Consider the following 72089-nt stretch of genomic DNA (forward strand, 5'->3'; position numbering starts at 1 on the left):
CGGTTACTACAGAACTTGCGCCAGGAGGCTCGGCCGCAGGCTATTCGAGATTACTACGCCACGCGTGGTATTAAGAAGCAGAAGAAGGATTGCCGCGGAAAGTTTCTGAAGAAGGAGCAATACATGAAGGTAATTACCTATTCTTAAGTCCTTCTACGTAGTTTTCTTGATTTCATTCATAGGTGTAGCGCTGAAAATTCTTTCTAATAACTTACAGGTGCCCCCGAGATGGTGTGCGGATAAGATGGATTGTTGGGAGGCGTTGGTTGATGAGTGGTGCACACGCAGCTGGCGAGCCGTCCACGAGAATGCGAAGGATCGGCGTAGCCAAATGGTTGGTGTGCCACACCATCAAGACAGCGCCAACTTACTTCAGTTCGGACGAAACTGGGTATGTGATTTGCTTCATGATTCATGCAATTTATTCTTGATGCTAATATTTTGTTCCTCTCTTTTAGGCGCATCACAATAAGACGGAGATGCCACACTTGTACGACCTTTATGGCATGGCCCATACTGCGTCGTACAAGAAGGCGAAGGCATTCTCTGAGTCTGACCTGGATGATCCCAATAACTTCACCAACATATCATCCCACCAGAAGCTCGTGGCATACAGGGACGCGGGGAAGGCTACGAAAGGGGATGACTTTAACCCTAGCCAGGAACCTTTGGATCCAGAGCTGGTGATGATATCTGGTGGCGGGAGGCCCCATGGCTCGATAGCCATTGGAGATGGGATAATACGTTGTCCACTCACTCTCCCAGAGATCAAGGCGCGCCAGTCGAGCAGCTATCCTCAGATAATGCGTCGTCCACGGCCAGTCGATCTTGCCACCGAGGTTAGTTGTACGGACTAAGAACACTTTCATCCATTTCATTATGTGTGTCACCATAGATCATTAATGTGGTAACGAGGAATGGTGTTTCAGGCTGCTCTTCAAAAGAGAGATTGGCAAACCAGGCTACTCTTGAGAAAGAGAGATTGGCAAGCCAGACTGCTCTTGAGGCTGCTCTTGAGAAAGAGAGATTGGCAAGTCAGGCTGCTCTTGATGAGAGGGACCAGACCACGGCACGATTGATTGAGGAGGAGAGGTCCCGGAATGAGGCGGGTCAACGGGTCCTGTACGAGCTTTTTGTGGTAAGTTTTTTTCACATTAGCCGAATCATGTGTGTAGTGTCTCTTTCATTACTAACTAATACGACCCACTCTTCAGGGTCTGTGCGAGAAGAGCGGTCAAGTCCCTCCGCCGATGCCCGTCTTCTCTTCGATTGCCACAGTGAGTTTCATTATAAACTAGTATTAATATTGAGTGTCATCATGCTAACTGAGACATTGCAAAATATCTATTCTGCAGAATAACTCCCGAGCGGCATCGCACGACACTTCTTCACGTGTCTCTCCTCCTTGATGACCACTACGGTAAGTTTCTCTTCTCCTCTTTCATATTCTCCTTGCCTTAATTTCCCCAACAATGACATAGTTAGCCCATTTAGCTCCAAAAAGACATAATTAGCCCATTTAGCTCCAAAATGCCATAGTAAGCTCAAAATGGCATAAGAACCTTGGTTAACTCATTAATATTATATACTTAGCTTGTTTTCCTCTAAAATGAGATAATTAGCCCATTTAGCTCCAAAAAGACATAGTTAGCTAATCTAGCTCCAAGAAGAGGAGAAGAGGAGAAGAAATAGGAAAAATGAAAAGAAAGAAGAAGAAGAAGAAGAAGAAGAAGAGAAGGAGGAGGAGGAGAAGGAGGAGAAGGCCAAGGACCTTCTAGTCCTTCTCCTCCTCCTCCTTCTCCTCCTTCTTCTTTATTTCTTCTTCTTCTCCTCCTCCTCTTTCTTCTCCTATTTCATATTCTCCTTGCCTTAATTTCCCCAACAATGACATAATTAGCCCATTTAGCTCCAAAATGCCATAATAACCTCAAAATGGCATAAGAACCTTGGTTAGCACATTAATATTATATACTTAGCTTGTTTTCCTGTAAATTGGGATAATTAGCCCATTTAGCTCCAAAAAGACATAATTCGGTAATTTAGCTCCAACAAGAGGAGAAGATGAGAAGAAATAGGAAAAATGAAAAGAAAGAAGAAGAAGAAGAAGAAGAAGAAGAAGAGAAGAAGGAGAAGGAGGAGGAGGAGGAGGAGGAGAAGGCCAAGGACCGTCTAGTCCTTCTCCTCCTCCTCCTTCTCCTCCTTCTTCTTGATTTCTTCTTCTTCTCCTCCTCATCCTCTTTCTTCTCCTCTTTCATATTATCCTTGCTTCAATTTCCCCAACAATGACATAATTAGCCCATTTAGCTCCAAAATGCCATAATAAGCTCAAAATGGCATAAGAACCTTGGTTAGCTCATAAATATTATATACTTAGCTTGTTTTCCTCTAACATGGTATAATTAGCCCATTTAGCTCCAAAAAGACATAATTAGGTAATTTAGCTCCAACAAGAGGAGAAGAGGAGAAGAAATAGGAAAAATGAAAAGAAAGAAGAAGAAGAATAAGAAGAGAAGAAGGAGAAGGAGGAGGAGGAGGAGAAGGAGAAGGCCAAGGACCTTCAAGTCCTTCTCCTCCTCCTTCTCCTCCTTATCCTCCTTCTTGATTTCTTCTTCTTCTCCTCCTCCTCCTCTTTCTTCTACTCTTTCATATTATCCTTGCTTTAATTTCCCCAACAATGACATAATTAGCCCATTTAGCTCCAAAATGCCATAATAACCTCAAAATGGCATAAGAACCTTGGTTAGCTCATGAATATTATATACTTAGCTTGTTTTCCTCTAAAATGGGATAATTAGCCCATTTAGCTCCAAAAAGACAAAATTAGGTAATTTAGCTCCAACAAGAGGAGAAGAGGAGAAGAAATAGGAAAAATGAAAAGAAAGAAGAAGAAGAAGAAGAAGAAGAAGAAGAAGAGAAGAAGGAGAAGGAGGAGGAGGAGGAGAAGGCCAAGGACCTTCTAGTCCTTCTCCTCCTCCTCCTTCTCCTCCTTCTCCTCATTCTTCTTGATTTATTATTCTTCTCCTCCTCGTCCTCTTTCTTCTCCTCTTTCATATTATCCTTGCTTTAATTTCCCCAACAATGACATAATTAGCCCATTTAGCTCCAAAATGCCATAATAAGCTCAAAATGGCATAAGAACCTTGGTTAGCTCATGAATATTATATTCTTAGCTTGTTTTCCTCTAAAATGGTATAATTAGACCGTATAGCTCCAAAAAGACATAATTAGGTAATTTGGCTCCAACAAGAGGAGAAGAGGATAAGAAATAGGAAAAATGAAAAGAAAGAAGAAGAAGAAGAAGAAGAAGAAGAAGAAGAAGAAGAATAGAAGAAGGAGAAGGAGGAGGAGGAGGAGAAGGCCAAGGCCTTCTAGTCCTTCTCCTCCTCCTCCTTATTGATTTATTCTTATTCTCCTCCTCCTCCTCTTTCTTCTCCTCTTTCATATTATCCTTGCTTTAATTTCCCCAACAATGACATAATTAACCCATTCACCTCCAAAATGTCATAATAAGCTCAAAATGGCATAAGAATCTTGGTTAGCTCATGAATATTATATTCTTAGCTTGTTTTACTCTAAAATGGTATAATTAGCCCATGTAGCTCAAAAAAGACATAATTAGGTAATTTAGCTCCAACAAGAGGAGAAGAGGAGAAGAAATAGGAAAAATGAAAAGAAAGAAGAAGAAGAAGAAGAAGAAGAGAAGAAGGAGGAGGAGGAGGAGGAGGAGGAGGAGAAGGCCAAGGACCTTCTAGTCCTTCTCCTCATCCTCCTCCTCCTTCTCCTCCTTCTTGTTGATTTCTTCTTATTATCCTCCTCCTCCTCTTTCTTCTCCTCTTTCATATTATCCTTGCTTTTATTTCCCCAACAATGACATAATTAACCCATTTAGCTCCAAAATGCCATAATAAGCTAAAATGGCATAAGAACCTTGGTCAGCTCATGAATATTATATTCTTAGCTTGTTTTCCGTTAAAATAGTATAATTAGCCCATATAGCTCCAAAAAGACATAATTAGGTAATTTAGCTCCAACAGGAGGAGAGGAGGAGAATAAATAGGAAAAATGAAAAGAAAGAAGAAGAAGAAGAAGAAGAAGAGAAGAAGGAGAAGGAGGAGGACAAGGCCAAGGACTTTCTAGTCCTTCTCCTCCTCCTCCTTCTCCTCCTTCTCGTCCTTCTTCTTGATTTCTTCTTCTTCTCCTCCTCCTCCTCTTTATTCTCCTATTTCATATTATCCTTGATTTAATTTCCCCAACAATGACATAATTAACCCATTTAGTTCCAAAATGCCATAATAAGCTCAAAATGGCATAAGAACCTTGGTTAGCTCATGAATATTGTATTCTTAGCTTGTTTTCCTCTAAAATGGTATAATTAGCCCATATAGCTCCAAAAAGACATAATTAGGTAATTTAGCTCCAACAAGAGGAGAAGACGAGAAGAAATAGGAAAAATGAAAAGAAAGATGATGATGAAGAAGAAGAAGAAGAGGAGAAGGAGGAGGAGGAGGAGGAGAAGGCCAAGGACCTTCTAGTCCTTCTTCTCCTTCTTCTTGATTTCTTCTTCTTCTCCTCCTCCTCCTCTTTCTTCTCCTGTTTCATATTATCCTTGCTTTAATTTCCCCAACAATGACATAATTAACCCATTTAGCTCCAAAATGCCATAATAAGCTAGAAATGGCATAAGAACCTTGGTTAGCTCATGAATATTATATTCTTAGCTTGTTTTCTGCTAAAATACTATAATTAGCCCATATAGCTCCAAAAGGACATAATTAGGTAATTTAGCTCCAACAAGAGGAGAGGAGGACAAGAAATAGGAAAAATGAAAAGAAAGAAGAAGGAGAAGAAGAAGAAGAGAAGAAGGAGAAGGAGGAGGAGGAGGAGGAGAAGGAGAAGGCCAAGGACCTTCTAGTCCTTCTCCTCCTCCTCCTTCTCGTGCTTCTCGTCCTTCTTCTTAATTTCTTCTTCTCCTCCTCCTCCTCTTTCTTATCCTCTTTCATATTATCCTTGCTTTAATTTCCCCAACAATGACATGATTAACCCATTTAGTTCCAAAATGCCATAATAAGCTCAAAATGGCATAAGAACCTTGGTTAGCTCATGAATATTGTATTCTTAGCTTGTTTTCCTCTAAAATGGTATAATTAGCCCATATAGCTCCAAAAATAAATAATTAGGTAATTTAGCTCCAACAAGAGGAGAAGAGGAGAAGAAATAGGAAAATTAAAATAAAGAAGAAGAAGAAGAAGAAGAAGAAGAGAAGAAGGAGAACGAGGAGGAGGAGGAGGAGAAGGCCAAGGACCTTCTAGTCCTTCTCCTCCTTCTCCTCCTCCTCCTCTTTCTTCTTGATTTATTCTTATTCTCCTCCTCCTCCTATTTCTTCTCCTCATTCATATTATCCTTGCTTTAATTTCCCCAACAATGACATAATTAGCCCATTTAGCTCCAAAATGACATAATAAGCTCAAAATGGCATAAGAACCTTGGTTAGCTCATGAATATTATATTCTTAGCTTGTTTTCCTCTAAAATGGTATCATTAGCCCATATAGCTCCAAAAAGACATAATTAGGTAATTTAGCTCCAACAAGAGGAGAAGAGGAGAATAAATAGGAAAAATGGAAAGAAAGAAAAAGAAGAAGAAGAACAAGAGAAGAAGGAGGAGGAGGAGGAGGAGGAGAAGGCCAAGGACCTTCTAGTCCTTCTCCTCCTTCTTCTTGATTTCTTCTTCTTCTCCTCCTCCTCCTCTTTCTTGTCCTCTTTCATATTATCCTTGATTTAATTTGCCAAACAATTACATAATTAACCCATTTAGCTCCAAAATGCCATAATAAGCTCAAAATGGCATAATAACCTTGGTTAGCTCATGAATATTATATTCTTAGCTTGTTTTCCTCTAAAATGGTATAATTAGCCCATATAGATCCAAAAACCATAATTAGGTAATTTAGCTCCAACAAGAGGAGAAGAGGAGAAGAAATAGGAAAAATGAAAAGAGAGAAGAAGAGGAAGAAGAAGAAGAAGAGAAGGAGAAGGAGGAGGAGGAGGAGGAGAAGGCCAAGGACCTTCTAGTCCTTCTCCTCCTCCCCCTTCTCCTCCTTCTCCTCCTTCTTCTTGATTTCTTCTTCTTCTCCTCCTCCTCCTCTTTCTTCTCCTCTTTCATATTATCCTTGCTTTAATTTCCCCAACAATGACATAATTAACCCATTTAGCTCCAAAATGCCATAATAAGCTAAAAATGGCATAAGAACCTTGGTTAGCTCATGAATATTATATTCTTAGCTTGTTTTCCGCTAAAATGACATAATTAGCTCAAAAACTTCATATTTTGTTCTTCTTCTGACTTTCTTATTCACATTTTTGCAGATTGGATATACTACATGCATGGAAGTTGGCATTCATGGAGTTGAACAATGTCGATGGATGAACTTTATATGTATATCATCTAGTTTTCATTTGAGTTGATGAACAATGTCGAACTCTATGTATATGTATATATGGATAAACAGTGCAATACTTTGTATGTTGGTTCTTTCGATATATGGGGATGTACATTGATTTATATGTATATCATATATGTGTGGTGAATTATATATATATATGTGTTGGCAAGTATATGTGTGGTGAACTATATATCATATATGTGTGGTGAATTATATAAATGTGTTGTCAAATATATATATATATATATATATATATATATATGTGCTGTGAAATAATATAAAACAAAAAAACAGGTACTATATGGGCTCTTTGCCGTCTGCCAGCTGATGGCACGGGTCTTTGCCATCAGCTGGCAGATGGCAAAGGTGCCACATGGCACCCAGCTGTGCATCCTGGGGTGTCTATATAGACTCTTTGCCGTCTGCTTCCAGGGCGGCCAGACGACAAAGAGTGGGGGGAGGAGGAGGAGGCATACGGCAAAGAGTGGAGGGGGGAGGAGGAGGAGGCAGACGACAAAGAAGAGGGGGGAGGCAAACGGCAAAGAAGAGGGGGAGGCAGACGGCAAAGCCTCCGTTAACCCCTAACGAAGGCAACGCATGTCGGTTGCCGTCTCGAGCACTTTGCCGACTGCTCCTATGAAAAGCTGACGGCAAAGCTCTTTGTCGTCCGCTTTGGGGAGACATACGACAAAGAAGGTACAATGCCGTCGTAGGCTGACGCAAAAATTTTGCCGGCCGTGAGATTCTTTGCCGTCTGTGGTATTCTCTTTGCCGTCCGGGATTTACTCTTTGCCGTCTGTGATGGCCGACGGCAAAGAAGCTGATTCCTATAGTGATGGACTCAACACCAACCACATGATGATCACGGAGTTCACCAACAAGCACAGGATTGATGCCAATGACATTGGGAAGCATCTCTCCAGGCTCTATGACAGGGTTGATCAACTCCAAGGCCATATCTATGACCTGCAGAACCAAAACTGTGAGTATGAGTATAGATTTAAATCAATAAGGTTGGCTGTAGATTTCAGGATTCCGGAGACTCGTTCATCTTTCCATGATGGAGCACCTATGCCTTGGAAGACGGAGGATCAAACTCATGTTGCAACAACTCCACCATCACCACCAAAGGAAGTCAACTGAGCATTGGTATGGGCAATCCCCTTGGCTTGTGCCAAGCTTGAGGGAGTTTCCCCGGTATCGTATCACCATCACATCTTTTGCCTTTACCTTTGTTTTAGTTTTCCTTTCCAGTTTTCTCTTTCTCTAGTAGTTTAAAAGTCTCAGTGTTTTAGTCTTGAGTTTTGCCTTCTGTCACCCCCGATGTATTCTTGCTCGTGAGCCATATAATAAAGAGTGTCTTAGTTGAAGGGCTTTGCCTCTTGCCTTGATCAAAAGAGTGAGAATAGAACAAAAGCATGAAAGATCATGTAATGATATTATGGGAAGTGATGGCTTCACATATAAAAGGAATGAGGATTGAAACTTGTTGAGGGTAGGCAAACATAGATATTGGTCATTGTTGCAATTAATAGGAAGTGATAAAGAAGGAGAGGTTCACATATAAATATATCATCTCTAACACCATCTATGATTGTGAACACTCACTAAACTATTGCATGCCTAGAAGTAGATGTCGGACAAGGAAGACAACGTAATGAATTGTGTTTTCTTGGCTCTGAACAATGTTATATGACAAGAGATCCCTTAGCATGTGACGATTGTTTCCACCTCATATTAGCCAAAACTCCCGCACTAAGTAGAGATACTACTTGTGCATCCATAAACCTTCAACCCAGTTCTGCCATGAGTGTCCACCATACCTACCTATGGATTGAATAAGATCCTTCTAGTAAGTTGTCATCGGTGCAAGCAATAAAAATTTCTCTCTAATATGTATAATCTATTAGTGTGTGGAAAATAAGCTTTATACGAACCTGTGATGAGGAAGACATAAAAGCGACAGACTGCATAATAAAGTTCTTTATCACAGGAGGCAATATAAAGTGACGTTCCTCGGCACTAAGAGGACACACATCCAAACCTCAAAAGCGCATGACAACCTCTGCTTCCCTCTGCGAAGGGCCTATCTTGTACCTTTACTTTTTGTCCTTGAAAGAGTCATGGTGATCTTCACCGATTCCTTATTTTGCCTTTGTCTTGGCTATCGTCACATGCTTGGGAAAGATCTATATTCATATGTCAACTTGGAGGTAAGTATTCATGAATTATTATCGTTGACATTACCCTTGAGGTAAGCAGTTGGCAGGCAAAACTATAAGCCCCTATCTTTCTATCTGTCCAGCTGAAACTTTGATCTCATGAGTACCACGTGAGTTGTAGCAATTGTAGAGAACGAAAGAATGATTGAGTATGTGGATTTGCTTTACAAGCTCTTATTGACTCTTTCTGATGTTGTGATAAATTGCAATTGCTTCAATGACTAAAGGCTATCGGTTGTTACTTCTCGGTAAGGTTCTTGATCCATGCTTTACTTTGTGAAGAAATTATCACTTTAGCATGAGAGATTATATGTTGGTATTGCTGTTCTGATCATGATCATAATGCATGCATGTTCGTATCTTGTTTTGTCGACACCTCTCTCCCTAAACATGTGGACATATTTAGTGAGCTAGGCTTTCGCTTGAGGACAAGCGAGGTCTAAGCTTAGGGGAGTTGATACGTCCATTTTGCATCATGTTTTCATGTTGATATTTATCGCTTCTTTGGCTGTTATTTCACTTCACGGTACTATTCTTATGCCTTTTCTCTCTTATTTTGCAAGGTTTACATGAAGAGGGAGAATACCGGCAACTGGAATTCTGGCCTGAAAGTGGAGCAAAGTTGAGATACCTATTCTGCGCAACTCCAAATGCTGTGAAAATCAATGGGGATTTGTTTCCCAATTTATCAAAAATACTGGGCCGAAGAAGTGCCAGAGGGGCACCAGGGGGTGCCCACAAGCCTGCACGGCGTGGCCACCCCCCCAGGCCGTGCCATGGGGGCTTGTGGGCAGCACACTGGCCCACCTCATTTTCTATATGGAGGGTTTCGTCCAGAAAAAAAAATCATAAGGGAGCTTTTTCGTGGTTTCGCCGCCGCCACGAGGCGGAACTTGAGCAGAACCAATCTAGAGCTCCGGTAGGACGATCCTGCCGGGGAAACTTCCCTCCCGGAGGGGGAAATCGTCGCCATCGTCATCACCAACACTCCTCTCATCGGAGGGGACTCGTCTCCATCAACATCTTCATCATCACCATCTCATCTCCAAACCCTAGTTCATCACTTGTAACCAATCTCCGTCTCGCGACTCCGATTGGTACTTGTAAGGTTGCTAGTAGTGTTGATTACTCTTTGTAGTTGATGCTAGTTGTATTATTTGGTGGAAGAGATTATGTTCAGATCCTTGATGCTACTCATTACCTCTCTGATCATGATTATGATTATGCTTTGTGAGTAGTTACTTTTGTTCCTTAGGACATGGGATAAGTCATGCTAATAGTAGTCATGTGAATTTGGTATTCGTTCGGTAATTTGATGTGTTGTATGTTGTTTTTCCTCTAGTGGTGTTATGTGAACGTCGACTACATAACACTTCACCATTATTTGGGCCTAGAGGAAGGCATTGGGAAGTAGTAAGTAGATGATGGGTTGCTAGAGTGACAGAAGCTTAAACCCTAGTTTATGCGTTACTTCGTAAGGGGCTGATTTGGATCCACTAGTTTAATGCTATGGTTAGACTTTGTCTTAATTCTTTTTTGTAGTTGTGGATGCTTGCGAGAGGGGTTAATCATAAGTGGGATGCTTGTCCAAGTAAGGGCAGTACCCAAGCGCCGGTCCACCCACATATCAAACTATCAAAGTAACGAACGCAAATCATATGAACATGATGAAACTAGCATGACAGAAATTCCTGTGTCCTGGGGGGCATTTTGCCTCCTATAAGACTTTGTCCAGGCTTGTCCCTTGCTACAAAAGGGATTGGGCCACTTTGCTACACCGTTGCTACTTTTGTTACTTGTTGCTTGCTACGAATCATCTCACCACACAATCACTTGTTATCGATAATTTCAGTGCTTGCAGATATTTCCTTGCTGAAAACCACTTGTCAGATCCTTCTGCTCCTCGTTGGGTTCGACACTATTACTTATCAAAAGGACTACGATTGATCCCCTATACTTGTGGGTCATCAACCGCACATCGAAGCCATCGTGAGCTGTCACCACCAACATCTCACCACGCCATCATGCTATCAGAGGACTCAGGCTGCTACTTCACCATCGCTCCGGGATCGAGGAGGTGAAGGCATCACCAAGCTTTACATGTGTTGAACGTGGAGGTGTCGTCCGTTCAGCACTTGATCGGGAGTTGGCGGGGCGGTTCATGATTGGATCGCAAAGATGTACCACTACATCAACCGTGTTCTTGAACGCTTTCGCTTAGTGATCTACACGTCTATGTTGATTTGATCTCTCCTCTTGTAGATGGTCATCACCATGGATAGATCTTCTATATGTGTACGAAATTTTTGTTTCCCATGCAATGTTCCCCAACATTTTCAACCCGGATAGCTCTTTAGAGACGATTTTCAGTTGATCTTCAACATTTTTGGCACATTTGTCAAGATGGCCTTCTCGGTTTCGAAGGATTTCCTTTCTACCTCAAAGCTTGCCTTGATTTTTTCCGCCTCTTCCAAGGATTGTCGGAGTTTTTTCTCAAGTTCCGATCGAGCGATGTGTCCCACCTCAAGAGATTTTGTCAGATCAGTGACCTTTAACTCGGTGGCCTTCAGAACCTCCTACATAAATTAGAGTAACAATAAGCGAGAGGCATGACAATATGATGACTGTGACAATGAAGAGTGTAAGCAAGTCCCAAGGAGATTGCAAACGAAATACTTGGCACTTGGGGGCTAATGCATATCAATTTTTTCTGAATGTATAATGGAGAAGACCCAACTCATCTCAAGAAGGTGAGTCGTCCCTTGGGGGCTACAGGTTGAATTCTTCTACAAAATATTAAGACCCGATTCGTCCCAAGAAGATGAGTCGGCCCTTGGGACTACATGTCAAATTCTTCAATAAAATCATCAAGATCCAACTCATCTCAAGAAGATGAGTCGGTCCTTGGGGGCTAAAGGTTGAATTCTTCAATAAAATCATCAAGATCCGACTCATATCAAGAGGATGAGTCAGCCCTTGGGGGCTACAGGAGGATATATGGAGTACAAAGTACAAAGCAAGGTGGAGCATACCTCATATTTTAGCTTCATCATATTCACAAGGCCAATTTCCAGTTGTCGGCTTGCAGAAAGACGCTCAAGATAACCATCATGCAATTCCTCAATACTGAAATTATTATAATTCAGAAGCACTAGTTAGCTTTTCCTTTGTTAGACTGGACAACTTCCTCCTTTGTGGCAAGCTTTGCCAACACATTAGAGGCTCCAGGTGCAGTATAGCTCGACCCAATGATGGCCACTTCATTGTTTTTGTCACAATAAACATCTTCAAAAGGTTTCTGAGGAATGGGCGGATCAGTAGCAGTTGCCAGATCAGTTTCAACATCTATAGGCGAAGCAACAACTGTTTTTGTTTCAGGCTGAAGTAAATCGACTTGAATTTCTTGATGATCTTCAACACGCCCAGTGGCTTCGGAAGCCGCCGTGTCTCGATATTCTGGCTCAAGAACTTCAGGACCGCCAAGGTTCCTCTTCTTGGCCCTCGCCCTACAAAATAAGAGGACAGGGTAAATCTCAAAGTCTTAGCAAGCAAACATATGATACAAAGAAGGAAAAACTCACCCGTGGTTGATAACAAAAGGTGGCAACTTCTTGGCAGATGAGTCGCCACATGAAGGGGGTGATTCCTAGTAATTTGAATCAACAGGATTGAGAGGTTGTTTGAAAAGGCCAGCCTCAGGATAAGACGGAGTTTGGCTGTGAGGCACCTCATCTTGTAGATTATAAGAAGTTTACTTGTTGGGTAAACCGGTTACAAGAGTACCAGATCCACTCCGAGTCTGGCGCTTTGAGACATGTTGGGTCTTCTTCAAAATAAAATTAGGATCCAAATAAGCATTTGGGTGAGAAAAACTTACTTTTCAAATAACTCGCCTTATTTTCCTTGAAGACAAGGATCCCGAGCCGGAGGAAGTAAAAATTACCTCAACATTGTTAGCCCGGCTCGTAGCAGCATCACCTTGACGGCAAGAATGCTAGCAAATTCAATAAAGAAACGGCTAAGGATATCAAATTTTACCTTCGTAGATGCACCAGTTGATGGAGACTCGCCCCTAAATGACGAAGTGGCAGTAGTTGTTTTGTTCTTTTTCTTTGTGGGGGCGGCTTCCAGTTTGCCAGCCAAGACTTTCCTTTTTTTCCTCCAGAACGAAGAAGACGCCTGCAAGGTTCGTTGGATTTGAGTAATAAAACAAAATACTTGAAGTTTGGAGAGTTTTTACAAAGATGATCAAAAAAGGGCTGGATAGTTTCTTACTGGAGGAGCCGGGTTAAGGGCACTGAAAGGCTTCAAGCCAATTCGGTCACAAATTTCTTAAGGTTCCCCCAGCAGTTTCTTCACGATTTTATTTACACAACTTTCCGCCAGAATCATGTTACTATGTCGCTGAGGATCATCTTCACGATCGAAATAATTGCACATCAGGTCACTCCGGTGACTCAATGGGAGGATCATCCAAGATGCCCAACATCGGGTCAAGTCTACCCCGGTTAAACCCCGAGATTGCAGAGCCGCCAATTTGGGGAATACAAAGGCAAACTTATAACGCTCTTCTTGAGAAGCCTGGCCAGGAAGTTCGAAATCCATTGGAAGACGGTCAGATATATAACCCGGTAGGAGATTCTTCTTCTCTCTGGCAGTGTTTCGACAGTAAAACCAAGTTTTAGCCCACCCATTAGGGTGACTTAGCAGAGTAGCAGAAGGAAAGCCGCCATCCCTGCGTCTTTGAAGTGAAATTCCACCTAGCTCTTGGGTAGGACCATCTGTGCACTCAGTCTGGCGGTTCAAATAGAAGAATTCCAGGAAAAGTGGAATAGTGGGTTCTATTTGCGAATACACCTCGCACAAAATGTGAAATTCACAAAGGTTTGATATGGAATTGGGACCAAGATCTTGTGGATGAAGGTGAAGAAAGTTGAGTGCATCTCAGAAGAACTTTGACCCGGGAGGAGAAAAACCTCTGAAAAGATGATATATGAAAACTACAACTTCCCCTTCGTTAGGATTTGGTGTGCTTCTCTGTGATAGCCTGGCTTATTAGGGATGATAAACTACTCATATCAATAAGGAATTCCTTCTTTTTTGGGAGCCCATTCAAATAGAACTCTCAGGTTAAGCGTGCTTAGCTTGGAGTAGTTCCCGGATGGGTGACCGACCGGGAAGTTGATCGCGGGTGCGCATGAGTGAGGACAAAGTGCGCAAAAAAGACTAGTATTGTTATGTGGGGCCAGTCTAGATCCCGCCAGGAGTAACGACCGCCGGGAGGTTCGTGATTTTTTATTAAAGTCCAGAACAAACAGTTTTCTACCAACTTGGCTATAATTATGGATCCAGAAAATGTTCGGAAAAGAGAGCAGTTAAAATTTAAAGCGGCAGTGATTTGGGTCGCAAGTTCCTAAAGGAATCTAGACATGTTGTGTTAGCATGAAACCATAGCTACCACTGTTTATGCTCTTGTGATGAAAATAGGATAGAAAGCATATAAGAAACAACGATGAACAAGCGAAAGGTCTCGATTTTCCTGAGAACTTCGAAGAGATCAAGCCAAGATTTAAAAAGGAATAAAGATATCGTACCTCAATGGTTGCCGGAGGCGCCGCAAGAGCTCGAGAGGTTTCGAAGGAAAATAGAACGATGTGGTGGCCTCGAGATGGTCGAAGCAAGCAGATGAGCAGCAACAATGGCGCAACCAGGTTTCAGGCCAGAGGAAGACGAAGAAGAGGAAGAAGAAGAGGAGGAGAAGAAAGGGTAAAAGTGAAAGGAGGGGCCCTCCACTCATATTTATAAAAGGTGCACGAAGTGATAACTGCTAGGCACGGGAACAGAGGAGCCACAATAAAATTTCGAATAAAATGACGCCTCGATTCTCGAGACAAAATGCATGCAGAGATCAGTTGTGATGTCGCCGTGTCCGCATTAACTTCTGGCAGGTGACATCATAGGCGGACGACACAAGGAAGAATCATGAAGTGTGACGGTGCTATGCGCGGCCGCCTAAAAATATTGAGAAGACTCAGATACAAGGCAAAGGTTAAGCCGCCTCACGGAAGTAAAGAAGATTGACATGAACAAGTTCAAATCACCCTGGGGCCTAGTTGTGACGCCCAAGATGCGATCCTATCCTTATTTTGGAGCGAGGGCCTCGACAAGGATAGAAGCGCATCTCATCGTTTCACAAGAGTGGATATCGTTACAAGTACATGTACTGAAGAGAAGAGTATATGGAATTGGCTTACACTCGCCACAGGCTACATCAGAGTCACATCAGTACAATACATAAATATCACGAAGAAGAGCAGGGTCCGACTACGGACGAAAACAAACAAGAAAAGAACGACGTCCACCCTTGCTATCCCAGGTTGCTGGCCTAGAACCCATCCTAGATCGATGAAGAAGAAGAATAAGAAGCAACTCCAAATGAACAATCATCGCGCTCACGTCTTAATCACCTTACATGTACCTGCAACTGGTGTTGTAGTAATCTATGACCACAGGGGACTGAGCAATCTCATTTCCAAAGGTAACAAGACTAGCAAAGCTTAATAGGTGAGGTATGGTTAAGTGGTGAGGCTGCAACAAGAGACTAAGCATTTATATGAGGTGGCTAACTTACGAGTACAAGAATAAGAAGGGGATGATCTACGCATAGCGGACGTGAACTACTGATGATCAAATGAATGATCCTGAACACCTACTTACGTCAAACATAACCCCGCCGTGTCCTCGATCGAAGAAGGAGCTCACGAAAGAGACAGTCACGGTTACGCACTCAGTTGGCATATTTTAATTAAGTTAACTTCAAGTTATCTAGAACCGGATGTTAAACAAAGTTTCTACGTTGCCACATAACCGTGGGCATGGCTTTCCGAAGGATTTAACCCTGCAGGGATGCTCCAACTAGTCCATCACAAACTACCACATGCTGCGACGGAATGGCCTCGATCAGGGAAACCCGTGATCTTCTCGGATCCCTATTGGAAAACCTCAACCTCGAGTTTAGCTCAAAGCATCCTCAGAATCCCTCGCACAAGACGCTCGATAAAGGTAAAACAAGTCCAGCAAGGCCGCCCAGCATGTCGACGATCCCGATAGGAGCCGCGTATCTCGTTCTCAGGACACGACGGATAAGCACAGCGTACGGTGGCCTGATAGACATCACCCGAGTTGCCCCGGTTGGCCCCGCAAACGGCTCTGTTTTGGACCAGCACCATCAGCATTGGCCCTCCCTGTATTATGTAGAATTACTCCTCGGGTTCATGACGCCCTATGCTTTTCAGTATTAACAATATTATTATGTTGGGCAAATATAGTACCAATGTTGGGCCTTGCCAGACGAGCTTTATCCTAAAACGAGAATCTAGGGGGTCCCCATAACAACCCCAAGCATGTTAGGAGCGCTCATTTATGGAACATAACACCGGTAGCCGAAACTAAGGGGGAAAAGGTGGAATAAAACACCCGGCTGGAAAGGCCGAGCCTTCCACCTTTTACCAAGTATATATGTGCATTAAATTATTTAGCAATTAATATGGTGATATAACAAGGAACCCATGTTATCACATGGAAGCAACTGCACCTGCAACTAGCAACGCTAACACATGGTTAAGCAAGCGGTAACATAGCCAATCAGTGGTTTGCTAGGTTGTGAACAGGTTGAAGGTTTTCATGGCAATGTTTAACAGGTGGTAGGCAGCGAGACGTAACGAAAGAATCGAGGCAACTAGCATGGAAATGATAGTAATGATATCTGGGGAAATGGTCATCTTGCCTGAGATCCCTCTTGGAAGAAGAACCACTCCGTGAAGCACACGAACCGATGTAGTCAAACGGATCCTCACATTCCGAAGCGGTCGGAACTCTATCGAGACGAAGCAAACCGGAGACAAGAACCAACACACGATATTCTCCACGGCAAATGCACGACATGATGCACACCCTATTATGATGCATGTCCAATTCAATTATGCAAGACATGGCATGGCAATTCACATCACGTAAACACTACACATTAAGTGAAGTTCAATATGCAACGAGTTGCATATTGACGACACTCCACGTTTCATTATTTAGTTCACTCCCATTTATTAACACGGCAATATTAAAATGTTGTTAACATGGCAAGGGGTGAAGCACAAATTAAACTACATATCTGGGCATTTTAAATGAGGTCGGAAACGACATATAGCATCTCCGATACGACCCCAATCGTTAAATTCTAAATCTGTCCAGATTTGTCCTAATCACATTTTATGTTTGTTAAACAGCGAAGAAAATGGAGCATGTGATTCTACACGTCATTCTACTTGATTTACATATATGGCTCATCTCCAACGGAGCTACAGATCAAAAGTGACGGGTAAAACCGTATTAGCACGACACGACATGCAAAACGATACAAACAGCAAGCTTAACAATTTTAATCATGCATGAGAGTTTGAAATTATGGAACTACACGAAATTCTACACAAGTTACATATATAACTTGTCGCAATCCGACGCACGGATTAAAAGATACGGGCATTGTAAGAAGAAGAAAAATAAATTACTTTTAAATGAAATGGGGCTCTGTTTTTGAATAAAACCAAAAGGAAAATAATTCAAAGAAAAGAGTGTTGCACCCCACAATGAATAGGAAGAAATTTTGAAAAGGAGGAACATTTTGTTTGAACCAAAGCAGAAACTTTTAAATCTGCCTCAACTAAATGGAACGAAAGGAGTTTGAAAACATGGTGCAACAAGAGGGGTTAAGAGCTTGATCTTGTTGCACCCAATCATGCTGCCAAGCCCTCACGCACATACACACATGCGCTCACACTCAAAAAACAAGGTGCAACTAGCCACACAAGACAAGCACACAAAAGAAATGATGCCATGCATGATGCGATGATGAATACGACAAGCAATCTAACCACACGACGACAACGGACTAAAAGGGGAATCTTCTGGAGCGTCGGTCTTGGGCTGTTACACTAGTATCGGGGATATGACCCCGCGGTATGACCCGCCATTTGGGCCGAGTTAGACCATTGGCGGCTTAAAGAGCATGTGTTCGATGGGCCGCAGAGAAGACAGGAGGTCGAGCCAAAAGACTTACCAAGCGAGACACCAAGCGGCCGAGTATGAGAAGATGGCGATTTAAGGCCCACAAAGTGGAAGACGCCAGAAGCTTTCCTAACTTGGGAAACAAGATAAAGTAGAATTATAGTAGGTCACGGGCGTTTATTGACCCGGACTGTATTATAGTCTCGAGGCCTCTACCTATATATAAAGGGGAGCCCTTGAGCCAGAAAGATCAAGCAAGAAACTCTCGAGAACTAGGTTAGCTATTCCGCATCCTTGTAATCGAGATCTACATCAATATAGACACCAAAGCAGGGCGTAGGCTTTTACCTCCATCGGAGGGGCCGAACCTGGGCAAATCTGTCTCGCGTTCCCAATCAACCTCTTCCAGTCGCCACAGAGAAACGATGGTCTCACCACTAAGTCCTTTCACGTGGACATGTGCCGTGACAAAACCACGACAGTGGCGACGGCATCCTTGTGGTGAACTTGTGTTGTCGGACTATGGTGTAGTGATGATGTCTACTCCAACATCGATGCGAAGCTTGGGAAGTAGTCCAACGGCAGATGCAAATTGTGGTTTGCATTGACGATATTTGGAAGATGGAATGTGTGTTGGGTTCATGGTTGATGGATGACAGGTATAGTTTCCTCCTTTGGCGTCTTAATCGTGATGGGGTGCCAGATTTGGAGTTCGATGGCGTGTCCGGAGTATTGCCCCGTACATTCATTCAACGACAGTGCCTTGGCTTTGATGAGCCACCTTGGAGCCATCTAACAGGCTCCAATTCCGCCGCCCCAATTCTACCGTAGCCCCTCCAACAAGCTCATTCCCACCCTCTAATGTGTGAGCTCCGCCCCACCACCCGTTCGAGCCCATTCATGCGCATGGTCTTCCACCCGAGCTCGGCAACTATTGTCGTTTACGACTCCTTCACCAAGTTCTCCTCCACACTCCTCTCTTGGGCCTTGGGCGCCCAAATTCATGGGTGAGGTGCATCGTCAAAAATCTTAGGTGAGTTCCCCCTCTCTTTGATTTGGTTCAATTTTATATGTTATCATTGCTTTACGATTGTCTCTATTTTTAGACTGATCCACATCCACCAAGCAAGTATCTACGGTTTATGTGGAGAAATGGCAACGATTAATCAATTCTAGTGTAGTCCCTGCATATGAGAATATAAGTCTGGCATGGAAACTTAGGTCATCAATTTAACAACTAACTAGTGAAACGTACATAGTACGCCACACAAAATATATGTTAATAAACTACATCCGATGGCGAATTAAAACATATTCTCTATAACATACAATATTATTTTGATAATCAAATCAAACACATAAGAACCCGTGGACGGCTTATATTCCCATCTGGAGGTAGTATATTTCGTCCAAGGGGTTTGGATATATATGTATTTACCTTCGAACTTATAAAAAAGAAGATGAGTTTTCATGATGTGGACATAACAAGAGATGAACCGAGGCCATGCAACATGCAAAGAGCACCATAATTTAGTTTTGCTGCTGTTGTTGACGTGCGCAATATCTTTCTCATCACCACACATGCCTAGCTATATTGGTGTTGGAAGTAGAGGGGCACACAGAGGAGACCTGATGCCACTTGGAATATGAGAGGGACCCCAGCTATGTCCATGTGCATGATACTACATCAGGACAAATATATGGGCTAGTGTTAGATGTGACGCTGGCCTCTAGGATTAGGATGCATGGAGGGGTTCGGTCTCGACCATTCAGCAGAAAGGAGATCGAGATGTGGTCCATGCACGCGGAAGATAAAACAAATAAACAAGAACATACAAAAGAAAAACTCAAATATGTGATGTGAGGGAGCTTTCTTGGTTGGCAGATCACACTGGCCATTGATATTTTGGCATTTGCATATAGCCTATAGGGCTGGATATGTTGGGTTAGTGGGGGTCCTTAAAATATACCTTGGATTATTGTAGCCAGGGCACTGCTGATAAAGTCTGCTTCTGCCTACTCCTTGGATTATTTTGGAGTATTTTGTACTGCATTAATGCAAGGCAGTAAATGGAATATATTCTCAATAAATACCGGTATATCGTTCGACGTAATTTAATTTACGCATACAGCTATACTAGTACGAGAAATCAAAGCATATGGAAGCGCCTTACTGCAAAATATATTTCCAGTAAATATACTGCATTAAATAATATAGTTCCGTGCTAGTATTAATTGTAGCCCCTTATTACAAAATATTGTCAGTAATACTACACAGCATTAAACAGCTTCAATGTATTGCAAGCTGTCTTCTCCGTGTATTATTTGTCCTTACCACGTACGTACTCATTATGTCACCTTGATCTCACGACCTGCTCTCACGTCGAGTACAAAAGTAGTATAGTGCACAATTCGCACGTTCTAGAGTCCTATTCGAGCGATTCTCAATAAAAGAAAGAAAGGAAAAGAAATCATGGTCTAGCTGGCTCTCATTGCTCATTGCTCTGACAATGACACCCGACTTCTTTTATGATCCAGGCTACTTTTTTTAAAACCCTGTGAAAGAACCTGCAGCGCTCTGTGTCCACGAGATTCCGCGAGGGCAAGTTGATACCTTAGAGTATTGCCGCGGAATAATTCCATGTATAAAATGGGAGGAAAAGTACGTTATCACAAGTACAAACACAGGGTGTGAACCAATAATATACTGGCCGTGCAAGCACTTGATGGGAACAGCAGCCATTTCATGTGCAAATACAATCAACATAAGATACTACATAAAAACGGCTTGGGTGGTGATCCCATGGGTGAAGTCGTGTTAGATCAACGTCGGTTTGAGAAAACGCAAATTCTAACCATATTATTGTAAGATAGTGACCTTTTTATTACACTCACATTCACATGAGCACATATCCTAATATAATGTTATGTTGAATTTATGAATTTCGCTAACTTTTCTACGTAGCCGGTGTGTGTGATGGTGCTGGAGGGATGAATATAGTGGTTTTGATGAACTTATTCATTTTAATTTTTCTTAAGTCTAAGGCTTCGCTTGGGATCCATATAAACTTGAAAATATCGTCTCGGTGCATTTTAATATTTCATTGGAGAAATCTGCTTCTAACGAATGGTTGGAGTACATCTTCAACAGAGCAACCCATTCCTAACCATCAACACAACCGCCACTCTCGCCTGGACCCCCATTGTCGTCTTCCCTTTAGCACGCCACACTACATCTTCGCCTCGCCTATAGAACATGGCCACACACATTAGCCTCCCTTGCACGCTCCGTCGACCCTAATTCCTTATCCGTCCCAACATCATACACCTCCTCGAGCCGACCTCGTGACGGATATGAGTTGTTCCAGTGCAAGAGTATGGCTACTTGTCGGATGCCCGCCTCTCTATACGCTCTCAGATCCACCATGTGACCGCCTCTATCGAGCTAGGCTGGGTGCAGGACCATTGCAAGCAACGCGGAGCTTGTTTACCTCATTGTCCCGTCATCGTCTTCCTCGTGTCTTCGACAACCAGTGGTTGAAATAACTCTGTCTTGTGATTGCCCGAGCATGCTCCCTCCACATGAAAAAGACGATAGTCTGCCTGCTCGTCATCGTGTCAACCCTCTGGCCAATGGGAGCTCAAGCCGAGCAGCGCAGCGGCACATGCACCGGGTTCCCGTGAGAGGGCCAAGCATCCGCCCAATCCAACGATCCCTATGGCTCCGATATTTGCCTGTCGGTGCGGCGCTCATGATCACCTTAATTGATCGATAGCGAGAGGAATACCAGGGGCGGTATACCGGGGCTGAAAACGATGGGACGATCAATGTTTCGAATCCGGTGCAATCCGGGTGTACTTGAAAGAAACGGTGTAAAGAATGTCGTCCAAAAACGACAAACCAATCGCATAACTAAAGATAAACTGTTTCCTTTATAGGAGTAAATTTTACGAGGGTTTTGGGCTGGAAAATGACAATCCAATGGATTTGCAAAGTGCAGCTTGCACTAAATCAAACTTGTGTGGCTATCTTTTGTAAGATACTTTGTTCTCACCCTTTGCCGAGACTTTATTCATTTAAAGCCAGACGTTTCTCGTGCCTTCTTCCTTGTAAAACGAAGATAACCCTAATAAAATGCTGGCAAACAAAAAGGATAACCTACATGAAATGATCAAACATATTGAAATTATAGAGCCGTTGAGTAAGAAATCATTTTCTTTGATTAGAATAGCAAAAATACTTTACATAAGGAAGGGAGAGAGAGAGTATAGATCTGTGAATCTGCGATCCTGTCCTGGCGTGCTGATTGGATCAAAGAAATGCAAACAAGCAAGGATATAATAGAGATGTGGATGTAGTAATGGCTAAGCTGTCGTGCATCACTAATCTTATCATGTGCGTAGTTTAATCAGCCCCGCATAGAGCCGCAACGCTCGCCGTGCCCCCGGCCAGCTCGACCCACATCGGCATCAAGCCATCATCAGGCAAAAATTAGTATTTATTTTCAAGGAAAAAAGAAGCCTCTGAAACATTAGTTAATCAAAAAAGAGATCAACGCCAAAACCATCGCTGTCCCTGCCCCCCCTCAAGCAGTCGCTGGGCCGGTGGCGCCACCGTTCATTCCGTCGCGGCGATCGATCGCCCAACGCACGCACGCACGCGATTCACGGAGCATGCCAAACTTCACAGCACAGGGCGTCGGATATGGCAAGCCCGAAAGGCGACCGCGGGAGCCGGCCGCACGGGCGCGCCGCGCACGCAGCCGACCGAGCGAGCCAGGGGGGGGGGGGGGGGGGGGGGAATGCGGCCCGGTGGTGCGAATAAATGGCATGGCCGCATGAATGAGGGGGAGGCGTAAAAAGGAAACGAGGGGGGAGGGGGGAGAAAAGGTTACCATCTTTGCACTGCATGAATTCCTTCCTTCCTTCCCATTGATCGATTGATCCATCGACCCCCATTCGCCCCCCACCCCCACCCCACACCCTCCCTCTTATTATTGCGTCCACGCTCGCGTCTTCTCTCTCTCTCTCTCTCTCTCTGCTCCCCGCCTCCCCTCTCCCCTGCTTTGACCCTGCTGGTTTGCTGGCTGGCTGGCTGGCTTTATCTGCCCGGCTCGCCTTTCCCCGCCGCCTGGATTTGTAGGATCCAGGGACGCCGTTCGCCGGGGCATTAGGTGATCCGGCTGGGCTGTGTTGGGCTCGCGGCGGAGGAGGGGAAGGACCGAAGGAAGATGACCGTGGAGGGGAGGGTCGGCGGGGGGGACGGCGGCGGCAAGGACAAGTTCCCGGTGGGCATGCGCGTGCTCGCCGTCGACGACGACCCCACCTGCCTCAAGGTCCTCGAGAACCTCCTGCGCCGCTGCGACTACCATGGTACGGGAATTGCCGCCGCCAACATGCCTCCCCTCCCCTCCCCTCCCTCCAGCGTTTAGTCTAGGACTAGTATGAGGAGACGAGGAATCTGTTCCGCTCTCCAAGTCTCAAGTACTACAGACCTCGTCCGGCTCCGACCGTGCTGTTCTAGCACCACAGTGTATTTTTCCCCTAGATTTAATCGCTTGTTTGCTTGATTGATGCGCGTGCCATTCGCGAGATTTGCCGTCCTAGTTTTGCATTTACACCGCTGGTTTTGTGCGATTTACGCTCTCTAGTATTTCTCACTTGGCATGTCGGTCTATTTTCCGGAGGGCGCTGTGTAATGTCAATTTATGATTGGATTTTTTGTCATTATTGTGTTTTGCCGATCTCTCTCTCGTGTTCCTTCTTTTTCGCGTGCCACTTTATTGGGAAGGAACCTTGTTTTGGAATCTGCGTTTTCCCGTCCAAACACCTATGCAAGATTGGACAATCTCCCATGCACGTCTCTTCTGGTGGCTTTAGTTTTAGATTTCCACGGTGCTCATGTATTTTAGATGGAATTTTTTCTTGGATTTTCTTTAACCCCTTTCATTTCATCTTGTGCCGTCCTCTTCTTCCTCGCGTTGGCGATTCTTTCCGAACCTAGATTTATGTGTGTGCAATGTGTTGTTATGGTGGTTTGCTAATGTGTTTGAGTTCGATCTGCTGTGATGTTGCAGTTACCACCACTGGGCAGGCAGCCACCGCCCTCAGGATGCTCAGGGAGAACAAGGACCAGTTTGACCTCGTGATCAGCGATGTCCACATGCCGGACATGGATGGTTTCAAGCTCCTCGAGCTTGTCGGTCTGGAGATGGACCTCCCAGTCATTAGTAAGGCTAACCCGCTTAATCCTCTGCTGCCCTTTGTAGCCCATGCTCTAAAAAACGGCACTGCTGGGAAATGATTGTCTTGTGAATCTACTTGTTTCATTTCATCTCATTTGGTGCTCCAGAACTTTGGAGATGAATTATGTCTGCTAACCTACAAACATTGCAGAAAGAAATAGCAAGATTCGCTAGGGAAGATGAAAAATCTTCCTTCATTTGTGTGGTACTGCTACTATATGTTTCCATAGCTTAGTGCATGGGTCAGGGAACCAATGAGAGATTCCCAGCTCCAATATGTCGCAGATAGTTCTTCGGTGTGCTACTGCTAGTTTTGTTAGACATGTTCATTACCGTGGTCATATTGCATAATTGATTACCTGCTCTACCACTCATTGCATCAACTGAACACGGTTACTGTATCCTGTTATTGCGCTACAAGTGTAACAACTGGAGAAGAAATGAGAAAGGACAAATGGCTTGCTCCTATAATCAATGGCTATTAATTTTGCCTAAAAGATCAATTGTTTCCTAGTTGGTGTTTCATATGCATTAATGTCTGATCATATGAACAAAGTGTGAATAATGTCAAGGCAGTGGCATTTTAAAATTTTGTCGTTTGTTCTGGAACTGATCAATGACTATCTATCATGCAGTGTTGTCTGCAAATGGGGAGACACAGACAGTCATGAAGGGCATAACTCATGGAGCATGTGACTACCTGCTAAAGCCGGTGCGTCTTGAGCAGCTGAAGACAATATGGCAACATGTGATTAGGCGGAATACCAAGAACCGTGGTAGTGACAACGATGATGCCAGTCAGAAGGGGCCGAATGCTGAAGGTGAGAATGGTGGCGCTAACCGCAACAAGAGGCAGTCACGGAGGGATAGAGATGAGAATGGAGATGATGGTGACGATTCTGATGAGAACAGTAATGACAACGGCGACTCGTCATCCCAGAAGAAGCCAAGGGTTGTGTGGTCTGTGGAGCTGCACCGGAAGTTTGTAGCTGCTGTCAACCAGCTTGGCATTGACAGTAAGAACTCACTTCATGTCATTGTTATCATAAATGTGAGATATTTGTTTTCTGGGTTCATTATGTTGTCTGTAATAACATATTTCTGTTCATAAACACAGAGGCTGTTCCAAAGAAGATATTGGACCTCATGAACGTAGAGAACATCACCAGGGAGAATGTTGCTAGTCATCTGCAGGTGCAATTTCTATCCATGTGTATTATCATTTTTTTTTACGTCTGTACCAAGATCATTATGGAGCCCACCTTCTAATTGTTATATCCCAATCATGATCTCTAATCGAAAGAGGATTTGATTCTGAATTTTGATAAATTTTAAAATAACATTTTCCTTTGCAGTTTTTTACTGTCCTGATGTACTTCTAAACTCTAATTTATTATGGTACATGTTATTTTCTTGTGACCCCCCAATAAAATAACTTACAAAAACGTTGGCTTAAGGGGGAAGAGTCCCTCCTTTAACTGTCCGTTATTTAGATATAAACGAGCCTTCCATGCGGATCGAACGTCGGTGGGTGAGCTTACACCCGTAAGCTCTAGCTCCAGTTAAATGACTTATATTGCCATGTTTGTTTCCTAGTATTACCAAAAGAAGAAAATTATGGCTGTTAGTATATCTTCTAACCTATTCAGTTGAGTTCCCTGTGGAACTGTTCATTTGATGACTGATCGTGTCTTAGCCTTCATTCCTCTATTTTGTTTTTGAATGCCATTCTAATTCATTGATTCTTGATGTTTTATCATAATTACAGAAGTACCGGCTGTATCTGAAAAGGATGAGTATGGATGCAAGCAGACAGGCTAACCTAGTTGCTGCACTTGGAGGAAGGAATCCTGCTTACAGCAATATGAATTCAATGGATGTCTTCAGGCACTACAACAACGCGTATGGTAGATACCGACCAGTTCCAACCAGCACCCATTCCCAGTCAAATAACCTTGTTGCAAGGATGAACTCCCCTTCTGCATATGGAATGCATGGGTTGCTGTCTCCACAGTCGCAGCCACTTCACCTTGGCCATGCCCAGAATAATAATCTGGGCACTTCCCTGAATGATTTAGGGGTCAATAATGGTAACCTGATCAGAACTGCACACATGTCAACGATGGTGACTGGTACCTCTGGTAACACTTTTGCAAACATATCAAATGGTGCACAATTGGCTCCTACAAATAGGGCAGTTCAGCCTCTTGAATCAAGCAACAGGCAACACCTTGGTCGGATAAATTCGTCTTCGACAGACTCATTTAGCTCATTCACTAGCGATTCTCCCCACTTTCCAGATCTTGGAAGAAGTAGTAACACCTGGCAAACTGCAGTTCCATCCAACATTCAGCAACTTGGTCAGAACGGCAGCATGTCCCAAGCAAGTTTTCATGGGAATGGTCCAAGGATGGAACCTGTCTCAAGCTATGCACCACCATCAAATCAGATTACATCTCTAGGAAATGAGATGCAGAATCAAGTTGCGCCACTAGCTAGCAATACCCTTCCAATGGTATTCAATCAGGGTGCAGCGCCATTCACCTTTGGAAACAGCACAAACTCGAGAGAGGCACACAATAGCAACCTTGCGTTCAGCAATTCAGGCATCAACACTTCTTTGCCAAACCTTCGCATTGACAATTCGATTATGCCAAGGCAGACTCTGGATGGCGGGAATACAGGCGGTGTTCCCTCTCTGCAGGATGGCAAGATTGATCAGCAAGCTGTTGGTAATCAGCTCAATTACAGCAACAATGATCTCGTGGGGACGAGTGGGCTGCAAAGGGAGCTCAGTGGTGGTTTGGATGACATTGTTGTTGACATGTTCAGGCCGGTATGTTCCTCTCTTGTATTTCATTTTCAGCATAATCTATGTTAATGTTAACATTTTCATGTTTCCATTACTTCATGTATTTCCTTCCAGTTTGTACCTGCATAGTAATCTTGACTAGCTTAGGAAAAAATAGTTAATCTTGACAAACTATTTTCTCACTGGCTCACTTTTTTATGACGGTGCAACATTCATTTCACTGAAGCTGTACATGCATTTCTTTTATATGGAATCCACAGGCATGTGTGTCACTCTATACCTTCTAAAAGAACACTAAGTGTAGTGAACTGTCTTGTAGTATCTGCATGATTGTACTGAAATTATACATTTAGCTTATACTTTCACTGTTTATTTAATCCTTATGTTAATCTCTATGTGATCTGCCATTTTGGGACTTGTAGCGATTACTGTCTTGTGTAAAATTCGCAAGTTTTAACAGGGTGTGAACCCCTAACCATGCCATTTTTCTTATTGCAGGATAACGATACTGGTGGCATTTTCATCGACACGGACTGGGGGCTGGTCTAGCCAGTCTGCTTTCACCAAGTCCCATGCGCGAGATTTTCCGCATTTGTGTGGTGTCTGCTGCTGATTTGTCCATCATATGCAATTGCCTGCTCAAAGTTGTCCATAGTAGCAAGCCTTCATCACAAATGCCTTTTGCATTTGGTTTTCTCAGTTTAGCGTTTGGTTCCGTGTTAGTCGTCCAGTATTCAGAGTTATATTGGGTAACAACTATATGCTGTTTGGGTCCGTGACTCGCATAATTATATTAATTCAGGTATACCCTGTTTATCGTAAGATATAGTATGCTTGGTATGCAAGTGAATTCTTCGTGTTAATTGTTGGAAATGTCTTTGCTCTTTTACTTTGTTATAATTTCTTTCGTTCAATGTTTAGCTATCTGAATTGTTAGTAAGCACTCAGATGCTGCTGTGTGGAATTTTGTTCTGTTTCTTCTGCATGATTGTTGGTAGCGTGAATGGAAGATTTCCATTTTGAGAACAAAGGCAGCCGGCTTAAATTTTATTAACTCCATCTGAGCTTATTAATTCCCTTGAGTTTTTGGTCAAAGTTTTATCATAAAATTTAACTAATAAAATATGTGTTATATGTAGCAACAAGTATGAGTAAACCTCTTTCCAATATGAAATCCATGATATAGTTTGTTTCTCTGTTTTACAGATGTTTGTAAAGCGAAATCTCTAGGCTAGTTTTGTTCTTAGCATCTCCAACAGCCCCTATTTTTTTTCCAGGGTATTTGGACCAAAAAATGGTGCTTCAGCGGATACCCTATCCTAAAGGCTTAGAGCATCTTCAACATGCACCCCAAAACAGCTCCGTGCATTAAAAAAATGTTTTTTTGGCGTCGTTAAAAATCTGTTTTTTGGGTGTCGGACAGGACAGCTTCTGCAAAATACTGCACGCAAAAAAAAAAGTTTTGGACATATGCACTAGAAGCGCTATGGCAAGCTGCAAATTTGGGTGTCGGATTACGCACGCCTCAGAATTTGCACTGCATGTTTTCTTGGCACACGGTTTTGGGCATTTGGAAAACCAATGTTAACCACGATGCGCTAAAAATGCTACAGTGACGCGTTAAAATTATTTTAGCGCGTGAAACCTTTGTGCGTGTATTGAAGATGCTCTTATTTGGTTGCTCGTAATCTCAGGGATTCCGACCTTTTCTGGAGGCCCAAACCCATGTAGAAATCCGAGCCAAGGCGAGACATTTGGACGCGAAACAACATGGGTCTTTCAACCTGACCCCCTTGATTTCCCTTGGTACGGAATCTGTCATGGTTGTCACGGCAGATGTTCTAGTAAAAGGACTTAGATGTAAGTCCATCGTAACTAGGTGGCGACTTGAACGGGGTTGATCGAAATCGAGATACGCGAGTTTATCCAGGTTCGGCCCCTCTAATGAAGGTCAAAGCTTACGTCCTGCTTTTTGTGTACAAATATAATGTATAGAATTTTTTTGATAAATTTTGACATTTACAAAAGTTCGTTATATATATATATATATATATATATATATATATATATATATATATATATATATATATATATTCTTAGTCCTTTAATAATGGATTCATCAAGAATGCCCCATTATGCATGTGTACAAGTTGATCTAATTTTTTTCTGATCTCATCTACGTATCCTAGCTAGCTAACTTTTATATGTCACGTTGTGTGTTAAAGTATTAAAGAAATCCATGGCTTCATCATTAGCTGGTAGTAATAGGCGCATGATGCTATGAAGTTCTCGAAAGTTGTTTTGAAACGGAGTTCCTAATAGAATAATTCGCTTTTTGATACGAAGTTGAGCAAAATCCTTCCAAATAGCGATATTCTGATTGCTCTTGTTGAACCGGGACTCCATTCCAAAACAACTTTGGAGAGCTTCATAGCATCATGCGCCTATTACTTCCGGCTAATGATGAAGTAATGGTTTTCTTAAATCCTTTGACAGTAGACAACATGACATATAGAAGGGTAGATGAAATCAGGAAAAATATGGACTATTTACTACACATCCAGAATGTCAGTCATTTTGTTAAATCCCTTAGAGGTTAAGAAAATCCGTTATGATTCTGAATCCTATTTCTAGTCAGGGACTAAAGGTTCCTCGTATATAAGAAATCAAAATCCAAGCATTTTTATCATTCACAATTCTTTTTATCATGATCTATTATATATACACACAACTAATATATTCATGTTGATCTTCTTTTTTAATAAAGATGAAAGGCATGCAGGATCGGCTCCTACCAACAGATCGTGTACGAGCAATACTCAAGAGGAAATAGCGGGATTTTTGCTCAACGAGGTCATAGATCCCAAAGTAGAATACCATTACAAGCTGTAATGCCTCCATGTAATGAACTGCTAATTGTAGGAAAAATTGTATATATATATATATATGTATGTGTGAATGGTCGTGCGAGAAATTCGATGATATATATATATATATGATCAGTTTTACGAGAAATTCTATTTTTATATATGCATAACGTGTACAATATGTAGTACGTAGCGTAAGATATGTTCTAAATAAAAAGGAATTAAATGAAAAACAGAAAATGAAAAGCAAAAATAAACAAAAAACCCCAAAATTCCAAAACCCCAAATCACCAAAGACTCTAGTCCCGGTTGGTGTTACCAACCGGGACTAAAGGTCCTGGCCACGCCTCGCACGCTGCCAGCCACGTGGAAGGGTATTAGTCCCGGTTCGTGGCAAACCGGAACTAAAGGTGGGGGGTCTTTAGTCCCAAGTTAATAGTGCCGGTTGGAGAACCGGGACTATAGGCCCTTACCAACCGGGACTATAGCCCCGTTTTCTACTAGTGATTGCGCCGCTTCAGGTCCCATATTATTATAAATAGACCGACTAGCTTCCATTTTAACCTCTTCTCCTTTCTCTCATCTTTAGCGTCTCTCTCGAACTCCGTCGACGCCGCCCTTTCTCTGATGACTTCGCCCCTGCACAGCTACCACCGGAGTTCGTCGTAGTTGACGGCGGAGATCTCCCGAACGCGGTCGCCCATAGTCTTCCTCTACTCCAAATCCTTGTGAGTTCCCCATTACCACTTTAGGTCACCGCCGTTATTCATAGTTCATCGAAAGTTCATCTTATGCGTTGTAGGTTGTAGCTGTAGATCTATTACTTTTCATATGTGCATTTTGTGGGATTTCACCACCGTTGTCGTCTGGCAATCTTTGTAGATCTATAACATATTCATCTTGACTTTCCGTAGATGACTTGTTTCAGCAGTTCCGCTATTTAAAGCATATTTTTCTTCTTTTTATGTATCATGTATATTGCTGCCTCTTGAGCTTGCGTTGGTTTTTCCCTTGAAGAGGAAAGGGTGACGCAGCACAGAAGCAATACGTATTTCCCTCAGTTTTGAGAACCAAGGTATCAATCCAGTAGGAGAATCAAGCCAAGTGTCCAGAGTACCTGCGCAAACACAAACAAGCATGCACCCAACGCTATAAAGGGGTTGTCAATCCCTTCAAGATTGATTGCAAAGTGAGATCTGAAGGCGGAAAGTGCAACGAAGTAAAAGTGTAAGGCTGGAAATATGATGTGAAGTAGACCCGGGGGCCATATTGTTCACTAGAGGCTTCTCTCAAAATAGCAAATATTACGGTGGGTGAACAAATTACTGTCGAGCAATTGATAGAACCGCGCAAAGTCATGATGATATCTAAGGCAATGATCATACATATAGGCATCATGTCCGAGACAAGTAGACCGATACTTTCTGCATCTACTACTATTACTCCACACATCGACCGCTATCCAGCATGCATCTAGTGTATTGAGTTCATGACGAACAGAGTAATGCTTTAAGCAAGATGACATGATGTACAGAGATAAGCTCAAACCAATGATGTAAACCCCATCGTTTTACCCTTGATGGCAACAACACGATGTGTGCCTCGCTACCCCTTCTCTCACTGGGTGAGGTCACCGCACGGTATGAACCCAAAACCAAGCACTTCTCCCATTGCAAGAATCATAGATCAAGTTGGCCAAACAAAACCCACAACTCGAAGAGAATTACAAGGATATGAAATCATGCATATAAGAGATCAGAAGAAACTCAAATAAGATTCATAGATAATCTGATCATAAATCCACAATTCATCGGATCTCGACAAACACACCGCAAAAGAAGATTACATTGGATAGATCTCCATGAAGATCATGGAGAACTTTGTATTGAAGATCCAAGAGAGAGAAGAAGCCATCTAGCTACTAGCTATGGACCCGAAGGTCTATGGTGAACTACTCACGCATCATCGGAGAGGCCATGGTGTTGATGAAGAAGTCCTCCGTATCCGAATCCCCCTCCGGCAAGGCACCAGAATGTGCCCCAGATGGGATCTTGCGGAGACAGAAGCTTGCGGCGGCGGAAAAGTATTTTCGTGGATCTCTCTCGCAGTTTTGGATTTTTCGGAAATTTATAGGCGAAAGAGGTAGGGCAGACGAGCCACAGGGGGGCCACAAGCCTGCTAGGCACGGGCCCCCTGGCCGCGCCTAGGGGGCTTGTGGCCTCCCCTGGTGGCCTCTGCCTTGGTTCTCACGTCCCGTGCGTATCTTCTGTTCTGAAAAAAATCTTTTCGGAAGTTTTATTCCGTTTGGACACCGTTTAAAATCCTCCTTTGAAAAGGGTCAAAAACACGGAAAAAATAGGAACTGGCACTTGGCATTGAGTTAATAAGTTAGTCCCAAAAAATATATAAAAGGCATACAAAACATCCAAAGTTTGACAAGATAATAGCATGGAACCATAAAAAATTATAGATATGTTGGAGACGTATCATATATCCACTCGTTCAGCCGCTTTGATAGGAAATTTTTGTTGCTTTCCAAGTTTCACTAAGCATTGATAGGATCCTTGAACTTCTCTTGAGCCGGTTTTAATATGACTGAAATGCTTAGTTTGCTCCATTAGTCGGCCTACCCAGAGACGAACCATTATTTGGCTATATCATGTGCAAACTCATATGAGGCGTCAAATCCTTCCTTTCAATGTCGGCTCTTCTTTAACCGCGGATGATCTTGGCCATTGTATTGCCTTAAAACCGGCTTAAAACCTCAGTCATCACACTATTTCTCTTTATTTGTTGTAGTTTCGTGCTTGAAAAATTACCATGCCTCCCAAGACCAGCAAAATTTGTGGTTGGGTCAGATCCCAAGAATCTGTTCTTACCTTGGAAAACCTTGTCATGGAAGGCCTTTTGCCAGCTGAGAACGTAATCAGTTGGCGGACGCCTCATGAAGAAAGCTCCCCACAACCCGAGTAAGAGGAGATAATTTGTTTCATTGACGATGTGAAGAGGGGATTTCGGCCACCCGTCTCAAAGTTCTTCAGGGATCTCCTTCACTCTTTTAACCCCGGGCCTCAAGATATTGGCCCCAACTCAATGACCAGTATTTGTCAGTTCCAGGTACTCTGCAAAAGTGTACCTTCAGATTGAGTCATTTGTGACTCTCTTTAGAGAGTTCTTCTATCTTAATTGTCAAACTAAAACTAAGGATGACCCCGGTGTGGAACTTGGTGGCGTTTCCATACAAAAGAGAAAGAATAGTCCTTTCCGTGAGACCAAAGTGGCGAGTCATCCGAAAGGATGGAACAAGACTTGGTTCTACTGCAAAAACACTGCTCTTGTGGACCAGAACCCACTGTCGGGTTATAGATTGGACCAACTTGGCTCCGACACCGAATTTCCGGGTTGGCCAACCGAAGAAGAAAGGAAATTGCTAGCCCATGTGGTGTTGAAGTTAAGATCCCTCAATGTTAATGGCCTTACTGGGATCGACCTGATCCGATGTTGGATTACTTAGCGGATTCGACCCGTCAGTATAAGGGGCGATTTAATGTGCAACTACACCGGCGAGTTGAAGGATGTGCAGCGCTTCAACGAGATAGACTTGATTGAAAAAACCATCAATAAGCTGAGCAAGACATTCTTTTCTAGTATAGCACAACCGGGTTGGCCCCATTTTTCTTGAAGAATCCAGTCCCTCCAGTATGTGTTTTGTCAATCTTTGTCTAGTTTCTTCTTTCGATTTAATTTGGTGCTCCATACTTATTACTCGGCTTATATTTCAACAGGCTAACTCTGATTTCTCAAAGGCCGTTTCCAAGGCTTTTGCTCCTTGTACAAACATGGCCTCGAAACACAAGAGACCAAAAGGTCGAACATGAGTCATATAGTAGATATTATCAACATAGAGATGTTCACCATTGAAGCTAACTCAACTCACGTGATGATCAGACTTGAGTTCGTGAATCTGGATCATGTGTCACTCGAATGATTAGAGGGGTGTAAATTTGAGTGGGAGTTCTTAAGTAATATGATTAATTGAACTCATTATCATGAACATAGTCAAAATGCATTTGCAAATTATGTTGTGGATGGATGATTAGCTTGCACTCTAGTTTCAGATGGCGACTCCCACCTCCCACCTCCCACCGCGGCGACCCAATGGCGATCTGGCACTCTAGCCGGCGTATCCTCCCTCCTCGCCGCTCCTCTGCTCAGGTGAACCCTCCCGACCCTCCTCACGTGGTCGTGCATGGCTTGCATGGGTGGCTCTACGTTGGATCCGGATTTTTCGCATGGTTTGGCTTTCTCTGATGAGGTTTATCGTCACTCTGGTGTTACGGTGCACCCTATGAAGCACCGCCGCTCTTTCATCATGGTGGTTTCTTTTGGTCGTCATGTGTTCCGTCTCTCGACGGACACAGTCGTCGCAGCTCTGGAATCGGTGATTGGGGGATCGTCTATTGAGTTTCGTGTCTCTCAAGTGACAGACTCGGTTTTCTCCTTCAAAGTGTCCTGCATGCAAGTCGGTTTTCATATTCTGGATTTACGCTCGTTCAAGTGCCCAAGTTTTAAGTGCTTTTTCCATCTATGGGGACATGGTGGTCCTAATTGGCGTCACGATTTTGCTCTGTGGAAGAAGCAATGTGATGCTGAATGGATTATTGTGAGTCCTTCTAAGAGGAGAGCCTCATTAGGTCTGATGGCGATGCATTCCAGACCCCTAAAATCTTCTCTTAAATCTGGATCATCTGTTCGTAAGAAGCTCACATTCGCATCCCTCCAGCAATATGAAGTTTGCAAGGGTTACAGATGTCCTGTTTCCCACGACGAGCTATCACGCTTGAACAGGCTGGTTATTCGGTGCCTTCTCCTGAACGTGTCATCATCTCGGTGCCACCGCCGGCAGAACTCCGGTGGACGACAGCCACGCGCATATTACGTTCGGCACCGTTTCTCGCCAAGATTCATCCCTCGGATCTCCCGGCGATGATTTCAAATTGCCAAATTAAACGGAACTTCTACCGTGCAACAAGGTGTTGCAGCTGATCCCGGCGAGATTCATGGTATTTTGAATTATGAGAATCATTTTTCGGTGGCAAGTTTGGATTCTGGGCCTATTTCCACGCTCATTAATGAGCCTCTGAGGTTACCTCCTTCTCTCGGCCCGACCCTAATCCTACGATGGATATTCCCTCCTCGCAGGAAGCCCATCTGGCCTTTGATGAACTTATTAATGGCATGGTCGAGGATATCTTTTCTTGCTCAATTTGCAACGCTCGGGGCCATCTAGCTGCCAACTGCACGGCTTCGCCTGGATTCGCTGACAGCACTGTGGGCCACGCAAGATCTAGAGGAGCCTCTTTTATGCGTAATAATTGTCTTACTTGGAACTGTAAGAGACCCACCACCTCCCCTGTCGCTGATATCTCGGGAACTGCTGATACTCTTGGTGAAACCGCAACGCCTGCAGCACATTTCCGTCCTGTCTCATCGCCGTCGCTTCCTCGAACTCCCTCCGAGACGCCGCCTGCCACTCCGCCACCGCCTCCCGCAATGGCGAACTTCGAGCTTGATCCTAAGTTCTTCCTCCCGCCTGGCCATAACATCATCGACGGAGGTCCGGACCGGCTGCCTCGGACCTACACCACGCCTGCGGTCCCCATCACCAGACGTCATGAGCGTTTCGTCATCGCTGATGTCCACCCAGCACCTCCGGCTGACAACGTGGTCCAGGTACGGCAAGAAGTTGCTGCTCTTCTTCTTCACCGAGGGTTACATGTTCGGTCTGCCCAGCCATGGATTGAGGGTGTTGGATTGTTTGAACTCTGAGATGCGGCGGAAAGCTATGCTGCGGTCCACATGGTTCCGCAGGAAGTTGCTCATAACTCTGTTGTGCGCTTCCTGCGTCATGATCAGGGTGTTGGTTTCCGTGGACAAGAGGATTTTCGTCATGGCTGCCTCATGATTCTGGGGGTCCCCTAGACTTCCGCAACACTGAAGATCTCCGAGCTGCTGCCAACACCTTCGGAGAGTTCCACCATTGGGTCAGTGATGATCCTTATTTGGTTCGCTCCATCGTGTTTGCTTCGTTCCCAGATGACCGACTGGTCCCTCGCAGTATCAACTTTTCTGAATATGCTGCTTGGGGGGTGCCAAGGTCTCCTGGTCTGCGCCGGTTTACATCCTGGGAGCGGCGGCTGCCGAGATTCTGCCCAATGATGAGGATCCCATGCCCCTCAATGGCAACCCCCACCCGCTCCCTGGACACCTCGTCCATGACAATCTGCAATTTGCTCTGCCCCCGTATCCTGCGTTGGGTTGGAATGCGGTGCCGCTGGCACCTGAAGATCCGGTGGTTCCTGCTGTTGATGCCGGAGGTTGGGGACAGCCGCTTGCTGCCGCTGATGGAGGAGGATGGGAGCCTGAAGTGGCCCCGGAAGCACCTACTGTCGATCCTGTATCAAGAGTCTATGGTGATTGATCAACCGAGTCCTTCTTCTTCAGACTCGGTTCATGAGCTTGTGGACCTCGACCCTCAGCCGCACGGTGACATGGAGGCGGAACCTGTTGATCAAGAACCCCCGGCCCCTCACCTGGAGGGGATAGTGGCTAACCCTGTTGCCCGTGATGCTGACATGCCACCGGCTGCCCAGGGTCACGATGCTGAGCCGGAGGAAGATGTGCCTGTGTTGGAGGAGGCGCATGATGACAATCCTCTGGCAATTGTCCTCTACAAACCCCCTCATATTCAGACTGACAACATCTTTGTTGGGGCTGCAAGGGTTGTATACGGGCCTCCTCTGCCGCCAGTTATTTCCTGGGCTCACACCTTCGATGCTCTCATGGGGGCTGCTACTGCTATGCACGTGCCTCGCCAACTGCGGATGCCAATTCTGGAGCCCATTATGATCCCCAAGCGATCCTGGGCGGCGGCTTTCGACCCTGATGCTCCAGAACCACCACCATCAGAGCCTGCTAGTAGCTCTCTCTCAATGCAGGAGGTAATCCCTCTCAGTCCTTCTTCATCTACACAGGACTTATCTTTTCATTCTCCAGCTCCATCGAAGAAGGGGACCCGCAAGAAGGCCACTCCTGTCGTTGACTCCTCTGTCCGTCGTTGTACTCGCGGCTCCATCAAGCGCGATGGCTTCAAACCAATCCTACAGGAGCTGCCTGCGCACGTCCCCAAGAAGAGGAAGCCCAAGGCCAAGCCAATGCCCTCTACATCGCAGGAGAGTGAGGATGTGCAAGTACCTCCTTCCACTCCTATCCCAGTGATTCAGGAGGTTGGGCAGTCATTAGGCATTGCCCCTGAGAAGCTAACGGTGGATCGACTTATGGAAGATCCCGCTGATTCCGCGCCATCGTCTGCTGATGTTTAATCCACCTATGTTAAGTTGTTACGATAATGGCTCCATGTACTGTGAAACTTCTGCTTGCTTTGTCTTTTGGTTTTCTGAACCTTGGTCGCACTGGCTATTACATAGCCCTGCTTTTTCTATATATATATTGTGCAATGGATAGTCGTTCTACGAGAAGTTGGCGTGTGCTGTGTTGGAATGTGCGTGGCCTAAATTCGGACCATAGGCAACGTGCGGTCCGTAACAAGACTGATGAGAGCCTAGCTGCTGTGGTGTGCTTGCAGGAAACCAAAATGCAGTCAATCGAGTTTCGTACAGTCAAATGTTTCTGTCCCAAACGCTTTGATCAGTTTGCCTACTCTCCTTCCAGGGGTGCATCAGGGGGGCTTATCACCCTTTGGAACTCTTCCATTCTTACTGGTCAATTAGTGGAATGCACACCCTATGGTTTGATCATCTCTTTTACCTCAAATCACACTGGGGAATCATGGACTTTAGTGAATGTCTATGGTCCTTCTCAAGGTAAAGCCAGAGATCTTTTTGTTAGATGGCTCTATAATCTTAATATTCCCACTGGGGCTAATTGGTTGCTTCTTGGATATTTTAATTCCATTAGATCCCCTGACAACAGAAACCTTCCTGGGGCTGATGTAAATGACATGTTCATCTTGAATGAAATTATTGGGCATCTTGGATTGCTGGAACTACCCATTAAAGGCAGATCTTTCACTTGGTCCAATATGCAAGATTCCCCTCTTCTGGAGCAGCTTGACTGGTTTTTCACATCAGCCAACTGGATCTCCTCATATCCTCTTACACAAGTGCTACCCCTTGCAAAGACTGCTTCTGATCATGTTCCTTCTGTGGTCACTGCCAACACTTCCATCCCTAAATGCAACCTATTTCGCTTTGAGAACTACTGGGTTGAAATGGAGGGCTTCATGGAATGTGTTCAGCAATCCTGGCTCATTCCTTCAAGGAAAACCCACATTACTGCTGTCATTATGGATAAGATGAAGCATCTTAGGCAGGCTCTGAAAAAATGGCAGACTAATCTATCACAGTTAAAAACCTTTATTTCCATATGTAACCAAGTTGTGCTGTGTTTGGATGAGCTTGAGGAGTTGAGGTCACTTTTCAGACCAGAAGCTAATTTCAGGAAAATTATCAAATTACATTTGGAGCATCTTCTGCATCTTCAGTGCTTATACTGGAAAAAGAGAGCAACTATCAAATTTGTTAAAGTTGGTGAAGAAAACACTAAATTCTTCCATGCTATGGCTACTGAGAGATATAGGAGGAATTCCATTGCATCTCTCAAGTTAAATGATGGTTCTGTCATATCTGATCATGATCAAATTGCTGCATGCTTTTGGGCATCTTTTAAGGATAGAATGGGAACTTCTCTTGGCATTAACATGACATTTGATTTACAATCCATGCTACATGAGGTGGAGGGTCTACATATTCTCACATAACCTTTTTCTAAGTCTGAAATGGACAAGACTGTTCAGGATATGCCCATTGACAAAGCTCCAGGTCCTGATGGGTTCAATGGTCTTTTCTTCAAGAAATGTTGGCCCATTATCTCCCCTGAGTTTTATCAACTTGCTGCTGCTTTCCATGTTGGTCAGGCTCAGTTTGAGAACATGAACTCATCTTATATTACTCTGATTCCAAAGAAGAGATCACCTGAACATGTGGGAGATTACAGACCAATATCACTTACTGGGATGGGTCTCAAATTTCTGTCCAAAATGATTGCTAACAGGCTGCAGTTGCAGATTGTGAAGTGTCTTCACAAGAATCAGTATGGTTTTATCAAGTCTAGGACCATTCAAGACTGTGTTGGATGGACCCTGGAGTACCTGCATCAATGCCATCAATCCAAGAAGCCTATAGTCATTCTCAAGCTGGATTTTGAAAAGGCATTTGATTCTGTGGAACATGAGTTCATTTTCCAGAACCTCAAGCACAAAGGCTTCAATGACAGATGGATACTTTGGGTCAAGCAGCTCCTAACTTCTGGCTCATCTTCAGTTCTGATCAATGGTGTGCCTGGAAAGAAGTTTATGTGCAAGAAAGGTGTCAGGCAGGGAGATCCCATGTCTCCACTGCTTTTTGCTATTGCTGCTGACTTTTTACAAACTCTGATTAATCAACTGCTGGTGGAGGGGCTGATTCAGCTGCCCATACCTTGTCATGATAAGGATTTCCCCATAGTGCAATATGCTGATGATACCCTTATCATCCTACCTGCTGACAAACCTCAGTTGTTGCAGCTCAAGAAAATGCTCTTACTTTTCTCCCAGTCTAGTGGATCACAGGTGAACTATCACAAATCTGCCCTTCTACCTGTTAACACTTCTCCTGAGCATCTACAGGATCTGGCAGACTCCATTGGTTGCAAAGTGGGATCTTTGCCCTTCACATACCTTGGCCTTCCTGTTGGGACAACTAAACCAAGAATCATTGATCTCATGCCACTGGTTGATAACATGGAAAGAAGACTCAGTGCTAGTTCATCCTTTCTTGCTCAGGGGGGAAGGCTACAGTATTTAAACTCAACACTGTCTTCTGTGCCTATCTTCTTTCTATGTAGTCTGGATATCCCACCAGGCATACTGAAGCAGCTGGAGAGAATTCAAAGGCAATGTCTATGGAGAAGAAATGGGAATGATCATGCACCTTCTCTTGCTGCCTGGCCTCTGGTGTGCAGGCCTAAAAATAAAGGGGGGCTAGGAATTATGAACCTAGCAGTCCAGAATGAAGCACTCCTGCTCAAGCATGTTGATAAATTCCTCAATCATGCTGATATCCCTTGGGTTCACTTGATTTGGAACACTTACTATCATGACACAGTACCTCAGGGAACTGCCCTTTGTGGTTCTTTTTGGTGGAAGGATATCTGTAAACGGCTTGACAAATTTAAATCAGTTACATATGTTCTGCCGAACAAGGGTGACTCCTTCCTGTTTTGGTCTCACTCCTGGTTGATTCGAAACTCCATTATGCCACTGGCTGTCAGATTCCAAAGACTGTTTTCTTTTGTGATTGATCCTTTCTGCACAGCTCAAGAGGTCTTTAGAGCCTTTTATGATGAAAACATGCTCTCCATGTTCCACTTACCACTGTCTGCTCAAGCTTACCAGGAGCTGCTCTCGGTCCAATCTTTGCTTCAAGACCTGGATCTTGATCATCAGGCCTCTGATAGATGGGTATGGGGAAAGGATGCTAAGGCCTACACAGCCAAGAGTTACTATGCTCACATTCACATCAGTATTATACCAAACCCTTTACTCAACTGGATCTGGAGAAGCTGTTGTACCATGAAGATTAAGATGTTTGCATGGATGCTCATCATGGACAGGCTTAATACTCAAGACATGCTTGAACGACGTCACTGGAATGTTTCCGACTCCAGTCTTTGTGTTCTATGTCACACTCGAGTCAAGGAAGACAGGGATCACTTATTCTTCAACTGTCTTTTCAGTACCAGGGTTTGGAATTACCTGCAGATCACATGGCAGGGTCCATCCATGTGGAGTGCTACTGTTGCTGCTAAAAGGGACTTCCATAACCCCTTCTTTGCTGAGGTGGTCTTCACTGCATGTTGGAACATCTGGACTATCAGAAATGCAAAGTCTTCAACCAGGAGCAGCCAAAGTTCAGAAAATGGAGATCTGGATTCATTCATGACATTTCCCTGTTAGCTCATAGAATTAAGGCTAGTTTCAGGGATGATCTCCTTAAATGGGTTTCCTTTTTGCCTCCTTGAGGTTTGTAGTCTTTGCTCCTCTTCCCCTTTGTACATTCTAATTTCCTCTTGTACATAATGATCTCATATATGGGAATAAAAGAAAAAAGGCTGTGGGGGGTTTTCCCTACAGTAGCCGGTCAAAAAAATTTAGCTTGCACTCTAGCTCCCCTGTTTTTGATATGTTCCTAGAGAAAACGAAGATGATAGTAGCAATTTTGCAGACTGGGTCCGGAAACTGAGGATTGTCCTCATTGCTGCATAGAAGGCTTATGTTCTTAATGCACCGCTCGGTGTGCTACCCCCCGAGCGTCGTCTGTGGATGTTGCGAACAACTCACATACACGTTTTTCATGGCTATGTGATAGTTCAGTGCGTCATGCTTTATGGCTTAGAGTTGAGGCGCCCAAGACGTTTTGAACGTCACACAACATATGAGATGTTCCAAGAGCTGAAATTAGGATTTCGGGCTTGTGCCCGTGTTGAGAGGTATAAACCTCCGACAAGATTCTTTGCCTGCAAAGTAAGGGAGAAAACCTCAAACGTTGAGCATGTGCTCAAATTGTGTGGGTGCTACAATCGCTTGAATCGAGTGGGAGTTGATCTTCCAGATAAGATAGTGATTGACATAGTTCTCCAAAGTCACTACCACCAAGCTACCGAGCTTCGTGATGAACTATAACATATCAGGGATAGAAATGATGATCCTCGAGCTATTTGCGATGTTTGACACCGCGAAGGTAGAAATCAAGAACGAGCATCAAGTGTTGATGGTTAGTAAAAATCACTAGTTTCAAGAAGGGCAAGGAAAAAAAGGGAAACTTCGAGAATGACAAGTCAGTTGTCACTCCAATGAAGAAACCCAAGGTTGAACCCAAACCCGAGACTATGTGCTTCTGTGATAAGGGGAATGATTACTGAGGCAGAACTGCCCTAGACACTTGGTAGATAAGAAGGGTGGCAACATCAACAGAAGTATATTAGATATACATGTTATTGATGTGTACTTTACTAGTACTCCTAGTAGCACATGGGTATTAGATACCGGTTTAGTTGCTAAATGTTAGTAACTCAAAATAAAAGCTACGGACTAAACGGAGACTAGCTAAAGGCGAGGTGACGATGTGTGTTGGAAGTGTTTCCAAGGTTGATGTGATCACCATCGCACGCTGCCTCTACCTTCGGGATTGTTAAACCTGAATATTAATTGGTGTATGCGTTGAGCATGAACATGATAGGATCGTGTTTATTGCAATACGGTTATTCATTTAAAAAGAATAAATGGTTACTCTGTTTACTTGAATAAAATCTTCAAGGGTCATGCACCTAATATGAATGGTTTATTGAATCTCGATCCTAGTGGTACACATGTTCATAATATTGATGCCAAAAGATACAAAGTAGTAATGATAGTACCACTTACTTGTGGCACTGACGCTTGAGTCATATTGATATAAAACACATGAAGAAGCTCCATGCTGATGGATCTTTGGACTCACTCGTTTTTGAATCGCTTGAGACATGCGAACCATGCCTATTGGTGTAAACGCATGAAGAAACTCCATGAAGATGGATCTTTTGGACTCACTTGATTTTGAATCACTTGACACATGCAAATCATGCCACATGGGCAAGATGACTCAAGGCCTCGTTTGAGTGAGATGGAACGAGAAAGTGACTTATTGGAAATAATACATTTTGATGTATGCAGTCCAATGCGTGCTGATGCATGCAGTGGATATCCTTATGTTCTTACTTCACATATGATTTGAGTATATACAGGTGTATTTACTTGATGAATCACGAGTCTGAATTATTGAAAATTTTAAGCAATTTCAGAGTGAAGTTGAAGATCGTCGTGACAAGATGATGAAATATCTACGATGTGATCGTAGAGATGAATATCTGAGTTGCAAGTTTGGTACACATTTAAGACAATGTGAAAATTGTTTCACAACTCATGCCACCTGGAACACCATAGTGTGATGGTGTGTCCGAACATCATAGCCGCACCCTGTTAAATATGGTGCATACTATGATGTCTCTTATCAAATTACCACTATTGCTTTGGGGTTATTGATATGTCCAAAATGCATCACTATTTTGTATCATAATTTGTCTCTATTCATTGATATATTTCACAATATGATGATGTACTTATAGTGTCTTGGCTTATTTTACACAGTTTACAACTTTCCGGTGCCGAAACAGTAGACGCAGGATTCAGCGGAGAAAATAGCATGAAGAGTTGCCATATCAGAACATCTCCAACTGCGCCGAAACTTACGGGGAAGAAGTTTCCGAAAGAATCACGAAAACATGACAAAGAAGGGTCGGAGGGGGGCTACCAGGCACCCATGCAACCTGGTGGCGCGAGTCACCCCTAGGCCGCGCCCAGAGGCCGCCTGGGTGGTGGGTCCCGCCTCCGGTGCTCTCCTTTGGCCTATATGACCCTCGTGACCTAAAAGTTATGGGGATAGAAGTTTTTCCAGAGTTCCGCCGCCGCTCCAGGGCGGAAACCTACAGAGAAGAAAAGACCTTTCCGGCGGGCAGATTCCGCCGGGGAGAACTCCTCCCGGAAGGGGAGATCGTCATCACTACGGGCATCATCGAGATCATCATCACCATCATCGTCATCACCAACACCATCTCCATCTTCACCCCATCTCACTTTACCATTGCAATCGGAGTTGTACCTTGCACTATTCACCCGCTCTACTCTACCGGTGTTGATTACTTTTTTGTGGTGAATGCTATTGAGTTTTGTTAGAGAATTACTGTTATGACCAGATTGTTCATCATATTTTCATCACCTATGATCATGAACTCTTTTATGTCTTGTGAGTAGTTACTTTAGTTCTTGAGGATATGGGAGAAGTCTAGTTGCTAGTAGTCATATGATGTTGAAGTAATATGAGTTGATTGATATTTAAGTTATGGTGTTATTCTTCTAGTGGTGTTATGTGAATGTCGACTACATAACACTTCGCCATTTTAAGGACCTAGGGGAGTGCATCGTGTATAAAGAATGCTTATGGTGGGTTGCCGGAGTGACAGAAACATGAACCTCAGTTCACATACTTTTGCACGAGGGAGTATTGGATCCTAAAGCTTATTGCTATAGTTAGGCTTTGCCTTAATTTCTCTCTTGTATTTGCGGACGCTTGCAAGGGGGGATTAATCATAAGAGTGTACTTGTCTTAGCCTAGATGGTGCACTAGTTAAGATCCACCCACATAACACTTATCAATACAAAACATAGTACTAGACAAAATATGGCGAAAGCACTTGACCATCTCTCCCGTGTGTCCCGAGGAATGCCTTAGTCTTTATAAGTTTAGTCCCTCGGCTTATCCTTTGTGTTCAGAAGGATTGGGCCACTTGCTGTACCTCGGCACCATTTACTTTCCTTGCATTTATTTCCTTGTTGCTTATACTAGAAAACCCATGGACAACTCTGCTCTGGTTTGTTGCTTGTGGGGAACCGCCCCAACGCTATTGTGGTGGAGAAGCCTCCCTCACCTACTGAACTTGTGCCCTTTAAAATACCAACTGGTATTATTGATTGTGTCTTGGTTAATCGATATGCAGGAGATAGACATCCAGGTGAACACTTGCTATATCTTTCACAACTATGCTCCTTAGTTAAGCTTGCAGGTATATCGATGGATTTTGTTATGAGAAAGTTATTCTCTCTATCATTAAAAGATAAGGCTTTGGATTGGTATAGGTTTCTTGATAACTCTCATTTGGTAAATTGGCAAGATCTTATGCCTCTCTTTTATGCAAAGTTTTATCCTCTTCATGAAATACATCGAGACAAGAACTATATTTATAACTTTTGGTCTCGTGACACAGAAAGCATCTCTCAAGCTTGGGGGAGATTGAAGTCCCTAATGCTCAAATGTCCCAATCATGAGCTCCCAAAGAAAATTATTCTTAAAAAAATTTATGCAAGGCTTTCTCTTCAAGATAAAGAGATGCTTGATGCCTCCTCTAGTGGGGCATTCTCCAACAAAAGCATTGAAGCTAGGTGGGATCTTATTGAAAGGATCCAGAATAACACTGAAGATTGAGAGATTGATAAAGGTATTGAACCCGTTATAAATTATGAGCATGATTACATTGAGAGCTATGTGAAAACTGATTACTTCAATACCTTTTGTGCTAAGATTGATCTTGATTCCCAGCTTCTAATTGATTTTTGCAGGGACTTTGCCTCTCATATTGACTCTTCTAAGAAGAGGGAGTGTCAACACCATAAACCTTTTAAGAAACTACCTGTTGATATCAATTTTGTTGACCCTATCTTGCTTGCGGTTTTATATGAAAACCCCCTTTTCCCACAAGGATGAGGGAGCATTCTTTTTTCACAAGCATACTGAATAAAAGTGAAAGAACGACTGATGAGCATGAGGACCTGATTAAGGTCGATCCTCAAGTTGCATTAGTCAAGGATCTGGTTACTAGTAATACTGAGGATTCCAATATAAATTTTTGTGTTGTTTCTACTAACCTTGTTACAACCAAGAATAAGAGCCCAATTTGAGGTACTCCAGTTGTATCTGTTAAAATAGGAGACCAGTTACTATTCATCTTGCAAACAAATAAACTATCTCTCCTATTGGAATTGTGCGAGATGTTGAAGTCCTATGTGGAAAGGTAAAATATCCTACCAACTTTCTAGTACTTGGTTGAGTGCAAGATAGTTTTTTCCCTATTATCTTCGATAGGCCTTTTCTCAAAACTTGTGGAGTTATTATAGATTGCAGGAAAGGAAAAGTATTTGTTGAATTTAATGGTCAGCCATATGAATTTAACTTTTCTAAATTCTCTAAGCAAACTCGTGGTACTGATTTGCCTAGTAATGATAAAATTATTGAAGAGATTGCTTCTATTGCTCTTCCTCCTAACGATCCTTTGCAGAAATATATGGAGGACCATGAGAATGATATGCATATGCAGGAAAGGAATGAGCTAGACGACATATTCTTGAGACAACGTGCTATCCTGAAGTACAACCTTCCAGTTGAGCCTTTGGGAATTTTATCGAAACCAAAATAAGACTCGGTGTTTGATCTTAAACCTCTTCCCATTACGCTCAAGTATGCTTATTTAGATGAAAAGAAAGTATATCTTGTTATTATCAATGCTAACATTTCAGGATATGAAGAAGAGCGATTATTGGAAGTCCTTCGAAAACACCCAGGCGCTATTGGCTATACCCTTGATGATCTTAAGGGGATTAGTCCATCTATTTATTAGCATACTATCAATCTTGAACCTGATGCTAAACTGGTCGTTGATCATCAACGACGGTTGAACCCGAAGATGAAGGATGTTGTGAGGACCGAAATCGTCAAGCTTCTAGCCGCACATATTATCTACCCTATAGCTGATAGTAAGTGGATAAGTCCGGTACATTGTGTTCCCAAGAAAGGAGGTACGACTGTGGTTCCTAATGATAAGAATGAACTAATACCTCAAAGAATTATTGTTGGATATAGAATGTGTATTGATTACAGGAAGCTGAACAAGGCAACCAGGAAGGACCACTACCCGCTGTAGTTCATCGACAAAATGCTTGAAAGGTTATCCAAAAACACTCACTTTTGCTATCTAGATGGATGATAACTCACAAGTATAGGGGATCGCAACAGTTTTCGAGGGTAGAGTATTCAACCCAAATTTGTTGATTCGACACAAGGGGAAGCCAAAGAATATTCTCGAGTATTAGCAGTTGAGTTGTCAATTCAACCACACCTGAAAGACTTAGTATCTACAGCAAAGTAGTGTGATAGCAACAATAGCAACGGTAACAGTAGCAACGGTGACAACAGTAGCAGCAAAGTAACATAGCAAGGACCAGTAGGAAAAACTCGTCGGCATTGGATCGATGATGGATAATTATCCCGGATAACATTCATCATGCAACAGTTATAACATGAGGAGATATGTAACTAGCTCCAGTTCGTCAACGTAATGTAGGCATGTATTTCGTATGTAGTCATACGTGCTTAGGGAAAAGAACTTGCATGACATCTATAGTCCATCCCTCCCGTGAAAGCGGGGTCCTAATAGAAACTACGGGATATTAAGGTTCTCCTTTTAATAGAGAACCGGAACAACGCATTAGCACTTAGTGAATACATGAACTCCTCATACTATGGTCATCTCCGGGAGTGGTTCCGGCTATTGTCACTCCGGGGTTGCCGGGTCATAACACATAGTAGGTGACTACAACTTGCAAGATAGGATCAAGAACACACATATATTGACAAGAACATAATAGGTTCAGATCTGAGATCATGGCACTCGGGCCCTAGTGACAAGCATTAAGCATGGCAAAGTAGTAGCAACATCAATCTCAGAACATAGTGGATACTAGGGATCAATCCCCATCAAAACTAACTCGATTACATGATAGATCTCATCCAACCCATCACCGTCCAGCAAGCCTACAATGAGATTACTCACGAACGGTGAAGAGCATCATGGAATTGGCGATGAAGGATGGTTGGTTATGACGATGGCGACGATCTCCCCTCTCCGGAGCCCAGAACGGACTCCAGATCTGCCCTCCAGAGGAAGAACAAGTGGTGGCGGCGCCTCCGTATCGTAAAACGCGATGAACTCTCCTCCTTGATTTTTTTTCCGGACGAAAGGGACTAAATAGAGCTGGAGTTGGAGGCGGCGGAGCCCTGAGGGCCCCACAACCCTACTAGGCGTGGCCAGGGGGGCCACGCCTGGTGGGCTTGTGGGCTCCTCGCTCCCCTCCTCCAGTTGATTCTTGCGCCAGTATTTTTTATATATTCCACAAAAAATCTCGTAAATTTCCAGGTCATTCCGAGAACTTTTATTTCTGTGCAAAAACAACACCATGGCAATTCTGCTGAAAACATCGTTAGTCTGGGTTAGTTCCATTCAAATCATGCAAATTAGAGTCCAAAACAAGGGCAAAAGAGTTTGGAAAAGTAGATACGACGGAGACGTATCAACTCCCCCAAGCTTAAAGCCTTGCTTGTCCTCAAGAAATTCAGTTGTCAAACTGAAAGAGATAAAAGAAAAACTTTTACGAACTCTGTTTGATCTTGTTGTTGCAATTATGTCTAACTCATATTCAGATTTTCAGCAAGATCATAAGCTAACCAAATAAGCAATGACATTTAGAGCTCAAGAGGAACTCATATCAATGGCATAATCAACTAGCGAGCAATAATAATGAGTTTCAAACGTCAACACTTCAATCAAAACAATCATGAAGTAGTATGAACAGATGGTATCTCGCTAGCTCTTTCTGAGACCGCAAAACATAAATGCAGAGCACCTTCAAAGACAAAGGGCTGACTGAACATTTTAATTCATGGCAAAGAAGATCCAGTCAGAGTCATACTCAATAACAATTAAAAGCAAAGCATAAGAATGACAGAGCTGCTCTCTAATTGGTGCTCTTATAAGAAGAGGATGACTCAACAGAAACATAAATAGATAGGCCCTTCGCAGAGGGAAGCATTGATTTGCACAGGTGCCAGAGCTCAAGCTTTGAAGACAGAGATAAATAATTTTGGGTAGAATGCCTTCATTGTCAACGCGATGACCAAGAGTTTTCACCATCTTCCATGCTACACATGTTATAGGCGGTTCCCAAACAGAAAAGTAAAGTTTTGACTCCCCCACCACCGATCAATCACACTCCACGACTAGCCGAATACTCGGGTGCCGTCCATACCAACAACAATCTAGGGGGCGTTTTGTTTGCAATTATCTTTTCGATTTGAGCATGGAACTGGGTATTCCAATTACCGGCCCCTTTCTCGTGAATGATAGTGAATAAACACATATCGAGGATAACACACCTAACATGGAAGATACTGATCGCCCCTTGTCACCACATGAGCGGTTCGGACATGCAAAACAGATTATTTCTTGAAGGTTTAGAGAGTGGCACATGCAAATTTACTTGGAAGGACAGGTAGATACCGCATATAGGTAGGTATGGTGGACTCATATGGAACAACTTTGGTTTATGGAAGTGTATGCACAAGCAGTATTCCCGCTTAGTACAAGTGAAGGCTAGCAAGAGACTGGAAAGCGACCAACTAGAGAGCGACAACAGTCATCAAAATGCATTGAGATTAACCAACATTGAGTGCAAGCATGAGTAGGACATAAATCACCATGAACATGAATATCATAGAGGCTATGTTGATTTGTTTCAACTACATGTGTAAACATGCGCCAAGTCAAGCCACTTGAATCATTCAAAGGAGGATACCATCCTATCATACTACATCATAATCATCTCAAAATTCATGTTGGCATCCAAGACAGACCATTATAAGCTCCTAGCAGGAACTATGATCTCTAAGTTGTAATTGCAAACATGTTTCTCTCACAACAAAGCTGAATCAGGAACGATGAGCTAGTCATATTTACAAAAACAAAATAGATCGAGTTCATACCAGCTTTTCCAGGCCCAGTCACTTCATCATATATCGTCATTATTGCCTTTGACCGAATGATGTGAACAATAATAAGAGTGCTCGTGCATTGGACTAAGCTGGAATCTGCAAGCAAACACAAAGGAGAAGACAAAGTAATATGGCTCTTTGACAGATAAACAGATATGCATGCGACAGCCACTAAACATTGTAACCATGGTCTTCTACCTTGACCCAAAGAAAAAGAAAACTATTTACACGGGAAAGCTCCCAACAAGCAAAAGAAGAACGAGAAATATTTTTGGGTTTTCTCAAACTAGACAAACACATGAGAAGAAAACGAGAAAAAAGAATAAACTAGCATGGATGATACAGTGGCAAAGTATGAACACCAACTATCAGAGTGAAAGTGTGAGCATGGATATAAAGTCGGTGAGAAACACGTACTCCCCCAAGCTTAGGCTTTTGGCCTAAATTGGTCTACTCCCATGGAGGGAAATAACCGTCTCCGGGGTACTCCGGAGTGTACTGAGGGTGCCACTGCTGTGTGAGCTCCTCTGGCTCCCACAGATAAACTGGTGTCTGGTACTCGACTGGTAGCTCGGGCACGGGCGCCTGTGGTGGTGCTATGCCCCAATATGCGTAGATGTCCGAGGGCATAATAATGTACCTGCCTAGATGAAGATTGAACAAAGAAGGATCAGGCAAAGTAATAGTCTCACGAGTACCCTGACTAAATACCAGGTTATAAATCATCCTCTTATTTATATCTTTATCAAGAAAGTCATGGCGAACCATGCTATCATAATCTAGATATCTCTCAGGAAGAAGAATCTCTTCTTCCTCGTGCAGTCTAATAGGTATCTCAAAATGTCTAGCAAGACGGGTAGCATAGATACCTCCATAAACAACACCTTTAGAACGGTTCGTGTTCAACCTTTGAGCCACTATAGCGCCCAAGCTATAAGTTTTATCATTATAAAGGGCTTCGCGCAAAACCGCAAGATCTGGGGAGCTAAGGGCCCCAGCTTTCCCACGGCCAATCAAACATTTTCCCACGAATAATGAGAAGTACCGAAGCACGGGAAAATGTATGCTAGCAGCTCTATCGCAAGACACTCCTCTCTCCTCTCCTACAACAATAGTATCTATGAAAGCCTCCAAGTCCCGTGGACGAGGTTCATGAATATCCCCAACATAAGGTAATTTGCAAACATTGCAAAAATCCTGAAGTGACATGCGTTGTGGGATATCATATAACTTGAACTCAACCATAGGAGGACTCTTCCTTGGATAGAAATTAAAGCTTTGCATGAAAATATTAGTGAGGAGGAGGTATTGCGGACACTGATCTTCAACGAAGGCGGGAAGGCCTGCGTTCTCCATGAAGTAGTAAAAGTCCTCGTAAAGTCCGGCGGCGCGTAAGAACACATCGCTTGGCCACTCGCACGCTCGAACTTCTGCAACTCCGGGACCGGATACTTGGGTTTCTTCTTCTCAATTTCATCATCCTTGGGGTCACGGCTTGAAGAGACTCTTAGGAACCTCCTCATCTTTTCCTTTTTCTTTCTCTGAAAATTTCTGAAATCTTTAGTGACTCTAAGGAAAAGTGAACAAGGCCCAACGAAACTCATAGCAACTACTCCTACAAGTGCCTAGAGGCCATATCACGCATCAAAACTACTTGGGACCAGCTAAAATTAGCATGCAAAGCTCAAGAACTGGGTCACCAGGGCAACAAAAATACGCAACGAATAAGGCACTAGAGCAAAAACTAATAGGACCAATGGAGGAGTCACATACCAAGGAACAATTCCCCCAAAACAGTTTGGTGAATGGGGCTTTGCACAAGGAGATCGAAAATTGCAGCAAGAAGAGAAAGAACACGGGTTTGAGCTGTAGAATGATTTTTTCTGGAGGTAGGAGAAGGAGATGGGAGCTGGAATAAGTGGAGGGGGGACACGTGGGCCCCACAAGCCTGGTAGGTGCGACCAGGGGGTGCCCGCGCCTCCTGGGCTTGTGCCCACTGGTGCATCCCCCTGACTATCTCTCCGTCTCAGAATTTTTCAAAAATTCCAACAAAAAATCATACTTGATTTTCAGGGCATTCAAAGAACTTTTATTTTCAGGACACTTTTCTACGGGACGCAAAAAGCGGAAAACAGGAGAAACTAAAGCTAAATCTATCATTTTTCTTCTAAGCAACTGAAGGTAAAGGTTTGGTACAGAGGGCTGTGACTCTGAGATTCATCCACCATGGCCATCAAAAGAAATCCGTCAATGAGGTTGATCAAGTCTCCTTGAGAAACTTTTTTCGAATCGCGTAAAAACGGAGAATTTTCGAATAGTCACTAGGTTACCTCAATGGGGATGTGCATATCCCCAACAAGCAAATCACACTTCATCTTAACAGTAGGTATAGGGCATTCAAAGCTCCCAATAAGAATCGATGAAGTTTTTTCAATAGCATTCATGCAATGTACTCGATATTGTTTCTTTGGAAGTGCACCGTATGCTCATTACCATTGACATGGAAAGTGACATTGCCTTTGTTGCAATCAATAACAGCCCATGTAGTGTTTAAAAGGGGTCTTCCAAGGATGACCGCCATGGCATCATCCTCGGGAATATCCAGAATAACAAAGTCTGTTAAGATAGTGACGTTAGCAACCACAACAGGCACATCCTCGCAAATGCCGATAGGGAAAGCAGTTGATTTGTCGGCCATTTGCAGAGAGATTTCAGTGGGTGTCAACTTATCCAGTTCAAGCCTACGATAAAGAGAGAGAGGCATAACACTAACACCGGCTCCAAGGTCGCATAAAGCAGTTCTAACATAGTTTCCTTTAATGGAGCAAGGTATAGTGGGCACCCCGAGATCACCTAGTTTCTTAGGAGTTCCACCTAGATTCTACATGTGAAGCGGAGTACATGGCTGCCTGGGAGGCGGCTAAGGAGGGTGTCTGGATGAAGCAGTTCATGACGGATCTTGGAGTGGTGCCAAGCGCACTGGATCCAATAACCTTGTTCTGTGACAACACGGGTGCCATTGCCTTAGCAAAGGAACCACAGTTTCACAAGAAGATCAGACACATCAAACGACGCTTCAACCTCATCCGCGACTACGTCGAGGAAGAGGACGTAAATATATGCAAAGTGCACATGGATCTGAATGTAGCAGACCCGCTGACTAAACCTCTTCCACGGCCAAAACATGATCGACACCAGAACTGTATGGGTGTTAGATTTATTACAATGTAATTCACATGGTGATGTGAGGGCTAGATTATTGACTCTAGTGCAAGTGGGAGACTGTTGGAATTATGCCCTAGAGGCAATGATAAATATAGTTATTATTATAATTCCTGTATCAAGATAATTGTTTATTGTCCATGCTATAATTGTATTCAATGAAGACTCATTTACATGTGTGGATACATAGAAAAAACACCGTCCCTAGCATGCCTCTAGTTGGCTAGCCAGTTGATCGATGATGGTCAGTGTCTTCTGATTATGAACAAGGTGTTGTTGCTTGATAACTGGATCACGTCATTAGGAGAATCACGTGATGGACTAGACCCAAACTAATAGACGTAGCATGTTGATCGTGTCATTTTGTTGCTACTATTTTCTACGTGTCAAGTATTTATTCCTATGACCATGAGATCATATAACTCACTGACACCGGAGGAATGCTTTGTGTGTATCAAACGTCGCAACGTAACTGGGTGACTATAAAGGTACTCTACAGGTATCTCCAAAGGTGTTAGTTGAGTTAGTATGGATCAAGACTGGAATTTGTCACTCCGTGTGACGGAGAGGTATCTCGGGGCCCACTCGGTAATACAACATCACACACAAGCCTTGCAAGCAATGTAACTTAGTGTAAGTTGAGGGATATTGTATTACGGAACGAGTAAAGAGACTTGCCGGTAAACGAGATTGAAATAGGTATACGGATACTGACGATCGAATCTCGGGCAAGTAACATACCGAAGGACAAAGGGAATGACATACGGGATTATATGAATCCTTGGCACTGAGGTTCAAACGATAAGATCTTCATAGAATATGTAGAATCCAATATGGGCATCCAGGTCCCGCTATTGGATATTGACCGAGGAGTCTCTCGGGTCATGTCTACATAGTTCTCGAACCCGCAGGGTCTGCACACTTAAGGTTCGACGTTGTTTTATGCGTATTTGAGTTATATGGTTGGTTACCGAATGTTGTTCGGAGTCCCGGATGAGATCACGGAAGTCACGAGGGTTTCCGGAATGGTCCGGAAACGAAGATTGATATATAGGATGACCTCATTTGATTACCCGAAGGTTTTCGGAGTTACCGGGAATGACGAATGGGTTCCGGGAGTTCACCGGGGGGGCAACCCACCCCAGGGAAGCCCATAGGCCTTGGGGGTGACACACCAGCCCTTAGTGGGCTGGTGGGACAGCCCAAAAGGCTCTATGCGCCAAGGAGAAGAAAATCAAGACAGAAAGAAAAAAAAAGGGAGGAGGTGGGAAGGAAGGGGGACTCCCTCCCACCAAACCAAGTCCAACTCGGTTTGGGGGGGGAGAGTCCTCCCCCTTGGACTCGGCCGACCCCCTTGGGGCTCCTTGAGCCCCAAGGCAAGGTCCCCTCCCTCCCACCTATATATACGGAGGTTTTAGGGCTGATTTGAGACGACTTTTCCACGGCAGCTCGACCACATACCTCCACGGTTTTTCCTCTAGATCGCGTTTCTGCGGAGCTCGGGCGGAGCCCTGCTGAGACAAGGTCATCACCAACCTCCGGAGCACCATCACGCTGCCGGAGAACTCTTCTACCTCTCTGTCTCTCTTGCTGGATCAAGAAGGCCGAGATCATCGTCGAGCTATACGTGTGCTGAACGCGGAGGTGCCGCCCGTTCGGTACTAGATCGTGGGACTGATCGCGGGATTGTTCGCGGGGCGGATCGAGGGACGTGAGGACGTTCCACTACATCAACCGCGGTCTCTAACGCTTCTGTTGTACGGTCTACGAGGGTACGTAGATCACTCATCCCCTCTCGTAGATGGACATCACCATGATAGGTCTTCGTGCGCGTAGGAAAATTTTTGTTTCCCATGCGACGTTCCCCAACACCACCGAAGGGGGGCAACGACCCTGGGAGGTAAGGTGGGCCAAGTGGGGGTGGGAACCAGCCCCTAGGTGGGCTGGTGCGCCTCCCCACTCAGCCCATTGCGCAAGGGAGAGAAAAGGGGGGGCAAACCCTAAGCCAGGTGGGCCTAAGGCCCACCAGTTGGTGCGCCACCCCTCTTCCCTCCTCTGGCCGCCGCACCTCCCATCTGGGGGGGCTGCCGCACCCCCTAGGGTGGGAACCCTAGGGGTGGCACCCCCTCTCCCCTCCCCCTATATATAGTGGGCACTTTTGGCCATTGGAGATCAGACTTTTCCCTCTCCCTCGGCGCAACCCTGCTCTTCTTTCTCCTCCTCTCTGCCGGTGCTTGGCGAAGCCCTGCTGGGAGACCTCGTCTCTCCATCGACACCACGCCGTCGTGCTGCTGGAGTTCTTCCCCAACCTCTCCCTCCTCCTTGTTGGATCAAGGTGCAGGAGACGTCACCGGGTTGCACGTGTGTTGAACGCGGAGGTGCCGTAGTTCGGCACCAGATCAGAATCGCTGCGAGTACGACTCCATCAACCGCGTTCTAGCAACGCTTCCTAGAAGTGAAGTCGTTCTTATCGTATCTTCTATTCTTAGGCAGTGGGTTATCAAGATCAACAGGTTCAATCTCCACATCCTTATCATTGCTAGGCTGAGCATCTTCATGAGCATCACTACCGATATTATCATTAGGCTCATGTTCATCACCAGATTGCGTTTCAGCATTAGAAATAGAGACATCGTTTGGACTCTCGGGTGTAACAGCAACAGGGTTGCTAGCATGCAAGTTCCTATCATCTTTGTTTTTATTTCTAGGATGACTAGGTGCATCAGTGCTAACTCCTTGAGAATCTTGTTCAATTCTCTTAGGATGACCCTCAGGATACAAAGGTTCCTGGGTCATTCTACCGCCTCTAGTGATGACTCTAACAGAATTGTCATTCATCTCATTGAGCAAGTCATTTTGAGCCTTAAGTACTTGTTCTACTTGAGTAGTAACCATAGAGGCACGTTTACTCAAAAGCTTAGGATCATTGACATTTCTATCCACACAAGCACTTAAATGACTAAGCATGCGAGCATTCTGTTCCAATTGTCTGCTAACATAATCATTGAAACTCTGTTGTTTGGCAACAAAGTTATCAAATTCATTCAGGCATAAGCTAGCAGGTTTATCAAAAGGAATATCACTCTCATTGAATCTACGAAGAGAATTTACCTTTACTACCTATGTCGGGTTATCAAGACCATGGATCTCTTCGATAGGTGGTATATTTTTGACATCTTAAAATTTAATGCCTTTTTCTTTCATAGATCTCTTAGCTTCTTGCATATCTTCAGGACTGAGGAATAGAATACCTCTTTTCTTCGGAGTTGGCTTCGGAGGTGGTTCGGTAATAGTCCAAGCATTCTCATTGCACAAGATATTGTTAAATAGGATCTCAGCTTGTTATACAGTTCGTTCCCTGGAAACACAACCAGCACAACTATCTAGATGGTCCTTAGAAGCATCGGTTAGTCCATTATAGAAGATATCAAGTATTTCATTCTTTTCAAGAGGGTGATCGGGCAAAGCATTCAGTAGCTGGACAAGCCTCCCCCAAGCTTGTGGGAGACTCTCTTCTTCAACTTGCGCAAAGTTATATATTTCCTGCAAGGCAGCTTGCTTCTTATGGGCAGGAATGTTGGAAATATGCCCTAGAGGCAATAATAAAATGGTTATTATCATATTTCCTTGTTCATGATAATCGCTATTGTTCATGCTATAATTGTATTAACAGGAAACAGTGATACATGTGTGAATAAATAGATCACAATGTGTCCCTAGCAAGCCTCTAGTTGGCTAGCTCGTTAGTCAATAGATGATCATGGTTTCCTGATCATGGTCATTAGATTTCGTTGATAACGGGATCACATCATTGGGAGAATGATGTGATGGACAAGACCCAATCCTAAGCCTAGCACTAGATCGTATTGTTCGTATGCTAATGCTTTTCTAATGTCAAGTATCTTTTCCTTCGACCGTGAGATTGTGCAACTCCCGGATACCGTAGGAGTGCTTTGGGTGTATCAAACGTCACAACATAACTGGGTGACTATAAAGGTGCACTACGGGTACCTCCGAAAGTGTCTGTTGGGTTGGTACGAATCGAGATCGGGATTTGTCACTCCGTGTGACGGAGAGGTATCTCTGGGCCCACTCGGTAGAACATCATCATGAGCTCAATGTGACTAAGGAGTTAGTCACAGGATGACGTGCTACGGAACGAGTAAAGAGACTTACCGGTAACGAGATTGAACAAGGTATAGGTATACCGACGATCGAATCTCGAGCAAGTTCTATACCGACAGACAAAGGGAATCGTATACGGGATTGATTGAATCCTTGACATCGTGGTTCATCCGATGAGATCATCGTGGTGCAAGTGGGAGCCACCATGGGTATCCAGACCCCGCTGATGGTTATTGGCCAGAGAGGTGTGTCGGTCATGTCTGCCTGTCTCCCGAACCCGTAGGGTCTACACACTTAAGGTTCGATGACGCTAGGGTTATAGGGAATTATTATACGAGGTTACCAAAAGTTGTTCGGAGTCCTGTATGAGATCCCGGAAGTCACGAGGAGCTCCGGAATGGTCCGGAGGTAAAGATTGATATATAGGACGGATGGTTTCGGATACCGGAAGTGTTTCGGGCATCACCGGTAACGTACCGGGACCACCGGAGGTGGCCCCGGGGGACCACCGAAGGGGGTCAACGAACCCGATAGGTAAGGTGGGCCAAGTGGGGGTGGGAACCAGCCCCTAGGTGGGCTGGTACGCCTCCCCACTCAGCCCATTGCGCAAGGGAGAGAAAAGGGGGGGCAAACCCTAAGCCAGGTGGGCCTAAGGCCCACCAGTTGGTGCGCCACCCCTCCTCCCCCCTCTGGCCGCCGCACCTCCCATATGGGGGGGCTGCCGCACCCCCTAGGGTGGGAACCCTAGGGGTGGCACCCCCTCTCCCCTCCCCCTATATATAGTGGGCACTTTTGGCCATTGGAGATTAGACTTTTCCCTCTCCCTCGGCGCAACCCTGCTCTTCTTTCTCGTCCTCTCTGCCGGTGCTTGGCGAAGCCCTGCCGGGAGACCTCGTCTCTCCATCGACACCACGCTGTCGTGCTACTGGAGTTCTTCCCCAACCTCTCCCTCCTCCTTGCTGGATCAAGGTGCAGGAGACGTCACCGGGCTGCACGTGTGTTGAACGCGGAGGTGCCGTAGTTCGGCACTAGATCGGAATCGCTGCGAGTATGACTCCATCAACCGCGTTCTAGCAACGCTTCCGCTTAGCGATCTTCAAAGGTATGAATATGATCTTACCCGTCTCTCGTTGCTGGTCTCTCCATAGGAAGATCTGAATATGCGTAGGAAAATTTTGAATTTATGCTACGTTACCCAACAGTGGCATCCGAGCCAGGTTTTCTATGCGTAGATTCTATGCACGAGTAGAACACAAAAGTTGTGGGCGATGATTTGTCAATTTGCTTGACGCTACTAGTCTTATTCTTTTCCGGCGGTATTGTGGGATGAAGCGGCCCGGACCGACTTTACACGTATGCTTACGTGAGACTGGTTCCACCGACAGACATGCACACCCTGCATAAAGGTGGCTAGCGGGTGTCTGTCTCTCCTACTCTAGTCGGATTGGGTTTGATGAAAAGGGTCCTTATGAAGGGTAAATAGCTTTGGCATATCATCGTTGTGGCTGTCACGTAGGTAAGAAGGCGTTCTTGCTAGAAACCCAAATCAGCCACGTAAAACTTGCAACAACAATTAGAGGACGTCCAACTTGTTTTTGCAGGGTTTGACATGTGATGTGATATGGCCAAAGTTGTGATGTTGCATGTATGATGTATGAGATGATCATGTTATTGTAATAGGTTTCACGACTTGCATGTCGATGAGTATGACAACCGGCAAGAGCCATAGGAGTTGTCTTAATTTATTGTATGAGATGCAACGCCATGTGCTTACTACTTTTACTTCATTGCTAACGGTTAGCTATAGTAGTAGTGATAGTAGTAGTTGGCGTGACGACTTCACGGAGACACGACGATGGAGATCATGATGATGGAGATCATGGTGTCACGCCGGTGACGATGATGATCATGCGATGCCTGAAGATGGAGATTGAAAGAGCAAAGATGATAATGGCCATATCATGTCACTATATGATTGCATTGTGATGTTTATCATGTTTTACATCTTATTGCTTAGAACGATGGTAGCATAATAAGATGATCCCTCTTAAAATTTCGAGAACGTATTCCCCTAAGTGTGCACCGTTGCGAAGGTTCGTTGTCTCGAAGCACCACGTGATGATCGGGTGTGATAGATTCTAACGTTCGCATAGAACAGGTGTAAGCCAGATTTACACACGCGAAACACCTAGGTTGACTCGACGAGCTTAGCATGTACAGACATGACCTTGAATACAAGAGACCGAAAGGTCGAACATGAGTCGTATGGTTGAATATGATCAGCATGCAGTTGCTCACCATGGTGACTAGTCCGTCTCACGCGATGATCGGACACGGGTTAGTCAACATGGATCATGTATCACTTAGATGATTAGAGGGATGTCGATTTAAGTGGGAGTTCATACTTAATTTGATTAAATGAACTTAATTGTCGTGAACTTAGTCTAAAAGTCATCTTTATAAATATTGTAGATGTCCAACGTCAACCTCAATTTCAACGCATTCCTAGAGAAAAACAAGCTGAAAGATGATGGTAGCAACTATGCGGACTGGGTTCGCAACTTGAAGCTCATCCTTGAAGCAGCTAAAAAAGCTTATGTCCTTGATGCGCCGCTAGGTGACCCTCCCGCTCCCGCAGCAGCCCAGGACATTCTAAATGTCTGGCAAACGTGGAGTGATGACTACTCTCTGGTTAGGTGTGGCATGTTATACAGTTTAGAAACGGGGCTCCAAAGGCGTTTTGAGCAACACGGGGCATATGACATGTTCCAGGAGCTGAAGCTAGTTTTTCAAGCTCATGCCCGTGTCAAGAGATATGAAGTCTCCGACAAGTTCTTTAGCTGTAAGATGGAGGAGAACAGTTCTATCAGTGAGCACATACTCAAAATGTCTGGGTTACACGGTCGTCTGACTTCACTTGGAGTCGAGCTTCCGGATGATGCTATAATTGACAGAATCCTCCAGTCTCTCCCACCAAGCTACAAAGGCTTTGTGCTTAACTACAACATGCAAGGGATGGAGAAGACCATTCCCGAGTTGTACTCGATGCTCAAATCTGCATAAGTAGAAATCAAGAAAGAGCATCAAGTGTTGATGGTCAACAAGACCACTAGTTTCAAGAAAGGCAAGGGTAAGAAGAACTTCAAGAAAGACGACAAAGTTGTTGCCTCGCCCGGTAAGCCAGATGCCGGGAAGAAGAAAAAGAACGGACCCAAGCCTGAGACTGAGTGCTTCTATTGCAAGGGAAAGGGTCACTGGAAGCGGAACTGCCCCAAATACTTCGCGGACAAGAAGGTCGGCAACGTTAAAGGTATATGTGATATACATGTTATTAATGTGTACCTTACCAGCGCTCGTAGTAGCTCCTGGGTATTTGATACCGGTGTTGTTGCTCACATTTGCAACTCAAAGCAGGAACTGCGGAATAAGCGGAGACTGGCCAAGGACGAGGTGACGATGCGCGTCGGGAATGGTTCAAAGGTCGATGTGATCGCCGTCGGCACGCTACCTCTACATCTACCATCGGGATTAGTTTTAAACCTTAATAATTGTTATTTAGTACCGGCTTTAAGCATGGACATTGTATCAGGGTCTTGCTTAATGCGAGACGGCTACTCATTTAAGTTAGAGAATAATGGTTGTTCTATATATATGAGTGATATGTTTTATGGTCATGCTCCGCTGGTGAATGGTTTATTCTTGATGAATCTCAATCGTGATGTTACACATATTCATAGTGTGAGTACCAAAATATGTAAAGTTGATAATGATAGTCCCACATACTTGTGGCACTGCCGCCTTGGTCACATCGGCGTTAAGCGCATGAAGAAGCACCATACTGATGGACTATTAGAGTCTCTTGATTTTGAATCATTTGACACATGCGAACCGTGCCTCATGGGCAAGATGACTAAGACTCCATTCTCAGAAATAATGGAGAGAGCAACCGACTTATTGGAAATAATACATACTGATGTGTGTGGTCCAATGAACGTTGAAGCTCGCGGTGGTTATCGTTATGTTTTCACTCTCACCGATGATTTGAGTAGGTATGGGTATATCTACTTGATGAAGCACAAATCTGAGACGTTTGAAAAGTTCAAGGAATTTCAGAGTGAGGTTGAGAATCAACGTGACAGAAAAATTAAATGTCTACGATCTGATCGTGGAGGAGAATATTTGAGTCACGAGTTTGGCACACACCTAAGGAAGTGTGGAATCGTTTCACAACTAACACCGCCTGGCACACCGCAACGCAACGGAGTGTCTGAACGTCGTAATCGCACTTTATTAGATATGGTACGATCTATGATGTCTCTTACCGACTTACCGCTATCATTTTGGGGATACACATTAGAAACTGCAACATTCACTTTAAATAGGGCACCGTCTAAATCCGTTGAGACGACACCGTATGAACTATGGTTTGGCAAGAAACCTAAGTTGTCGTTTCTTAAAGTTTGGGGCTGCAATGCTTATGTGAAGAAACTTCAACCAGAAAAGCTCGAACCCAAAGCGGAGAAATGCGTATTCATAGGATACCCTAAGGAAACTATTGGGTATACCTTCTATCTAAGATCCGAAGGTAAAACCTTTGTTGCCAAGAACGGATCCTTTCTAGAGAAAGAGTTTCTCTCGAAAGAAGTAAGTGGGAGCAAGGTAGAACTTGATGAGGTAATTACACCCCCTCTCGAACAGGATAGTAGCGCAGCGCGGGAAGTTGTTCTTGTGGCGCCTACACCGACTGAAGAGGAAGTTAATGATGATAATCATGAAGCTTCGGATCAAGTTACTACTGAACCGCGAAGGTCCACAAGGGCACGCTCCGCACCAGAGTGGTACGGCAACCCTGTGATGGAAATCATGTTGTTAGACAACGGTGAACCTTCGAACTATGAAGAAGCGATGGCGGGCCCGGATTCCAACAAATGGCTTGAGGCTATGAAATCCGAGATAGGATCCATGTATGAGAACAAAGTATGGACTTTGGTGGACTTTCCCGATGACCGGCGAGCCATAGAAAATAAATGGATCTTCAAGAAGAAGACTGATGCAAACGGTAATGTAACCGTTTACAAAGCTCGACTTGTCGCAAAGGGTTTTCGACAAATTCAAGGAGTTGACTACGAAGAGACTTTCTCTCCCGTAGCAAAGCTGAAATCAGTCTGAATCATGTTAGCAATTGCCGCCTTTTATGATTATGAAATTTGGCAAATGGACGTCAAAACAACGTTCCTTAATGGGAACCTTAAGGAAGAGTTGTATATGATGCAACCAGAAGGTTTTGTCGACCCTAAGGGTGTTAACAAAGTGTGCAAGCTCCAACGCTCCATCTATGGGCTGGTGCAAGCATCTCGGAGTTGGAACATTCGCTTTAATGAGGTGATTAAAGCGTTTGGGTTCATACAGGTTTACGGAGAAGCCTGTCTGTACAAGAAAGTGAGTGGGAGCTCTGTAGCTTTCCTCATACTGTATGTGGATGACATATTATTGATGGGAAATAATATAGAGATGTTGGAGAGCATAAAGGCCTATTTGAACAAGAGTTTTTCAATGAAGGACCTTGGAGAAGCTGCATACATATTAGGCATCAAGATCTATAGAGATAGATCGAGACGCCTCATAGGTCTTTCGCAAAGTACATACCTTGACAAGATATTGAAGAAGTTCAATATGGAAAACTCAAAGAAAGGGTTCTTTCCAGTTTTTCAAGGTATGAGATTGAGTAAGACTCAGTCGCCGACCACGGCAGCAGATAGAGAGAAGATGAGTTCTGTCCCCTACGCTTCAATCGTGGGCTCTCTAATGTATGCCATGCTGTGTACCAGACCTGATATAAACCTTGCCATAAGTTTGGTAGGGAGGTACCAAAGTGATCCCGGTATGGAACACTGGACAGCGGTCAAAAATATCCTTAAGTACCTGAAAAGGACTAAGGAAATGTTTCTCGTTTATGGAGGTGACGAAGAGCTCGTCGTAAAGGGTTACGTCGACGCTAGCTTCGACACAGATCCGGATGACTCTAAGTCACAGACCGGATACGTATATGTGTTGAATGGTGGGGCAGTGAGCTGGTGCAGCAGCAAGCAAGAAGTCGTGGCAACATCTACATGTGAAGCGGAGTACATAGCTGCTTCAGAAGCAGCTCATGAAGGAATTTGGATGAAGGAGCTCATCACCGACCTTGGAGTAGTTCCAAGCGCGTCGGGTCCAATGACACTCTTCTGTGATAACATTGGGGCCATTGCCATAGCCAAGGAGCCCAGGTTTCACCGAAAGACGAAGGACATCAAACGCCACTACAACTCCATCCAGGACCATGTCCAGAGTGGAGTGATAGATATTTGTAAAGTACACACGGATCTGAATATTGCAGACCCGTTGACTAAACCTCTTCCACGAGCAAAACATGATCAACACCATAATGCTATGGGTGTTCGATACATCACAATGTAACTAGATTATTGACTCTAGTGCAAGTGGGAGACTGTTGGAAATATGCCCTAGAGGCAATAATAAAATGGTTATTATCATATTTCCTTGTTCATGATAATCGTCTATTGTTCATGCTATAATTGTATTAACAGGAAACAGTGATACATGTGTGAATAAATAGATCACAATGTGTCCCTAGCAAGCCTCTAGTTGGCTAGCTCGTTAGTCAATAGATGATCATGGTTTCCTGATCATGGGCATTAGATGTCGTTGATAACGGGATCACATCATTGGGAGAATGATGTGATGGACAAGACCCAATCCTAAGCCTAGCACTAGATCGTATTGTTCGTATGCTAATGCTTTTCTAATGTCAAGTATCTTTTCCTTCGACCGTGAGATTGTGCAACTCCCGGATACCGTAGGAGTGCTTTGGGTGTATCAAGCGTCACAACGTAACTGGGTGACTATAAAGGTGCACTACGGGTACCTCCGAAAGTGTCTGTTGGGTTGGTACGAATCGAGATCGGGATTTGTCACTCCGTGTGACGGAGAGGTATCTCTGGGCCCACTCGGTAGAACATCATCATGAGCTCAATGTGACTAAGGAGTTAGTCACACGATGACGTGCTACGGAACAAGTAAAGAGACTTACCGGTAACGAGATTGAACAAGGTATAGGTATATCGACGATCGAATCTCGGGCAAGTTCTATACCGACAGACAAAGGGAATCGTATACGGGATTGATTGAATCCTTGACATCGTGGTTCATCCGATGAGATCATCGTGGTGCAAGTGGGAGCCACCATGGGTATCCAGACCCCGCTTATGGTTATTGGCCAGAGAGGTGTCTCGGTCATGTCTGCCTGTCTCCCGAACCCGTAGGGTCTACACACTTAAGGTTCGATGACGCTAGGGTTATAGGGAATTATTATACGAGGTTACCGAAAGTTGCTCGGAGTCCCGGATGAGATCCCGGATGTCACGAGGAGCTCCGGAATGGTCCGGAGATAAAGATTGATATATAGGACGCATGGTTTCGGATACCGGAAGTGTTTCAGGCATCACTGGTAACGTACCGGGACCACCGGAGGTGGCCCCAGGGGACCACCTGTTGGAATTATGCCCTAGATGCAATGATAAATATAGTTATTATTATAATTCCTGTATCAAGATAATTGTTTATTGTCCATGCTATAATTGTATTGAATGAAGACTCATTTACATGTGTGGATACATAGACAAAACACCGTCCCTAGCATGCCTCTAGTTGGCTAGCCAGTTGATCGATGATGGTCAGTGTCTTCTGATTATGAACAAGGTGTTGTTGCTTGATAACTGGATCACGTCATTAGGAGAATCACGTGATGGACTAGACCCAAACTAATAGACGTAGCATGTTGATCGTGTCATTTTGTTGCTACTGTTTTCTGCGTGTCAAGTATTTATTCCTATGACCATGAGATCATATAACTCACTGACACCGGAGGAATGCTTTGTGTGTATCAAACGTCGCAACGTAACTGGGTGACTATAAAGGTGCTCTACAGGTATCTCCAAAGGTGTTAGTTGAGTTAGTATGGATCAAGACTGGGATTTGTCACTCCGTGTGACGGAGAGGTATCTCGGGGCCCACTCGGTAATACAACATCACACACAAGCCTTGCAAGCAATGTAACTTAGTGTAAGTTGCGGGACCTTGTATTACGGAACGAGTAAAGAGACTTGCCGGTAAACGAGATTGAAATAGGTATACGGATACTGACGATCGAATCTCGGGCAAGTAACATGCCGAAGGACAAAGGGAATGACATACGGGATTATATGAATCCTTGGCACTGAGGTTCAAACGATAAGATCTTCGTAGAATATGTAGGATCCAATATGGGCATCCAGGTCCCGCTATTGGATATTGACCGAGGAGTCTCTCGGGTCATGTCTACATAGTTCTCGAACCCGCAGGGTCTGCACACTTAAGGTTCGACGTTGTTTTATGCGTATTTGAGTTATATGGTTGGTTACCGAATGTTGTTCGGAGTCTCGGATGAGATCATGGACGTCACGAGGGTTTCCGGAATGGTCCGGAAATGAAGATTGATATATAGGATGACCTCATTTGATTACCGGAAGGTTTTCGGAGTTACCGGGAATGTACCGGGAATGACGAATGGGTTCCGGGAGTTCACCGGGGGGGGGGGGGGAAACCCACCCCGGGGAAGCCCATAGGCCTTGGGGGTGACACACCAGCCCTTAGTGGGCTGGTGGGACAGCCCAAAAGGCTCTATGCGCCAAGGAGAAGAAAATCAAGAGAGAAAGAAAAAAAAAGGGAGGAGGTGGGAAGGAAGGGGGACTCCCTCCCACCAAACCAAGTCCAACTCGGTTTGGGGGGGGGGGGGAGAGTCCTCCCCCTTGGACTCGGCCGACCCCCTTGGGGCTCCTTGAGCCCCAAGGCAAGGTCCCCTCCCTCCCACCTATATATACGGAGGTTTTAGGGCTGATTTGAGACGACTTTTCCACGGCAGCCCGACCACATACCTCCACGGTTTTTCCTCTAGATCGCGTTTCTGCGGAGCTCGGGCGGAGCCCTGCTGAGACAAGGTCATCACCAACCTCCGGAGTGCCGTCATGCTGCCAGAGAACTCTTCTACCTCTCCGTCTCTCTTGCTGGATCAAGAAGGCCGAGATCATCGTCGAGTTGTACGTGTGCTGAACGCGGAGGTGCCGTCCGTTCGGTACTAGATCGTGGGACTGATCGCGGGATTGTTCGCGGGGCGGATCGAGGGACGTGAGTACGTTCCACTACATCAACCGCGTTCTCTAACGCTTCTGCTGTACGGTCTACGAGGGTACGTAGATCACTCATCCCCTCTCGTAGATGGACATCACCATGATAGGTCTTCGTGTGCGTAGGAAATTTTTTGTTTCCCATGCGATGTTCCCCAACAGTGGCATCATGAGCTAGGTTCATGCGTAGATGTCTTCTCGAGTAGAACACAAAAGTTTTTGTGGGCGGTGATGTGCGTTTTGCTGCCCTCCTTAGTCTTTTCTTGATTCCGCGGTATTGTTGGATTGAAGCGGCTTGGACCGACATTACTCGTACGCTTACGAGAGACTGGTTTCATCGTTACGAGTAACCCCCTTTGCTCAAAGATGACTGGCAAGTGTCGGTTTCTCCAACTTTAGTTGAATCGGATTTGACCGAGGAGGTCCTTGGATGAGGTTAAATAGCAACTCATATATCTCCGTTGTGGTGTTTGCGTAAGTAAGATGCGATCCTACTAGATACCCATGGTCATCACGTAAAACATGCAACAACAAAATTAGAGGACGTCAAACTTGTTTTTGCAGGGTATGATTGTGATGTGATATGGCCAACGATGTGATGTGATATATTGGATGTATGAGATGATCATGTTGTAATAGAAATATCGACTTGCACGTCGATGGTACGGCAACCGGCAGGAGCCATAGGGTTGTCTTTATACTAACGTTTGTGCTTGCAGATGCGTTTACTATTTTGCTAGGATGTAGCTTTAGTAGTAATAGCATGAGTAGCACGACAACCCCGATGGCAACACGTTGATGGATGATCATGGTGTGGCGCCGGTGACAAGAAGATCGTGCCGGTGCTTTGGTGATGGAGATCAAGCACGTGATGATGGCCATATCATGTCACTTATGAATTGCATGTGATGTTAGTCCTTTTATGCACCTTATTTTGCTTAGAACGACGGTAGCATTATGAGGTGATCTCTCACTAAAATTTCAAGACGAAATTGTGTTCTCCCCGACTGTGCACCGTTGCTACAGTTCGTCGTTTCGAGACACCACGTGATGATCGGGTGTGATAGACTCAACGTTCACATACAACGGGTGCAAAACAGTTGCGCACGCGGAACACTCGAGTTAAGCTTGACGAGCCTAGCATGTGCAGACATGGCCTCGGAACACATGAGACCGAAAGGTCGATCATGAATCATATAGATGATATGATTAGCATAGGGATGCTTACCACTGAAATTATACTCAACTCACGTGATGATCGGACTTGGGATAGTGTAAGTGGATCATGAACCACTCAAATGACTAGAGAGATGTACTTTTTGAGTGGGAGATTAGCATATAAATTAATTAAGTTAAACTCTAATTATCTTGAACATAATCTAAGTCCACTTTGAATATATTTGTGTTGTAGATCATGGTTCACGCGACAGTCATCCTGAATTTTAATACGTTCCTAGAGAAAGCTAAGTTGAAAGATGATGGAAGCAACTTTGTAGACTGGGCTCGTAATCTTAAGCTAATCTTACAAGCTGGGAAGAAGGATTATGTCCTTAATGCTGCGCTATGAGATGAACCACCCGCTACGGCTTATCAGGATGTTAAGAACGCTTGGTTAGCACGTAAGGAGGACTACTCAATAGTTCAATGTGCAGTCTTGTATGGCTTAGAACCGGGACTTCAACGTCGCTTTGAGCGTCATGGAGCATTTGATCTGTTCCAGGAGTTGAAGTTTATCTTTCAGAAGAATGCCCGGATCGAGAGGTATGAGACCTCCGATAAATTCTATGCTTGCAAGATGGAGGAAAACTCATCTGCCAGTGAACATGTGCTCAAAATGTCTGGGTACTCAAACCGTCTAGCTGAGCTGGGGATTGAACTCCCGCAAGAGGCTATCACTGACAGAATCCTTCAATCACTGCCGCCAAGCTATAAAGGCTTTGTGTTGAACTACAACATGCAAGGGATGAACAAGTCTCCCGGCGAGTTGTTTGCGATGCTGAAAGTCGCAGAGTCTGAACTCCGTAAAGAGCATCAAGTGTTGATGGTGAATAAGACCACTAGTTTCAAGAGAAACGGCAAAGGCAAGAAGGGCAATTCGAAGAAGAGCGGCAAGCCTGTTGCCAATCCGCCGAAGAAACCCAAAGCTGGACCTAAGCCTGAAACGGAGTGTTACTATTGCAAGGGTATGGGTCACTGGAAGCGCAATTGCCCCAAGTATCTGGCAGATAAGAAGGCGGGCAAAGAGAAATCAGGTATATTTGATATACATGTTATTGATGTGTACTTAACCGGCTCTCGTAGTAGTGCCTGGGTATTCAATACCGGTTCTGTTGCTCATATTTGCAACTCGAAACAGGAACTGCGGAATAGACGAAGGCTGGCGAAAGATGAAGTGACGATGCGCGTAGGAAATGGTTCCAAGGTTGATGCAATCGCCGTCGGCACAGTATCACTTCAGCTACCGTCGGGATTAGTGATGAACTTAAATCATTGTTATTTAGTGCCTGCGTTGAGCATGAACATTATATCTGGATCTTGTTTATTGCGAGACGGTTACTCTTTTAAGTCAGAGAATAATGGTTGTTCTATTTCTATGAGTAACATCTTTTATGGTCATGCACCGAATGTGAGAGGATTGTTCATATTGAATCTTGATAGCGATACGCATGTACATAACATTGAGACCAAAAGAGTTAGAGTAAACAATGATAGCGCCATATTTTTGTGGCACTGCCGCTTAGGTCATATTGGTGTAAAGCGCATGAAGAAACTCCATGCTGATGGACTTTTGGAGTCACTTGACTTTGATTCACTTGACACATGCGAACCATGCCTCATGGGCAAGATGACTAAGACTCCGTTCTCCGGAACAATGGAGCGTGCAAGTGACTTATTGGAAATCATACATACCGATGTGTGTGGTCCGATGAGCGTGGAGGCACGGGGCGGATATCGTTATTTTCTCACCTTCACTGACGATTTGAGTAGATATGGCTACATCTACTTGATGAAGCACAAGTCTGAAACATTTGAAAAGTTCAAGCAATTTCAGAGTGAAGTGGAAAATCATCGTAACAAGAAGATCAAGTTCCTACGGTCTGATCGTGGGGGTGAATATCTGAGTTTCGAGTTTGGTGATCACTTAAGACAATGTGGAATTGTTTCACAGTTGACACCGCCTGGAACACCACAACGTAATGGTGTGTCCGAACGTCGTAATCGTACTTTATTAGAGATGGTGCGATCTATGATGTCTCTTACTGATTTGCCGTTATCGTTTTGGGGTTATGCATTAGAAACAGCTGCATTCACTTTAAATAGGGCACCATCAAAATCCGTTGAGACGACACCATACGAACTGTGGTATGGCAAAAGGCCAAAGTTGTCGTTTCTTAAAGTTTGGGGATGTGATGCTTATGTCAAAAAGCTTCAGCCTGAAAAGCTGGAACCCAAAGCGGAAAAGTGCGTCTTCATAGGTTACCCAAAAGAGACAGTTGGGTACACCTTCTATCTCAAATCCGAGGGCAAAGTATTTGTTGCTAAGAACGGAGCTTTTCTTGAGAAGGAGTTTCTCTCGAGAGAATTGAGTGGGGGGAAGATAGAACTTGACGAGGTTGTCGAACCTCTCATCCCTCTGGATGGTGGCGCAGGGCAAGGGGAAACCTCTGTCGTTGCGACGCCGGTTGAGGAGGAAGTTAATGATGATGATCATGAAACTCCAGTTCAAGTTTCTGTTGAACCACGCAGGTCGACGAGATCACGTGCTGCTCCAGAGTGGTACGGTAATCCCGTCTTATCAATCATGTTGTTAGACAACAATGAACCTGCAAATTATGAAGAACAATTGTGGGCCCAGATTCCAACAAATGGCTAGAAGCCATGAAGTCCGAGATAGGATCCATGTATGAGAACAAAGTGTGGACTTTGGAGATACTACCTGAGGGCCGCAAGGCTATTCAGAACAAATGGATCTTTAAGAAGAAGACGGACGCTGACGGCAATGTGACCGTTTATAAAGCTCGACTTGTGGCAAAGGGTTTTTCACAAGTTCCAGGAGTTGACTACGATGAGACTTTCTCACCCGTAGCGATGCTTAAGTCCGTCATAATCATGTTAGCAATAGCTGCATTTTTCGATTATGAAATCTGGCAGATGGATGTCAAAACAGCGTTCCTTAACGGTTTCCTTAAGGAAGAGTTGTATATGATACAACCCGAAGGTTTTGTCGATCCTAAGAATGCTAACAAGGTGTGCAAGCTCCAGCGATCCATTTATGGGCTGGTGCAAGCATCTCGGAGTTGGAACAAACGCTTTGATGAGGTGATCAAAGCATTTGGGTTTATACAAGTAGTTGGAGAATCTTGTATTTACAAGAAAGTGAGTGGGAGCTCTGTGGCGTTTCTAATATTATATTTGGATGACATATTACTGATTGGAAACAACGTAGAGTTTTTGGAGAGCATAAAAGGTTACTTGAATAAAAGTTTCTCTATGAAGGACCTAGGAGAAGCTGCTTACATTCTAGGCATTAAGATCTATAGGGATAGATCAAAACGCCTGATAGGACTTTCACAAAGCACATACCTTGATAAAGTTTTGAAGAGGTTCAAAATGGAACAGTCCAAGAAAGGGTTCTTGCCAGTTTTACAAGGTACGAGATTGAGTAAGACTCAGTGCCCAGCAACTGATGAAGATAGAGAGCATATGCGCTCCGTCCCCTATGCTTCAGTCATAGGTTCTATCATGTATGAGATGCTATGCACTAGACCGGATGTTAGCCTGGCCATAAGTATGGCAGGTAGGTTCCAGAGTAATCCAGGAGTGGATCACTGGACAGCGGTCAAGAATATCCTGAAGTACCTGAAAAGGACTAAGGAGATGTTTCTCGTATATGGAGGTGACGAAGAGCTCGCCGTAAAAGGTTACGTCGATGCAAGCTTTGACACAGATCCGGACGACTCTAAGTCGCAAACCGGATACGTATTTATTCTTAATGGGGGTGCAGTAAGCTGGTGCAGTTCCAAGCAAAGCGTCGTAGCAGATTCTACATGTGAAGCGGAGTACATGGCTGCCTCGGAGGCGGCTAAGGAGGGTGTCTGGATGAAGCAGTTCTTGACGGATCTTGGAGTGGTGCCAAGCGCACTGGATCCAATAACCTTGTTCTGTGACAACACGGGTGCCATTGCCTTAGCAAAGGAACCACGGTTTCACAAGAAGATCAGACACATCAAACGACGCTTCAACCTCATCCGCGACTACGTCGAGGAAGAGGACGTAAATATATGCAAAGTGCACACGGATCTGAATGTAGCAGACCCGCTGACTAAACCTCTTCCACGGCCAAAACATGATCGACACCAGAACTGTATGGGTGTTAGATTTATTACAATGTAATTCACATGGTGATGTGAGGGCTAGATTATTGACTCTAGTGCAAGTGGGAGACTGTTGGAATTATGCCCTAGAGGCAATGATAAATATAGTTATTATTATAATTCCTGTATCAAGATAATTGTTTATTGTCCATGCTATAATTGTATTCAATGAAGACTCATTTACATGTGTGGATACATAGAAAAAACACCGTCCCTAGCATGCCTCTAGTTGGCTAGCCAGTTGATCGATGATGGTCAGTGTCTTCTGATTATGAACAAGGTGTTGTTGCTTGATAACTGGATCACGTCATTAGGAGAATCACGTGATGGACTAGACCCAAACTAATAGACGTAGCATGTTGATCGTGTCATTTTGTTGCTACTATTTTCTACGTGTCAAGTATTTATTCCTATGACCATGAGATCATATAACTCACTGACACCGGAGGAATGCTTTGTGTGTATCAAACGTCGCAACGTAACTGGGTGACTATAAAGGTACTCTACAGGTATCTCCAAAGGTGTTAGTTGAGTTAGTATGGATCAAGACTGGAATTTGTCACTCCGTGTGACGGAGAGGTATCTCGGGGCCCACTCGGTAATACAACATCACACACAAGCCTTGCAAGCAATGTAACTTAGTGTAAGTTGAGGGATATTGTATTACGGAACGAGTAAAGAGACTTGCCGGTAAACGAGATTGAAATAGGTATACGGATACTGACGATCGAATCTCGGGCAAGTAACATACCGAAGGACAAAGGGAATGACATACGGGATTATATGAATCCTTGGCACTGAGGTTCAAACGATAAGATCTTCATAGAATATGTAGAATCCAATATGGGCATCCAGGTCCCGCTATTGGATATTGACCGAGGAGTCTCTCGGGTCATGTCTACATAGTTC

General features: G+C 44.1%; 1 protein-coding gene across 1 annotated transcript; it reads left to right on the forward strand.

Moving 5' to 3' along the window:
* Window positions 1-22736: 22736 nt before the first annotated feature.
* LOC123401281 (two-component response regulator ORR24-like) lies at window positions 22737-27644 on the forward strand. Its single transcript, XM_045095053.1, has 6 exons — window positions 22737-23097; window positions 23802-23954; window positions 24605-24985; window positions 25087-25163; window positions 25738-26805; window positions 27280-27644. Exons 1-6 carry the CDS (start codon window positions 22956-22958, stop codon window positions 27328-27330), a joined length of 1872 nt encoding a protein of 623 aa, XP_044950988.1. The 5' UTR covers window positions 22737-22955; the 3' UTR covers window positions 27331-27644.
* Window positions 27645-72089: the final 44445 nt, after the last annotated feature.

Source organism: Hordeum vulgare, chromosome 6H, assembly GCF_904849725.1.
Source record: "Hordeum vulgare subsp. vulgare chromosome 6H, MorexV3_pseudomolecules_assembly, whole genome shotgun sequence".
NCBI lineage: Eukaryota > Viridiplantae > Streptophyta > Magnoliopsida > Poales > Poaceae > Hordeum > Hordeum vulgare.

Bases quoted from the DNA above. Each gene is read 5' to 3' on its own strand.
- LOC123401281 (XM_045095053.1), top strand. From the start codon at position 22,956: ATGACCGTGGAGGGGAGGGTCGGCGGGGGGGACGGCGGCGGCAAGGAC. The intron at 23,955-24,604 runs GTAAGGCTAACC...TCTATCATGCAG, and splicing joins GATGGACCTCCCAGTCATTA to TGTTGTCTGCAAATGGGGAG. The intron at 26,806-27,279 runs GTATGTTCCTCT...TTCTTATTGCAG, and splicing joins TTGTTGACATGTTCAGGCCG to GATAACGATACTGGTGGCAT.